The 72,089-nt window shown below is 36.4% G+C and overlaps 2 protein-coding genes and 1 long non-coding RNA gene across 5 annotated transcripts; 1 reads left to right on the top strand and 2 right to left on the bottom strand.

Moving 5' to 3' along the window:
• Positions 1–35,989: 35,989 nt before the first annotated feature.
• On the top strand, positions 35,990–42,787 carry LOC109155794 (cyclin-T1-3-like). Of its 3 annotated transcripts, XR_002049952.1 has the most exons (9): positions 35,990–36,163; positions 36,955–37,606; positions 37,799–37,880; positions 37,981–38,115; positions 38,216–38,391; positions 38,758–40,633; positions 40,799–40,838; positions 40,918–41,063; positions 42,525–42,787. XR_002049952.1 is itself a non-coding variant. In XM_019303483.1 (7 exons), exons 2-7 carry the CDS (start codon positions 36,960–36,962, stop codon positions 42,554–42,556), a joined length of 1,218 nt encoding a protein of 405 aa, XP_019159028.1. In that variant the 5' UTR covers positions 35,990–36,163; positions 36,955–36,959; the 3' UTR covers positions 42,557–42,787. The 3 variants fall into 3 exon arrangements, 2 of the variants coding, with proteins under 2 accessions (XP_019159028.1, XP_019159101.1); XM_019303483.1 differs by lacking the exons at positions 38,758–40,633; positions 40,799–40,838; XM_019303556.1 differs by lacking the exons at positions 38,758–40,633; positions 40,799–40,838; positions 42,525–42,787 and adding an exon at positions 42,163–42,518.
• A 3,689-nt stretch (positions 42,788–46,476) lies between these two features.
• On the bottom strand, positions 46,477–64,177 carry LOC109155734. Its single transcript, XR_002049925.1, has 3 exons — positions 63,950–64,177; positions 48,033–48,044; positions 46,477–46,487 (listed from the first exon to the last, which is right to left on the bottom strand). It is a non-coding gene; the product is annotated as an uncharacterized LOC109155734 (long non-coding RNA).
• A 133-nt stretch (positions 64,178–64,310) lies between these two features.
• On the bottom strand, positions 64,311–65,281 carry LOC109159952 (zinc finger BED domain-containing protein RICESLEEPER 2-like). The gene is made up of 3 exons (XM_019308097.1): positions 64,533–65,281; positions 64,384–64,442; positions 64,311–64,340 (listed from the first exon to the last, which is right to left on the bottom strand). Exons 1-3 carry the CDS (start codon positions 64,813–64,815, stop codon positions 64,311–64,313), a joined length of 372 nt encoding a protein of 123 aa, XP_019163642.1. The 5' UTR covers positions 64,816–65,281.
• Between the last annotated feature and the right edge of the window lie 6,808 nt (positions 65,282–72,089).

The following is a 72,089-nucleotide window of genomic DNA, read 5'->3' as shown; positions in this document are numbered from 1 at the left end:
GAACATCAACTATGACTGGAGATCTACAGGGCTACGCTTCCGCTATCATACGAGGTCAGGTTTCTCGTATACTATGGTTTATTATAGTTAGATTATTTAGATCTAACACATTATACAATGAAGCTTTAATTATATTCAAGTGATCTTGTAGTTGTGTTTTAATGAAATTATAGTGTATATAAAATAAAATTAAATAACATTTTCACATATTTGAGTGTATAAATATTGAATGAAACTGTAGTTATATCGAAATGAAACTATAGTCGTGTTGAACTGAAACTGCAGTGTATACAAAATGAAATTGAAGAACAGAGTTATTTTTTGCGAAGATTCTGTTTCTTTTCATTAAATAAAACGACGTCGTTTTGACAGAGTATTGGTTTAGACACACTGTAGTGTCTGACTCGCGGTGCATAATCGATTATGCACCGCGGTGCATGATATAATTTGCCGATGTTGAGTTGATATTTTAAATAATTTTTAATAATAAACTTTAAATATATATATATATATATATATATATATATATATATATATATATATATATATATATATATATATATATATATATATATTGGTTCCTAGGAGAATAGGTTTTCCCGTGCAGTCAGTGCGGCATACACCATTAGGTATGCGTAATGCACCATACAGTGTTCGATAATACATCAAAATGAAATGTCAAAAAATACACCACAAAAAAAAAAAAAAAAATACGTCACACATAATGGTGTATTTTCGAACACTGTGTGATGCATTTATGCATACTTAATGATGTATATCGCACTGACCGCATGGGAAGACCTGTTATCACAGGAATCTGACCATATATATATATATATATATATAACGTCGTGATGGCCGCCGGCCATCCCCTCCTCCTTCATCTCTGGCAATCTTCCAATCCACCCTTTGTGTCTCTAATTAAGAATAGCTTAAAACAAGTATACACAGTGGTGAAGTAGTTACATGGGTAAGTGAAAAAAACAGGGAATTTCCCTCGTTGACTACAGGATTACACAGCAAATCGCAACGTTAGTTCCATGAATAAATGTCAGTTTGCTACACTAGATTCATCTTATTGGAATCCTGACACCTTAGCCAGCTTTGGACAAGAGACGTAATTTTGGATAAGAGATCAAAATCAGAAAGGAAATTTGAAAAATATAACAAATGGATAAAAAGAATAACAATCCATTGTGTAAGAATTGTGTAGACACAGAAAATTCGCAAATTATGCTGTGCAACCGAATGCACCTTGCAAGGTGCATACGGTTGCAAAACGGCGCCGTTTTGGTTAAAAAAAAAAACGCGTGTCCCACTTAAAGAAGAAATCAGGTTCGATTCCCGGCAATAGCATTTTTATATATTCAGAAATTCATAACTATATATTCAGAAATTCATAATTATATATCCACAAATTCATAACTATATATCCACAGTAAATGAATGAAGTAAAAATCCACAATGAATGAATGAATGAAGTAAAAATCCACAATGAATAAATGAATGAAGAAAAAATCCACAATGAATGAACTAAATATCCACAATGAATGAACTAAATATCCACAATAATTGAACTAAATATCCACAATGAATGAACTAAATATCCATAAATTCATAACTATATATCCAGAAATTCATAAGTATATATCCATAAATTCATAACTATATATCCACAGTGAGGAAATTTCAATTTTGGTCCTATGACTATAGGGGTCTTGTTAATTTCAGTCCCTGACTTTTAAAAGTGTCAATTTAATACCTTAACTATGTAATTTTTGTCAATTTTGGTCACTCCGGCCAAATTATCAGCCAAATTTCGCCGGAAAATTTTAATTGTTAAAATAATGAGGATATTTTGATCATTTCACGTCTCTTTTCTTCTTCCTAGGCGAGTCCATTCCTTCCTCTCCCGTTTCCGACGAATGAAATGAACTAAGATGGTGGGGAAAGGAGGCTTGATGATATTAAATATAGGGTTTACAAGGAGAAAGAACGCCGGAAACGGGAGAGAAAGGGATGGACTCGCCGGAGAAGAAGAAAAGAGGTGTGAAACGACCAAAATACCTTTATTATTTTAATTATTAAAATTTTCCGGCGAAATTTGGCTGGCAATTTAACCGGAGTGACCAAAATTGACAAAAATTGCATAGTTAAGGTACTAAATTAACACTTTTGAAAGTCAGGGACTAAAATTAACAAGACCCCTATAGTCATATGACCAAAATTGAAATTTCCTCTATCCACAGTGAATGAATGAAGTAAATATCTACAATGAATGAACTAAATATCCACAATAAATGAACTAAATATCCATAAATTCATAACTATATATCTACAAATTTATAACTATATATCCAGAAATTCATAACTATATATCCACAATAATACTATTGCCGAGAATCGAACCTGAATTTTTTTTTTTTTAAGTGGGACGCGCGTTTTTAGTCAAAACGGCATCGTTTTGCGTCGTATGCACCATGCGCATGGTACATTCGGTTGCACGACATAACTATTGCAGAAAATTTGAACCCGACAAGTGGATTGATAAAATCGTTATTGGGCCAATGTTGATATTGATGATTGGGCAAATTTAATTAATTTAATTAATTGGATCATAGAAATTAAATTAATTTAATTAATCCGATTAAATTTGATTTGGACTATTGAATTAATTAATTGGTTCAAGCTCATTTAATATTTGAATTTGAATTTGAATTATAATTATAATTCAAATATAATATAATATAATTTTATTATATTTGAATTAGATAATTATAATTTAATTTGAATTTGAATTAGATGATATAATATTGAACCTGGTCTTGATTTTGGGCAAGATTCATTTTATTAGATAATTAGTTAGTTTAATTTAATAAATAAATAGAGGTTTTGTTGAGGGATTTTGGTTAGGCTTTTCACTATAAATAGAGCCTTCATTTTGATCTCAAAACACAATTTTGAAGACTTGAAGATCTGAGAGTTCTTTGAAGGCATTGAAGAGCACTTGAAGATTGAAGAACATTTTGAAGATTGAAGGCATTTGAAGATCTTGAAGAATTAAAGGCATTGGAGATACTTTGAAGCTCTGCAGAGTTGACTGTCTTGAAGCTTGACGTTGCTGTTAAAGATCACGCCACTTGAATCCCGGAAGCTACGCCGTTTGAATCCCGGAGGCACGCGCCACTTGAATCCCGGAGGCACTTCAATAGAAGTGTAAAACACGTCAGTGAAGAAACAAAGGACTATACAGAGATTTTGTACCTCCATCCTAAATTACACACACACTGTAAACGAATTTTATGAAATATATACAAAGTTTATTTTTTTGTGTTTACAATATGTATGGCAAAAGGGGGAGCTTGTTCACTTGTCCATTGATCACCCACATTGGGAACCCTTCGATCTTAACAAGCGTACAATCCAAAGACGATGACAGGCTCTTCGTCTCCAACCGGAGACGAAGGAGGGGGAAGCCTTTTTTTTTTAAATTTTAATTTTTAAAGTTTATTATTAAAAATTATTTAAAAATGTCAACACCATCCACATAAGCAGACAACCTGATGAAATTGATGGTAACCTGCTATCAGGTGAAATTGCATACATTTGGAGTGTTCAATGGCCTAATCACACTTTTTTTTTTCATTTAGTGCCGTAATTGCACTTTCAGGTTACGTTCAGTAGTCAATTTGGACTTTATTCCAATATAACTAAAAATTGTGGCTAATTGAAATGTGCTCCCAAGTGTTTTTCGACTACGTCAGGTGTTTAATCGGTCTTAACAACGTTGGTAGCGATGATTTTTCTGTCGACGACCTATTGGACTTTTCTAATAAAGATTTCAACGATAGTCAGTTGTCTTTAGACTATGAGGAAGTTGAGGGGTGGAAGAGCCGTTTCTCTTTGGTGTCTCCGCATAATCGAAATTACAACTCCCAAACTTTTTCCAGCACCGAGGATTTCAACTCTCTCCCTACAGGCCAATTCCCACTCTTGGTAACCGTTTTAGAAAATTTTTAACTGAAATTACATAACTTTATTTTCGTAAAAAGAAAAAGTAAATATATGGGGGGAAATTTCATTTTTACAGGGTGACAATATGGAGAACCTCGAGTGGTTATCCCGAATTGTGGACGATTCTTCATTGGAATTGTCGTTGTTTCAATATAATAATATATGTGAAATTTCAATATGTGATATTTGGATCAAATTTGTATTACGATATAACATAATTAAAAATATTCGAACCAATAATCAATTGAGTTTAATCAATATATAGAACTTGGTATAAAGTTCTTTTTTTTTTTTTTTTTTAGTTTTGATAATGTGAATAATGTCTAACTTTAAGAATAAGCAAATAAGTTATGTTTAAATAAGTAATGCAAGTAGAGAAGATAAAAGATGGTGATAAGTAAAAGAAGATGCTAATAAATGTAATCATATTAATGAGAATGTGAATATAGTGACATCTTATCTTATCCTACTCTATATAATAGCAAAATGTTTTTTGCCAATCAATTTCCCGCCTAAATGAAATTGCATCATTTTAAGGTATTAAAATACCAATTAAATGAAATTGCATCATTTTAAGGTATATAAAGAATCATACTTATCTATTTTCAATACATGTTAATCTACAATTATTGTTATTTAATGATGAAGCAGGTAATACATTCCAGTATTTTTAAGTTAACATTTTATTATATAAATTAGAGTATCCAATTTTAAAAAATAAGATTAACCTATTTTTTTATTCTTACAATTTTATTGATCGACAACAATTTAATTGTTCATTCTAATATAGTTTTGAGAGGGAAATTTTTTTTTTTTGAAAAAGTTACTAAATCAGTTACTAAATTGAAAAAAAAAAGTTCTTTAAAATTTAAATCAGTTGCATGAACAATAATATTGGAGAGACGAATAAGTTTAAACAAATAATTATTGAACTGATATTAAGTAATTAGAAAATATGATGTATTTCTTAATTTCGTTTTAAACAATAAGTTTTACCTAAGATGATACTGTATTTATTAGTTTGTTTTAGATTTGCTCCGGTCACCCGATTTTTCAGATCGGCATTTGGGGAAGAAAGCAATTCCACAACGGCCAAAAGCTACGATCAGATTATCTGAAAAGTTTTTTAGCAGTGGATTACTTGGACGTGCGACGGTTTAAAATTGAGTGTGTCAAGACGCCGGGAACAGAGAAGGTTCGCGTAAGTCAGTGAACATTTTAGAGAGAATGACGAACGCAACATTGTAGACGGAAGCGCAATCGTCAAAAAATATGGATTAGGATTTGGTAATGAGGTTTTATAATTGGGTTAATGGGCTTAGGTATTGGGCTGAAATGCAACGTAACTGAGTTATATGGATAGATACTTAAATGTTTATTGGGCTTAGCATTGCAGGTTTTATTTTTTCTTTCATGTCATGAAATATTTCATATTTAGTTTAGATTTATATATGTTGTACGTATATAATTATTATTATTAAGCAATGTTTAAGAAAAGATTTTCGTAGTTAGTTTCAATGTATGATGATGATACTGTATTTTTTTTATTTATATATTGTCAAGTATATGTACTATAGGCTTTAATTGCAAATCATATTAATAAATGTTTTTATATATAAGATATTTAATTTCATAATTTTTTTTATTGTATATTGTGTGATTTCCTAATTTTTAAAATTTTTTTTTATAAAAATGTGTGTGTGTGTGTGTGTGTGTGTGTGTGTGTGTGTGTGTGTGTGTGTGTGTGTGTGTGTGTGTATAATTATTTTAATGTACACTTTTTAAATTTCATGTGGTATGTTATAACACAATTCTTTATAATATATGCTAACAATATGTGATGTTCCATATAACAACCAATTTAGTATTGTTAAAGAAAAATACATTTCAGAATAAGTTTTAATTTCATGATTAATATTTTATTTTATTGTTTTTAAAATATTATCAATATTAAAGTTACTTAAATTTTATGCCGTGCATCGCACGGGGCAAAAACTAGTATAACCAAATAGAGGATAAATGATTTTTTTTCATTTAGAAAACAATTTTTAATAGTTTTCTGAAAAATTGTTTATTATTTTCAAAATGAAAAACAATATTAGTAAACATGTTTTTTTTTTGAAAATAAATAAGCTAATTTATTAATCATAGGCTGAAAATAAATAAATAAATAAATAAATAAATAAATAAATAAATAAATAAATAAATATATATATATATATATATATATATATATATATATATATATATATATATATATATATATATATATATATATATATATATATATATATATATATAATAAGAGTCTAAGAGAGTTAGACCTATAATGGGTAGAAAAAATGGCGGTAAAATTTTTTACTCAAATAAATGTCTCAGATTGATTAGATTTTAATTTTTTCTTAAAATTTCCTAATTTATCCTTAATGAATATGATTATCCGTTAACTTTTCTGTTAAATATTATTTTTTCCGTTAATTTCTGTTAACTCACCGTTAACTTACTCATTGATTTCAATAAGAAAGGTCTTAGGTTCGAACCCCATCCCAATCAAAGTTGGCATAATTAGTACTCTATTTTACTCTTATTAAATTAAATAATAATTTAGTAGCTAAAACAAAAAATAATACATATGCATTTCTTTAATTTAGAATTATGTGTCTACAGTGTCTTTATTCAAAAAAAAATTATTCATTATCAATAAATTAAAGGGATAAAGTACAAATAAGCCACTGAACTATTTGGGAAAAAGCAATTAAGCCATCGAACTCAAATAACCCCCAAATAAGCCATTGAACCCCGAAAAAAAAAAAAAAGAGCAATTAACATTTTTAACAGGTTAACTCCAGGTTTTTACTGACCGGATTGCCAAATGTTTATTTTATTTACGTTTTTTTATTATTATAATCCATCTACATAGTAATATATTTTAAAGTAATTATAATCAAAGTAGTTTTGTCTTGTCTAGATCTAATTTATTTATTTATTATTATTTTTTAAAACAAAAGATCTAGTGAAAAAATAATAATAAATAAACAAATCAAATCTCGACAAGATAAAACAACTTTGATTATAATTATTTTAAAATATAATATTATCCAAGTAGATAATATTAATAAAAAAATAATAAACGTAAATAAAATAAACAGTTGGCAATTCAATCAGCAAAAACTTGGAGTTAACCTATAAAAAATGTTAATTGCTCTTTTTTTCAGGGTTCAATGGCTTATTTGCTCTTTTTTTCTGGGTTCAATGGCTTATTTGATGGTTATTTGAGTTCAATGGCTTAATTGCTGTTTCCCAAATAGTTCAGTGGCTTATTTGTACTTTATCCCTAAATTAAATAAGAGAAATAATTTCATTAGTTATATTGTCTTTATTTTTCTTCAATATAAAAATTATTTACATTCAAATTCATCAATTGATTATATTCGCTACATTGTCCCTACAATGTCTTTATTAAAAAAATTATTCATTATCAATAAATTAATTAAGAGAAATAATTTTATTAGTTATATTGTCTTTATATTTCTCCAATGTAAAAATTCTTTACATTCAAATTCAGCAATTGATTATATTACTACATTGTCTATTATCTTTTTTGTGCACTATTTTTTAATTAAATATCAAAGTTATAATACAAAATAATGTTATATATTTATTTACCAAGTATTTTATTAATACCCTGAAAAAGTTTAAAAAAATATAATTAATAAAGCCAATCATATTAACTACTTGAGGGACTTGTTGACAAAGAGAGTAGTCAAATCACACAACAAATTGAGGTGAAAACTACCTCACAATGTCATTGTTTGACAATCAGCAGTTAGCGGTTAGCGTTAGTGGATTATATTAGCGAATTATGTCAACGATTAGTAAAAAGATATTTGAAAAAACTAGCTATTTAGGTTAACATGTAAAATGACATAATAATAATAATAATAATAATAATAATAATAATAATAATAATAATAATAATAATAATAATAATAATAATAATAACAATAATAACAATAATAATAATAATAATAATAATAATAATTGTTTAAAATATATATATATATATATATATATATATATATATATATATATATATATATATATATATATAATTAAGCCAATCATATTAACTACTTGGAGAATTTATTGACAAAAAGAGTATTCAAATCACACAACAAATTGAAATGGAAACTATATCGCAATGTCCTTGTTTGACAATCAACAATTAGCTCCTCAATATTAGTATATATTTAATATTTTATGTCTTAATTTTTATTTGCTCTCCCTTATTTCTCGTATTTGATTTCAACCATACCTATACAATTATTTTATTGACAATTTTAATCAATCTTGACTATATTATCTTGCATTTGTAAACTTAGAATTGCCTATTTAAATACACAAATTTAACATTCAATTATCTATGCATGAACGATTTCAATATACTCTTGCCTTGATATACTTTAAAGTACTTATTTAAAAAAAAATATTGGGCATTATCCCAATCGCGCAATGCGCGTAAAAAACTAGTATACTAATCAGATCCAAAGAGAGTTAGGCCTATAATGGATAAAAAAAATGACGGTCAAATTTTTTAATCAAATGAATGGCTCAGATTGATCAGATTGTAATTTTTTCTTGAGATTTCCTAATTTATCCTTAATTATATGATTATCCGTTAAGTTTCCGTTAAATATTATCTTTTATGTTAATTTCTGTTAGTTAACCATTAACTTACTCATTCATTTCATTAAGAAAGGTCTTAGGTTTGAATCTCATCCTAATCCAAGTTGGCATAATTAGTACTCTATTTTACTCTTATTAAACTAAACTAGTTATTACACGCGCTTTGCGCGATTAGATCAATGCCCAATATGTATTTATAAATTAGTGTTCTCTAATTGGTTAAAGTATTCATATAATAATGAGAGAAAAAATGTGAAATTAATAAAAGATAAATAATTCATATAATAATGAGAGAAGAATGTGAAATTAATAAAAGATAAAGAAATAGTCCTGATGCTTATATTTTAATATAAAAAAATAAAAAATTCAAAATAGCTAAATTATATAACTAAAGTAAGTGAAAACAAATAAATCACTAACGAACGCTGACTATCTATCATGAAAAGAGTAATTTGAGCATAGTAAATTAATTTTTCTTAGTGCGCGTTTATTGAGACTCGAAATTGTCTTCATCTTCTCCATCTTTAGTGGGTGTGTCTGTATTGCATCTTATTTGCTGGTGGTAGTGAATGGAGAATGATTCGTGCAATGATGTTATGGTATATGATATTATGTTTTTGCCTTGTTGTGTATAGGATTGAGACCTCAATTGTATTATATATTCTTGATCGTGTAAGTGGTTATTGATATGTTGAATTCGTAGTTATTGACCCTGCAAGATGTTTATGTAGTTAGTCATAGGTTAATTTAGTATAAAACATGAGTAGTTGTAGTTGGAAGAGGAGCAGTACCGGTTTTTCCAATTGCATAACTTGTTTGCTGGTTAAGAGTAATAGTTGTTCAGCACATTTCCAAAACACGGATGCAACAAGGCATCTACTTATATCGGTAATTTGTCCTGGTGCACCAAATGTGTTAAAAATTGCATAGTTATAGAACTAAATTGTTAATTTTTAAAGTCGAGTACTAAAATTAATAAGACTTCAATACTCATAGGACCAAAAGCATAATTTTCTCTAATAATAATAATAATTATAATAATAATAATAATAATAATAATAATAATAATAATAATAATAATAATAATAATAATAATAATAATGAAAGGGCGAAATTTTTTTATTATTTACTCACAGTTTCATCCTCGAGGACGATGAACATATACTTTTTCTCAGGCGATCTAATAGCATTCCTTGGTTCGTTTTTCTTAATGACACGAACTTTACAATTCCATCCCACAGTTTGTGTGTCAATATCAATTAAGTTTAGTGCATTTGTCATGACTAATATCCTTCTGTCATTGAAAATATGTCCATAAAGAATGTCATAAAATAATATAATGGGAACCACGACATAAATGGAAAAACCATAGATTAGGGAGTAAGGAGTAACTAAAATGCATGGAGGAATATAATTGAGAAGCACATAATAAATCATAATGCATATGAAGAAGTATTATATTATTTATATATTAATTATGCAAAAATGATAGGAGATTTACATTCATAGCTGTAGAATGTCCCTTCAATGGTGTGTGTTGCAAAAGAAGTTAGATTTTGTGTTTGTTGAATACCAGTGAACATGGGTTAATATAGTGTTGTTCTGGGTAGAATAAGGGTGTAGTTATGAATCTATAAAGATTTGTATTATAGAATCCTATTAATTAAGACATCAATATTTCTAATTATAAATTAGAATTCTATAAAGATTTGTATTCTATATTCTAATTATAAATTAGAGTTTGTTATAAATAAAAATTATTGTGGACATTATTATCAATATTGTAACAGTACGTTATAACTTATTACCATTTATATGTATTGATGATTACCTTGTATATATAGATACCTTTGTAGATGAATGATACGATGAATGAGAGGATCCTCATTTTTCCCCCTTATCTCTCTATTTGTGATTATTCTTACAACACGTTATCAGCACGAATTTAGACACATCTGATATGACCTGTTTACATATAACTCATTAATAATATTATCGCATGCAATACCAAATTATTTATTTTTGGGGATATTTGTATTAATTCAAATCTGACCCACTGCATATCGTAGTTATTCCCCCATACACATAGTACGTGGTAGAATTACACATTTCCTGATCTGCGTTACTAGTCTTAGTATGTAGTCCATTTTATTGTATCACCACCTCACGCGTATCTCTATGGGTTATAAACCTCCGTCGGTTGTTTAAATACCTAGAGCCCATTATAGGTGATCAATAGATACGCTGACTACATACATGCATGAAGTTAATTTCACGGTATTAGGGGGAGATGAGCCCAAATTTAATGGAATGCTGAGAAGTTCCATGCAATGGAAAAATCTTCATTAGTTAAGAAATCCACGTACTAGTTAGACTGAACTAGAAGTCCAAAAGATAATCTATATATTTGCGACTTTAGCAAATAATCTGCCAAACATATCTATTGATCATAGTGATCATAAAAGAGTGACTAGGTCCATATACCTTCCCCAACTTGGACCAAATATATCTACCGATACTCCTTGACACTAGAAGTGTAGGAGATCTATTGGTGAAAAGAGATAAGAATCATAATACTAGATCTAGCAAATAAACATTGTCACTCTTGGAAAAGCTTGAATAATTTTGTCCCGGAGACGTTCGTCTAGATGACAAGAAACCCTAGTCAATTCATAGGAACACCAAACAAATATAATACTAAGGGATGCGGGACAACCAGATGTGATATGAAAAGTTTTGGGAAATGTGTAGAATCTGGTTGACTTAAATATTGCCATAAATGATTATAAATATGGGAGAGATTTATAAAAGTATTATAGTTGTCGACAACACAATTGCCTTTACAAATTGCTCCGTTATATGATAATCTGGATCCAGAGTTAGGCACTGGAAGTGTCATGCCTATTTAACGTATAAAGGAGCAATTAAGGCATAGCTCGACTCGCTAAAATATATATTCTCTTTATAACAATACACCGTTGAATGTTAACCCCGAAGGTTACAAATAGGTGTGTGCATGGAAGAGAAATAAGAATAACGAGGTGATATGATATAAAGCGAGTTTGTGGCCTTATGGGTTCACGCAGATACCCTTGTTTGATTCTAATCAAATAAACTCTCCCACGGTAAATGGCGTTAAGTTCCGCTACATAATATTATTGGCAGAATAATAAACTTAGATATGCAACTAATATAATTTTCAAAAGTCCCCGAAGGAGTTTAAGTTCTCAAAATGAGAAAAAGTGGAAATCGCAACATTAGAATATTAAGGTCTTTATATGACTTGAAATAATTAAGAATTGATTGAGTATTTTCCTCTCGAAGAAGGAATATATATTTATTATGTGGCATTATGTACTCTTTAAAGAGTTACGAATGGAGTTATTATCCTCATGAAGAAGGAATAATATGTACCATTATGTGCTCGGTAATGGGTTTATAATGAACTTATTTATTTATAATCTTAGTCAATATTGATGTTGTAAGCATCAATGAAATATTTAAAGAGCTTGACAACGTCAATTCATGCCTAAAGACGGAGATTTTTTTGGGAAAGCTAAGTATTATCTCGACTTGAAGATTGAGTTTTTCCCTTGAATGAATTTTATACATCAGTTAGCCTACATCTAAAAACGTTTTTCACATGTCTATATGGATAAGTGTCATGTTTTTTATCAAACTAAAGGTTGCCTAATAATCTCTTGAAGTAGATAAGGAACCGTTTGGACTCGACGTCCCTTACTTCATTATCATTGGAGCACCATTTTAGAATCAGAAGTTCCATAATCGCAACAGACATGATATTTGTAATGAAATAACTAGCAAAATCTAGTGCTCCTCCTACAATGAAGTACTTGAATAATGATTAACATATCATCCGGTATATTCAAGGTACAAAGACATGACATTTATGTAAGAAACTATGATACAATTTTAATAAGCTACTTGGGTATTGGATATTTTGTTTGATCCCCGTAATGCCAAGTCCCAAACTGGTTATACAATGAATTTTTCTTAATATTCAAAATGAGGAGAATAATACTTGTGTTGCACAAATGTTATATGAGCTCTAGAAGAGCCATAAGATTATTCTACAAGATATTTACTCTAGTGACAATCTAGAAGATTTGTCCAATCTATTTCTACAATTTTTGAAATATATTTTATGCGTGATATTTGAAGATTGTTATATTGAGGGGGAGTATTATCTTACATAGATCAATCCTGAAGATTGGATCTTGACAACTAACGGATGTACTCTTTTCCTTAGTTAAGTTTTTTTCCTCACAGGGTTTTTCCTTAAATCTAAGGTTTTTAATGAGGCAGCTAATCTAAAACAAGAATACACATACATCATGCACTCTTTTCCTCAACTAGGTTTTTCCCAAGTGGTTTTCCTAGTGAGGTTTTTAACGAGACATGAGTATGATATAGTAATGACATTATGACAATGGGGAAATGTCGCAAAATAGTTGCTTATGTAGACAAATCCCAAAAATCCTGAAGATTATGCCAATTATGCCTTGAAGGCTTATGATTGTACTCTTTTTCCCTTAACTAAGTATTTTTCCCACAGGATTTTCTTAAGTTAATGTTTTAATGAGGCAATCAGTACAATATATGTTCTTACAAATATCATATACTCTTTTCTTCAACTAGGTTTTTCCCACGTGGTTTTCCTAGTGAAGTTTTTAACGAGGCATGAATGATAACGAGGATATATGTTCCTAGTGAAGTTTTTAACGAGGATATATGTTCTTACTTGTTTTGTCTAGGTTTTTCCCACTTGGTTTTCCAAGCAAGTTTTTATGAGGCAGGATCATGCATGTCAAATAATGTCCAAGGGGGAGTGTTATAAATAAAGATTATTGTGGACATTATTATCAATATTGTAACAATTATAACTTATTACCATTTATATGTATTGATGATTGCCTTGTATATATAGATACCTTTGTAGATGAATGATAAGATGAATGAGAGGATCTTCCTTTTTCCCCCTTTATCTCTCTATTTGTGAATATTCTTACAACAGAATTGTATAAAGATTTGTATTATAAATTCCTATTAAAATTTTGATATTCTAAATAAATTTTAGAATTGTATAAAGATGTGTATTCTAAAATCCTAGTAAGACTTGATATTCGAAAAATAATTTAGAATTGTATAAAGATGTGTATTCTAAATTCCTATTAAGACTTGTGTATTCCTATAAAGATGTGTATTCTAAATTCCTAATTTAGAATTGTATAAAGATGTGTATTCTAATTATAAATTAGAATTGTATGAAGATTTGTATTCTAAATGTCTATTAAGAGTTCAATATTGTAAACATAATTTAGAATTGTACAAAGACGTTATTCTAATTTGAAGTTAGACCAAGATTATGTGGTTTAATGGTACTCGGGTTGGACTTCCATTTGGAAGGTTGTGAGTTTGAGTCTTGTAATAGAGCCAGTAGCATTCAAAAAAAAAAATGAAGTTAGAATTTTATAAACATTTGTATTTTAAAAATATATTAAGATTTTAGAATGCTATTAAAATTTGCCACCCAGAGCAATTACGGTTCCTCACGTGGGGAGAATATTAAAGAAGTCAAACATACACAAATGTACATAACTTCAAATACATCTAGAGATGTGCTATGCTTCAAAATAGCATAGAAATCCAATTAGTGTATAACAAGAGATGCAATATTATCTAGCTAATGATCCATTAAAGTTTTCTATGCAGTAAATAAGAGAAGTACTCAGACGGGCATAATTAATCACTTGCCTAAATAAAAAAAAATTCATTCATAAAACCAAACAATGCTGTTGTAACAGAGAGGTAAACAATCCTAGAGGGTACAGCTTGCAAAGTAGTCAAATATTGACAGCTGCAAGAAACAGTGCAAGCAGTTGATTTTTAAAAATTTATTGAAATACCTTTGGAGCAGCCATTGGGTACTCTTCAGGTAAAAACAATTCCAGCTTGAAAACACGACCTACAGAGAAAATTAAGTGAAAGAAAAGAACAGTCAAGGAGAGTTCAGTAAAAAGAAATCATATTCAATATTTTTTGAACTGCTATCCTTTTAAAGATATAAAAGAACACAAATGGGTCAAAACCTAACAAGATCAAATCCATGGCCCCAGGAGTAAAAGAAAAAACCTAAAACTCAAACATATAAAAACACATCCAAGAATAACATGAAGTCAAGAGTAACCCGGTTTAACACTATCTAGCACTAAACTTCCATACAAAAGCTAATCATGTGAGGTCAAAATCTGTTAAACAATAATACTTACGAAGAGTTAAGCATCTTCCTAAAAACTCTCAACATAAAAGAAATCATCATCATTATCATCCTCCAGCAGCTCCTCTGTCCCATGGAAATCCAGAATACATTGATTATTGATATAAAAATTTATTGAAATACCTTTGGAGTAACCATTGTGTCAATGCTTTTCGTTAAGATCATCTAGCATTTTTCGTTTATTAGCAGGATCCATTGTTGCGTAAGCATTTCGGCGTCTCAAGTTTATCTCTACCCGTCGACTTTCATTACAAGCATACCGCTCCCTATATTTTCTATTCCTCTCCTCACGACTGGATTCAGGGATTTTAGAATGACAGGACTATAACAGAGCTATTTAAAAAAAATAAATTCAAACTCATGAATGAGAATACAATTGTGAATTCTGATCTTTCTACCATAACAAAAATAAATATTCTGATACGTTCGCCTGCGAATGTATCGAGAGTTCTTTTTCGAGCAAAAAACAAAGCTCCAGGAAGATTAAGAGGAAGGATGAGTACTGTGATTCTTGTCTGCCAATACTCAATATTACATAGCTTTAAATAAGAAAAAGGAAATAACAAACTAAGCTTATTTTTAGGATCACTAGTGGTGCTTAGTCCATCTTATAATCCGCATAGCGACTCGGTAACTTGCGCATTCTTCTTGGCCTGTCAATACCAATTCCTCTATGATCTGTTCTTGCCATCATGTCCTCTTTTCCCATGTGGTCTGGATGCATGGCTTCTTTTCCCATGTGGTCTGGATGGGGTAGTGTCGTATCAATACCCCCCGTTTCAGAAAACACCTTGTCCTCAAGGGGAAGACTTGGAAAAAATTCAGCAAGTGTATCCACAGGAACCCAAATAGCATCCTCTGGTGGTAAATCAACCCAATGAACAAGAGCCTGACGCTCTAACAACCCTTCATGCAAAATAGAACGAGTGGCCAGAACGGTCATTGGAGCCGACGACAAATCCCCCAGGAAATCCAGTGGAAGAGTAGGTTGTGGTTATTCACTCGCATCGCCCCAGTACTGTTTGAGCAGGGAAACATGAAAGACAGGGTGAATTTTGGACGTAGCCGGAAGTTGTAGACGATATGCCACAGGGCCAACACGTTCCACAATTTCAAAGGGCCCAAAGTATCGTGCGCTTAGTTTGCGGAATGGACGGCTCACCACCGAGACTTGACGAAAAGGTTGGAGTTTCACCCAAACCTTAGCTCCAACTTCGTATTCGACATCACGTCGTTTACGATTAGCCATTTTCACCATTCGATGTTGAGCGGCAGATAAATTTTCTTTGAGCTGTGATAGGAGCACATTACGATCCTTCAAAAGATCATCCAAAGCACATATATTAGTAGTATTTGGAACATAATGTGGAATAATTAGTGGCAGGCGACCATATAGGGCTTGAAATGGACACATTTTAATGCTTTGGTTGTAACTGGTGTTGTAACAGAATTCAGACCAACTCATCAACGAAACCCATGTTGTTGGCCTATCACTCACAAATGCACGTAGATACTGTTCGATGCCCCTATTCACTACCTCTGTTTGGCCATCTGTTTGAGGATGATATGCAGTACTATGCCGGAGACCCGTGCCACTCAATTCAAATAGAGACTTCCAAAATGCACTAGTGAAAATTGGATCATGATCTGAAATAATTGAGGTCGGAAAGCCATGGTGTTTGACAACGATATCAACAAACAATTGTGCAGCTTTCCTGGCTGTAAAATGGGAAGGTAAAACCCCAAAATGGGCATACTTCGTTAGCCGGTCAACCACCACCATAATAACAGTATAACCTTGCGAGGGTGGTAGTCCAACAATAAAGTCCATGGTGAGCTTATCCCAGACAGCATCAGGAATAGGAAGCGGTTGTAGTAACCCTGCGGGAGCGCTAGTCAAAAATTTGGTTTGTTGACACGTGGAACAAGAGGCAACAAAATTTTCAACGTCGCGTCGCATGTTTTGCCAAAAGAATAATGCGGACAACCGCACTAACGTCCGTTTCACACCAGAATGCCCCGCCATCTTAGTCTCATGGAACTCCCTAAGCAACATTGTTTTTAAAGAGGAGGATGTGCTGATATAATAGCGCTGCCGGTAGAGTAATATACCGTTCCGGCGCGAGAATTCCAATGGCAATTTACTGGCCTCCATGCGCTGGTGAAGGACCTGTAAATCTTGCAGCTCTAAGTTTTCACGACGTAGAATATTCAAGAACTCTGGCACAGGCCAACTCATCGCCAACATAGTACATGCGACCTCATGTCGTCGTGATAACGCATCCGCTGCAACATTCACCTTGCCTGGCTTATATTCAATACGGAAATCATAACCCATCAGCTTGTGAATAAATTTTTGCTGCTCTGGAGTGTGGATTGTCTGGGAAAGAAGCTCTTTGAGGCTGAAATGATCTGTTTTAATAGTAAAGGAACTCCCTAGCAAGTAATGATGCCATTTCTGGACGGCAGTCGTTAGCGCCTGTAATTCCTTCAAATATGCGGAAGTCGTTCTCCATTTGCCTTCCATTTTCTTGCTGAAATAAGAAATGGGGTGGCCCTGTTGCATGAGAACGGCTCCCACCCCAGTGCCTGATGCATCAACTTCTACCTCAAAGGGTTCTGAAAAATTCGGTAAGTGAAGAACAGGGGCTGAAGTCAATGCTTCCTTCAGCCTATGTAAATCACGATCAGTCTCGGGCTCCCATTTAGGAGCGTCGTTTTTTAAAAGATCAGTAAGAGGTGCTGCTATTTCTGCAAATCCTTTAATAAAGCGACGGTAGTATCCCGCCAATCCCAGGAAGCCTCGTAATTGCTTAGTGTTCATAGGTAGAGGCCAAGTGAGTACCGCATCAATTTTTTTGGGATCCATTTGAAGCTGCCCATTATGGACGATATGCCCGAGATACTCAATGGAGAGACGTCCAAAATCACATTTAGAGAATTTCAAATAGAAGTGATTAGTTTGTAGGATGAGCAATACCTCGCGCACATGTTTTAAATGCTCTTCCATAGAGGAGCTGTAGATCAATATGTCGTCAAAGAAAACGATCACATATCTTCGCAAAAATGGCCTCAAGATCGTATTCATGGCAGCTTGAAATGTGGAGGGCGCATTTGTTAGCCCGAATGGCATAACCAAGAATTCGTAATGCCCTTCATGAGTCCGGAAAGCAGTTTTAAAGATATCCTCATCTGCAACACGGATTTGATGGTATCCTGCTCGCAAATCCAACTTAGAAAAAATGGTTGCACCTCCCAATTCATCAAATAACTCATCAGCAGTCGGGATTGGAAATTTGTCCCGGACTGTAATGGCGTTCAGTGCTCGGTAATCCACGCAAAACCGGTAAGTGCCATCTTTTTTTTGGACTAACAAAATAGGTGAAGAAAAAGGACTTCGGCTTGGACGTACAATTCCCTGCTCCAACATTTCCCGAACTAACTTCTCAATTTCAGATTTTTGAAAATAAGGGTAACGGTATGGGCGCACATTTACGGGCTTAGAATTGGGTAATAAATGAATATTGTGATCAAAGACTCTATGAGGAGGTAAGGACTTAGGTGGCTCAAAAATTGGTGAAAATTCGAGTAGTAAGTCCCGAAAAGGTTCTGGTAAGGTTGGAGGAGTGGGTTGCATTTGAGTAGGCTCTGTAACGTTGGTAGTATTGATGTGATGTATCTCATAAAGTGTCTGTATGGCCCCATTGGTCACCATTGCCTGTAACTGGTTGAAGGAAATAGGTTGATTATTTAGGCCAGAGTCACCTTTAAGTGTGACATTTGTTGAGCCCATCTGGAATTCCATAGTCATTTTAGAATAATCATGTGTAACACTGCCCAAGATCTGGAGCCACTGGACGCCTAAGACTACGTCCGGGCCAACGATTCTTAACACATGTAAATCCATAGCGAAAGTAAATCCTTGCATGCAAACCTCCACAGCCGGACAAACATGTCGGCACCCCAATGTATCGCCGTTCCCAATATAGACCTGGAATGGCTTGATAGCTTTGGTGGGCAACTGTAATCTCTCTACGATAGCCGGAGTTATAAAATTGTGGGTGCTTCCGCTATCAATCAGCACCATGCATGAGGATCCTTTTATGTTGCCGATGAGTCGTAGGGACCGGGGACTGCCAGGTCCTGTCATTGTATTAAGCACAGAGACATCACCCGATATTACCTCATCGTCAGTATGATATTGATTGACTACCATAGGGTCATCTGCTATCGGCTCGTCATCCTCATCGCCAATAAGCACGAGGAACCGCCCCTTGCAACGGTGACCCGGGGTGTATTTTTCGTCACAACGAAAACACAGGCCCTTGTCACGCTTTTCACGTATTTCCGCGGAGGTGTATCTCCGTATGGGCCGTGCTTGGGTGGGCTGCGCCATTGGTGTCGGTAATAATCCTCTGGCATTAGCTGTCCCTGAAGGTAAGATATTGGGTTGTGAATTATGACTCGACCATATCGTAACCTGTGAAAAATTGGAACCTCTAGGCTGCCACCTATTGTCTTTATGTATCACCGGAGGACTTGGTTTTTCGTTGTATGCTGTACGACACTCTAGCATAAGCTCATTATAACGAGCTTCATGAGCTTTGGCCATCTCAAAGGCTGCCAAAATCGATCGGGGCCTGACCATAAGCAATTCACGGCGTATGTGGGATTTCAACCCACCTATGACATAGGAAACTAGCTGAGTCTCGTTTACTCCCGTCACTCGATTAAGCAATTTCTCAAATGCTGCTTGGAAGTCAGCTACGGTCCCGACTTGCGTAAGCTTAGCCAACTCCGCCAAGGGATCCTCAAAGTATGTAGTGCCAAACCGTTGTTCAACCTTTTCCAAGAAATCGTGCCACCCAAAAATCAGGCGATTCCGTTTCATCCAACGGAACCATTCAGACGCGTCTCCCTCCAAGCAAAAACCAGCAATTTGCATGCGTTGCAGTTCGGGGGACTGTTGAAAGTCAAAATATTCTTGGATGTTGAAAATCCATTGCTGCGGATCTGCTCCTCCAAATTTTGGAATGTCTAATCTCATACTACTGTGTTTCTGCACCATGGGTGCTCCTTCAGATGAACCTTCATCCGTACCTGTGTTGAGGCCAGGATTAGCCCGGAATAGAGCTTGCTGATTGGTGGGGGGTGTTGTGGTTGCCATCTCTGACTGTTGTACCGTCTTAGCCTTCTCATTGGTTTGCCATTTTGCTTCCATGCAGCCATGAAAGTTTGGAATTGATCTTTCCACTGACTTTGCAGCCGAGCCTCTTGGGTGGTCATTATTCCGTCTAGCAGTTGCTTAAGGTTCTGCATGGTTAATGGTGTATCGGAAGAATCGGCCATGGATGGTAGCTAGCTGCTGTGGTTTTTTTTTTTTTGTTTGGATTATCTCTCAACAAGAGCACCAAATTGATACATTCGCCTGTGAATGTATCGAGAGTTCTTTTTCGAGCAAAGAACAAGGCTTTAGGAAGATTAAGAAGAAGGATGAGTACTGTGATTCTTGTCTGCCAATACTCAATATTACATAGCTTTAAATAAGAAAAAGGAAATAACAAACGAAGCTTATTTTTAGGATCACTAGTGGTGCTTAGTCCATCTTATAATCCGCATAGCGACTCGGTAACTTGCGCATTCTTCTCGGCCTGTCAATACCAATTCCTCTATGATCTGTTCTTGCCAGCATGTCCTCTTTTCCCATGTGGTCTGGATGCATGGCCTCTTTTCCCATGTGGTCTGGATGTGGTAGTGTCGTATCATATTCTTTCGAACAAAAACGGAAAAACGATTTATTAAAGTTCATAATAGTCCTAGGGCCTGTTTGAAAGTACTTGTAAATAGCAAACCATTCTTTCGAGCACTACTAAATTTCTCACTCACCTCTCTTAACCATTCGCACTGCCTAGGTGGAGGTCTAGTCCTTTAGTTTCAGAGAAACACAAGTACTGCACAACTGATTCCACAAATGATCAATCTAAAGAACTTATTTCATTTAGTGAAATCCTAACTAAAACCCCAGGTTTATTCCTATCAAGAATACTTATTTCATTGCAAATTTGCTAATTGTGTGCAAATTATTAATAAAAAGTTTTTCAGATTTTTAGCAAACCATAAGACAACATTGTTGAACTCCTAAAAACAATTTAGCATTTTATTAGTTGGTAAATGCTTGTCAACTATTGATGTTGAGTGGCCTCTGATAGTTTTATTAATTTGAATAATTTACTACACTGTGAAGTGCCTCTTCATGTTCATTTATTTGGATCAGGCCACCTATTTCCTATTTGACTCTCTTGTTACTTTCATGTGCATATGTTGTGCATCTTATAATAATGATTGTGATTTCAAGAGTTTTATGAGCAGGTTTATTTCTCCTTTGTATAATTTGGGACTCATATTATGCATGATTACAGGAAAACACATGAAATGGGAGCTGCAATTAGCAAATTTTTGTACACAATTAGCAATTTTGCACACAACCCTAGGCTAAAAGGATCTCTACTCTATTAATGAGAGATTCAATACTAGGGATGGTAATGGGATGGGTGTGGGTCGGGAAGGGCTACATCCATCACCCGACCCACCTTATATTTTCTCCACTCACCCCCACTTCCAACCCGCATCGGGTGGACTTTTTCAGAACCCACCCCCACCCCCACCGGGTGCGGGTGCCCACTACGGGTACCCACCACTTATCATCTTATTATGTTTTTCAAAAAATAATATTTAAATTATTTACACATAATAAAAAAAATAAAATCCATTAGTGATACTAAAACATAAATAATGAAAATATTTAAATATAATAACTAAATTGTTAATTTTTAAAAATAAACATAGTAATTTTGATATAAAAAATAGTAAAAAGATACACGAAGTTATATAAACTTTTATAAATAACTACATTCTAGTACTTATTTTACTATCTTATATATATATATATATATATATATATATATATATATATATATATATATATATATATATATATATATATATATATATATATATATATATATATATATATATATATATATATATATATATATATATATATATATATATATATATATATATATATACACACACACACACACACAAACACACATGGTGGGTCGGGTGGGATTCTAGGCGGGTCTTGTACATAGAACCCGAACCCAACTCGACCCACCGCGAGTTTACTTTTTTAAGACCCACCCCCCGACCCACCACCCACCATCACCCAAAAATACCCGATCCATACGAAGTGGATTCGAGTGGATATCCACGAGTCGAATTGAAATTGTCATCCCTATTCAATACCATCACCAAATCTGTCAACCTGACAACCTGTCTAACCTGAACTTTAATAAATCGTTTAAAGTTCAGGTTATTGGCTGAAAAATGGACCATAAATTTCCTAATGGACCAAACTGAAACAATCCTTAAATCTAACAAATGGAGCTATATGGTTGGCATGAAAAGGAACCAAAATCCAGTTATATTTATTGCTCCAAATGCACTTCAAAGTTTGTTTGGCAAAAACTCTATCTCCAAATGTTAAATAATCCTTTATGCGCTATAACTTGAATGCGGAAGCACAATTAACAATGATCGCATGTAAATCAAATCAATCAACTAAACAATGTTCATGATCATGGATTTTTAATTAAATAGAAAAGATAGAACTTACTTGGTTCCATTGAAGATGTAATCTCTAAATTGAATGAATCAAGAATATAACGCTTCACCTCTCTGATCCGTATACCTTAATCACCTCCTGATGATACGGAGACTAGAAAACTTAGAGATTTGAAATTGTGTGGATCCCTAGAGTTTTTCTGGGTATTTATAGATGTGGTGAGAAACCCTCTTTCAAGAGGAATGGGGAACCTCCTTTAGGAATAGAAATCCCTTTAGGAATGTGACCTCCTTTAGGAATAGAAATCCCTTTAGGATTGTGAAACCCATAACCTTATCCATTATACATCTTTTAACCCTTATAAACTTAAATTTTTAACAGAATGAGAGGGAGGGAATTTCACCGAGTAATTCCGCCTTTACACATCAGTGATCATCAACGTGAGTACCTTATGGAATTACAACCTTTATTATATAAATCATTGTTAGGAAATATTTATTTCTAACAGTCTCCCACTGATTCATATGAGCATGACACCTTAATTATATGAATCAACGTTAGGAATAAATTATTTCTAACAATCTCCCACTTGATTCATATATGCGTGACTTTACAATTTTCAATCCTTAATTTGAGCTCACTTAATATGAAAATGTAGAAGTCACCACCTTATCGAACTTTATTAACCGAATCATGGCGGTTACAGGCATGACATAGCGTCCCGCTCCCTTCTATGTATCACAGTTAATAAGAATTCGAACCATAATAATAAGGTAAAATCTGAAAGTACCTTATTCCTTATGTCTTAAACAAGACCATTGTTATCACTTCTGAATTATGCATAAATAAGTGATCAACATCAACCATAACAAAATCAAAACCTGAATAGATATCTAAGAGTATCATCAACCTGATGTGCTGTCAAACATAAATCCATACATGTATGGCAGAGTTAACCGTTATACAAGGACTTTGCCATTATGCCCATCCTTCCAACATGGCCAATGAAGGTCTTGGGCGCCAATCCCTTAGTCAACGGATCCGCGATCATAAGATCGGTGCCAATATGCACTATTGATACTCTTTGATTTTGTACCTCCTCCTTAACAGACAGAAATTTCAAATCCATGTGTTTGGCACCTCTAGAATATCTGTCGTTCTTTGAGAAGAACACAGCTGCCATATTATCACAATGAATCCTCAATGGTTTGGCTATAGTGTCGACAATGCTCAAACCAGAAATGAAATTACGGAGCCATGATGATTGAATTGTAGCCTCAAAGCATGCTACAAATTCTGCCTCCATAGTGGAAGTAGCAATGACAGACTCCTTCGCACTTTTCCAAGATACTGCTCCATCAGCAAGTAGGAAAATATATCCGAATGTGGATTTTCGGGTATCCAAACATCCGGCATAGTCTGAGTCTGAATAACCTATAACCTCTAGGTTATTTGTTCTTCTATATGTGAGCATGTGGTCCTTAGTGCCTTGTAGGTATCGTAGGACCTTCTTTGCAGCTTTCCAGTGATGTAGTCCAGGATTTGTTTGATAGCGCCCTAACATACCGACAGCGAAACTAATATCTGGTCGAGTACAAGTCTGCGCATACATCAAACTCCCTACCACAGAAGCATAAGGAAATTTCTCCATTTCCTTACGTTCCAAATCATTTTTCGGACATTGAGACAAACTAAAATTGTCTCCTTTCTGAATTGGAACTGGAGAAGACGAACAACTTTCCATCTTGTACCTTTCTAAAACTTTGTTAATGTAAGCCTTCTGGGATAAACCTAAAATTCCCTGTGATCTATCACGAAATATTTCTATTCCAATCACATATGAAGCCTCACCTATGTCCTTCATTTCAAAGTTCTTAGAAAGGTATTCTTTAATATCACGCAACATCCCTTTGTCATTGGCAGCTAGAAGAATGTCGTCTACATATAATACCAGGATTACAAACTTGCTTCCATTAACCTTCATGTAGATACACCGATCAACAGTGATCTCTACAAAACCAAATGACAATACAGTATTGTTGAATTTCAAGTACCATTGTCTAGAAGCCTGTTTTAACCCATAGATCGACTTCTTCAATCTACATACCAGATGTTCCTTACCTGTGGCTATAAAACCTTGCGGCTGATCCATATACACTTCCTCTTCTAATTCACCATTTAGAAAGGCAGTCTTAACATCCATTTGGTGAAGCTCAAGGTCAAAATGAGCCACCAAAGCCAAAATAATTCTTAAAGAGTCTTTCTTAGAAACTGGAGAGAAAGTCTCTTTATAGTCAACGCCATTCTTTTGAGTATAACCTTTAGCAACAAGTCTGGCTTTGTACCTTTCGATATTGCCCTTGGAGTCTCGCTTGGTCTTAAAGACCCATTTACAGCCAACTCTCTTACAACCATTCGGCAATTCCGTCAGTTCCCAGACATTGTTGTCTACCATAGATTTCAACTCTTCCTTCATGGCATTTAACCAACTATCAGAATTATTACCCTGTATGGCTTGGTCAAATGAGACTGGATCATTATCAATGCTCAAGTCACTTTCATGCTCAAGTGCATAAACAATGTAGTCATCAAGAATGACTGATCTTTTCTGTCTAGTAGATCTCCTTAATGCCACTTCCTGCTGAGGTTGCACTTGATCAACTTGAACTTCAACCTCATCTTCATTTTCAACAGCTTCCTCATGTGGAGTTGGAACATCTAGTCGCTGTTGTTCAAAAATATTTCCATAAGAATGTATTTCAGCGATAGGAACCACAGCATGAAAAGGATCACTTGATGAGCCTGGATCCATCAATGACTCCTTAATCTCAACATTATGAGCTCCCACACTCCCACGGACTTCGCCATTTTCAATGAAGCGAGCATTACCAGACTCAACAATCCTCGTACTATGATTAGGATAATAAAACCTGTATCCCTTAAACCTTTCTGGATATCCAATGAAATAACCACTAATGGTTCTGGAATCCAATTTATTTTCATGTGGATTATATATCCTCACTTCAGCTTGACAGCCCCAAATGTGAAGATGCCTCAAACTAGGTTTCCTTCCTGTCCACAGTTCATAAGGTGTTTTGGAAACAGCCTTGCTAGGAACCCTATTGAGTAAATATGCTGATGTCATTAATGCATACATCCACAACGAAACAGGTAATGTACAGTTATTAACCATGCTCCTAACCATTTCCATTAGAGTACGATTTCGCCTTTCTGCCACACCATTTTGTTGTGGTGTGCCTGGCATTGTGTATTGTGCACAAATGCCTTTAGATTCGAGGAATTTCTTAAATGGGCCAGGAATTTGCCCAACTTCTGATGTTTTCCCATAATACTCACCACCTCTATCTGATCTAATTGTCTTTACCTTTCTATTTAACTGCCTCTCAACTTCCAATATGAATGTTTCTAGGACATCCACAGACTGAGATCTTTCATGCAGTAAATAGATGTAACAGTACCTAGAATGATCATCAATAAAGGTAATAAAGTACTTCTCACCGCCCCAAGACGGAACATCAAAAGGGCCACAGATATCTGTATGTATTAAATCAAGTAATCCTGAGCTTCTTGTGGCTGAGTGTTTTGATACATGTCTGACTTGCTTTCCCTTTATGCAATCGACACATGCATCATTCCAGTCAGTAAAATCCAATTGAGACAAAAGTCCAGCCTTAGTAAGTCTCAATATCCTTTCTTTGGATATATGACCAAGCCTTTTATGCCACAAGTCAGCTGAAGATTCTTTTGGCGCACTCCTTTTAACACAAACATCACATTAAACAAGGAATTAACAAAGTCATCATTAAGATTGAAACAGTATAGTGTATCCAACAAAACACCAGAACCATAAAGGTTTTTGTTGATACGAACATTTGTCTCCAATCTTAAAGTAAAAGCCCAATGTTTCCAACCTAGCTGTTGAAACAAGATTTCTAGAACAATTTGGGACATACAGACAATTCTCAAGATCAAGGCAAAAACCTGTATCCAGCTTAATTCTGTAAGTTCCAATACCTTCAATTCTAGCTTTCATCATGTTTCCCATGAAAAGACACTTTTCATTTTCCATGTGAGGTTAAAACATTAAAAATCTTGCTTAATGTTATAAACATGTGTTGTAGCACCAGTGCCTAACCACCAAGTATTAGAAGGATCCTTAATAAGACTGGATTCAAAGCATACTGAAACTGAATGTATACTTTTATTTCTATCCAAGCTTTCCTCTTCAGGCATTCAGCCTTCTTGTGCCCAGGTTTGTTACAGAATCACCTTGCACCTTCATAGGATGCTTGCCCTTCTTTACTACTTTTAGATTTGCTGCTATTATCACTGACATTAAAACGGTCACCTTATAGCGTGATACGATAGTGTTCACTGCAAACATTTATCTCACATTTATCAATTGCTTTGAGTAACAAACCTTTATTCAGACTATAATTTATAGACCTTAAGTTTATATTTAAATCCGCCTTTGGGTCAAATTTAAATAAAATGTCAATTTACCGACATGCATCATTCACACATGCTTGAATGAGACTATTCATCAAGTTTCAATTTAATATATAGGTCATCTTTGGACATGCACTACATATTAACAAAACAATAATCATAATCTCCTAAATTGTCATTAATCACATATCTGATCTACCTTTGGGCAACCGCTAGAACCATGTATTAATGATCACAAATGTTTATCAATCCTTTAGTGTCATTCAACGATGCAAAAAACTTGTGTACGATAGACATTTGTAAACATAAACAATTATTTAGCTATTTCCTTGAGTGGGCCACTTTGGTGACTAACGCACTCGCCTTATGATAATAATTTATTTATGTGAATAAACCTTAATTTATGTTGCAAACATAAACATAAATGATCATTTAGCTATTACCATGAGTGGGCCGCTTTGGCGACTAACACACTCGCCTTATGCTAATAAATCATTTATGTGAATAAACCTTAATTTATATATATGTTGTAAACATAAACATAAATGATTAATTAGCTATTACTATGAGTGGGCCGCTTTGGCGACTAACGCACTCGCTTTATGCTAATAATTCATTTATAAACATATATATAAATTAATGGTGAATATAACCTCCAACCATAATTGATCCCAAATGAGTCTATAATTTAAAGCAAGTCTTTAATGCCTTAAATAAACCAAACGGCTCAAATATAAACCCAAATTAAATGAGCCTAGAATTTAAAGCAAATCCATAATACTTTAAATAACCCAAATAGACTCAAATATAAACACAAATTAAATGAACCTAAAATTTAAAGTGAGTCCTTAATACTTTAAATAACCCAAATAGACTTAATTTAATTGGCCCAATAAAATAATCCATCAACAAGGTTACCTCAGCCGTGATGCACCCACTGTCCGCCGCCTCTTTGCCCGGTTGTCGGCATTGCTCCACCGAGAAGCCAACTTTACCGTTATTGCCGTATCTCTCCGTTGCCCACCGATTGATGGTGAATTGATTCCATTGATTACACATATATATATAAACAGTACATATATATTCCATATATAATATATATACTGTATCGTACATTCATTTATATATAAACATGCAAATCAATAGCTTATATATATAAACAGTATATATGCACTCAATGGTTTTAAACAATACGCACAGTACATATATTGCATATTCAAGGCAGAGAACAATTTGATTCCATCGTTCCAACGAATTGCAGTACACAAATCATATACAGTGTGCATATATTTTCCACTGATTACAAACTTTCATGTATTTGAACAGTACATGCACAAACATATATGATTGTTGAATGAAGACAAAACAAAATTTGTCTATACACAGTACGTATACAAAGCAGCACACATCCATATAATAAGTTCATCATCAACGAACACAAACCACACGACAGTGACAATACCTTATAATTAAAAATCTCCAAATATCATGAACCCTAATTTTAGTGATTAATCAATTTACAAGCAGGCTCTGATACCAAATGTTAAATAATCCTTTATGCGCTATAACTTGAATGCGGAAGCACAATTAACAATGATCGCATGTAAATCAAATCAATCAACTAAACAATGTTCATGATCATGGATTTTTAATTAAATAGAAAAGATAGAACTTACTTGGTTCCATTGAAGATGTAATCTCTAAATTGAATGAATCAAGAATGTAATGCTTCACCTCTCTGATCCGTATACCTTAATCACCTCCTGATGATACGGAGACTAGAAAACTTAGAGATTTGAAATTGTGTGGATCCCTAGAGTTTTCCTGGGTATTTATAGATGTGGTGAGAAACCCTCTTTCAAGAGGAATGGGGAACCTCCTTTAGGAATAGAAATCCCTTTAGGAATGTGACCTCCTTTAGGAATAGAAATCCCTTTAGGATTGTGAACCATAACCTTATCCATTATACATCTTTTAACCCTTATAAACTTAAATTTTTAACAGAATGAGAGGGAGGGAATTTCACCGAGTAATTCCGCCTTTACACATCAGTGATCATCAACGTGAGTACCTTATGGAATTACAACCTTTATTATATAAATCATTGTTAGGAAATAATTATTTCTAACAGTCTCCCACTGATTCATATGAGCATGACACCTTAATTATATGAATCAACGTTAGGAATAAATTATTTCTAACACCAAAATCCAGTTATTTTTATTGCTCCAAATTCACTTCAAAGTTTGTTTGGCAAAAACTCTATCTCCAATGGAGTTTTTAAAAAAAAGCCAACACTAAATTACTACTACTCCTACACGCTTTGCTTGAAAGGCCCTTCATATCCTCCATTAAACCAAACAATGACAAGACATAATAATATTTTTGGACTTCCCATTCTAGCCCAAACCCACCATTTCTGTAATCGCCAACATTCAAACTGATAATTGCATGACCAAGTAGAAAATCCAGTTCCACCAGTATGAAAAGTTTTTATAAAATAAAATGTAAAAAAAAATAACAAATCTTTTTTATGAAGCTAGGAGTAAATTTGAGCAACAATCATAATACAATAGTTAGTGATAGTTAGTTATACTGCACATACCTTTAACCAAGATGCAACCCAAGCCAAGTAATGTGTCAAAATCCCACATCCCCCGGGGGAATCAGACTGAAGTGTCGTAGAGATCCTTTCAAGGCATCAAACTGTAAATAGAGTGAGACATTAAAGTTTAGATACAATTGTAAATATAATAGAAAGAATATCCCAAATGCTAAAACATATCTTACTCAATAGCGACAGCTAATTGCTTTAGGACAACAGATGGAGGAATAACACCTGCATCCAAAAAGTTTGGATCTTCCAACAAGGAACCTGATTTGATGTCCTTCAGCTAAAAGAGATTCATCATATCATTCTATTAGTCCATCAACTTTTAATAATAAGACCTAGAATTGTACTGTTTAAGAATCAAGATTCCTTATACAAGAGAAATTTTTAAATGCATCTCAAGTGAATATTTTTAGCATGCTTGTTTGACAAAACTAATGGTTATTGATTACAATAACTCCATTCAAATGCTAAAATTTACAATAGACAGCATAATTGTACATAATTGCATACCAAACACTAGGAGTCCAAATCGGCTTTCCTTTCGGTAATCGGCAGAGACCAATTCCGCTTGTGCGTCTCCCCTTGTGCTTCTCCTTTCGAATTTTGCTTTGGCTGTGATGTTCCTTTCGACGCTTTTGCTGTGCTTCTCCGGCCCTAATTTGTTTGCTGTGATTACGGATGTGCTTCTCCAAACTGACATTCAATTTGCCTTAAACTACAAATTTGCCACCGTGACTTTAATTGATAGATTTTGTTAAGTTTAACATTGTAAGTTTGCTAAAACTAAGAAGAATGAGGTTATATTAGGTTTTTTATTTGGCATTGCACAATTATAAGAGGGCAAAGTACAATCTTTTAGAGCTATTGTTGTACTGACATTTTTTAAATTCCCGTTAAAGGGTCTAACAATATTGGCTCTTATTAAAGTTGTAGATGTAGATAATAATTTAGTAGCTACAATAAAAAAAAAATAATGCATATGCATTTCGTTAATTTAGAATTATATGTCTACAATGCCTTTATTAAAAAAAAAATTATTCATTATCAATAAATTAAATAAGAGAAATAATTTCATTAGTTATATTGTCTTTATTTTTCTCCAATATAAAAATTCTTTACATTCAAATTTATCAATTGATTATATTCGCTATGTTGTCTCTACAATGTCTTTATTCAAAAAAATAATCATTATCAATAAATTAATTAAGAGAAATAATTTCATTAATTATATTGTCTTTATTTTTCTCCAATGTAAAAATTCTTTACATTCAAATTCATCAATTGATTATAATCACTACATTGTCTATTATCTTTTTTTGTGCACTATTTTTTAATTAAATATCAAAGTTATAATACAAAATAATGCTATATATTTATTTACCAAGTATTTTTATTAATACCATGAAAAAAAATTAAAAATATATAATTAATAAAGCTAACATATTAACTACTTGATGGATTTGTTGACAAAGAGGGTATTCAAAACAAGCAACAAATTAAAGTGGGAAACTACCACGTAATGTCCTTGTTTGAAAATCAGCAGTTTGCGATTAGCGTTAGCGAATTTGACCAGCAAATATATCAACGGTTGGTAAAAAGATATTTGAAAAAATTAGTTGTTTAGATTAACATGTAAAATGACCTAAGGTATTGTTGGTCCCAAAAGAGGTAAGGTGAAAGTCTAGAGGGGGGGGGGGGGGGGGGGGTGAATAGACTTTCAAACTTTTTAGCACAATATAACAATTGGTAAGCCAGAGATAAACCAAAACTCTTAACTAAATTGTTAGAGTATGATGCACAGCGGAAATTAATAAATGATATGGTGTGTGTGTAGATCGTGTCAAGATTATTCTCGTGAGAAGCAAGCAAGAGCAGTAAGTAAAGAAAGCAGTAAAGAACACAAGGCAATTTATAGTGGTTCGCGAGGTGGTGTAATCCTCCTACTCCACTTGCTCTTTTCTCCAAGAGCCAATTCACTATATCCACTACTTCTTGGTTCCAAGATACAATGAATTCCGTGATCTAGTGCTTTGATCACCAAGCCCACACTAATCACGCCCAGTGACACCAACACTGCTGCTTCGGGTTTCACGTCGCTGCGTTACTTTCCCAGGATTTCACGACTCCGCGTTACTTTCCCCCCGTCTTCTACGATCCGGTAGAAACGTATCTTCCGTGATCTAGTGCTTTGATCACAAAGCCCGCACTAATCACGCCCAATGTCCTCCGACACTGCTGCTTCGAATCTCACAACTCTGTGTGACAATCCAGGATTTCACAACTCCGTGTTACTTTCCTCCTTTCCCTTGTTTTGCTCAAAAACAAGTTTTGCCTTGATTCCAACTTTGAGACTCTGTAGATGATCTTCAATGGTGCGCTGAGTCTCTTGAAGTTGATGAAGATTTTAACACTCTTGGATATTTCTTTTCTAAGCTCTGTATCACTCTGAGTGTTTATCTCACAAAGAATATATCAATTTAAGCTCTTGAGATGGAAAGCTTTCTTTGAATTTTGTATGCTCTGTTTAGCTCTGTTCTTTTCGCTTCTTGCTTATTTGCTTCTTTTACCCCTGCTTTCCAAAGCTTCAATCTTCATCTATTTATAGCTGGTAGTGAGAATATTTCCGTTGGAGAGAAACGTTCTCATTTTTGAATTTCATCCAGCTGTATAGCCTTTTGTCAGAAGATAAGATAACGTTGCAGATATGTCAGAGATTTCAAGTTGAGCTTGAGGTTTTAGCAAAAATGGCGTCCCATGAATCTCCATATGGTGTAGATCACGCCTCTTGGGATTTTTATCTTCAAAATATAATCTCCAATATAATCCCTTACTAGTTAGACTAGTATTTTTGCTTGCTTCTGCAACTTTTCCTCTGTACTTCGCGTGTCTGGGTCTGTAGACTGCTTCCAGACTTCATCTCTTCAATTGACTTGGGAAGAGGGGTCTGTAGACTGCTTCCAGACTTCATCTCTTCAATTGACTTGGGAAATCTCTTCCCTTGTGAAACTTCATCCCTTGCTATTTTGGGAAGACTTGGGAAATCTCTTCCCTTGTGAAACTTCATCCCTTGCTATTTTGGGAAGACTTGGGAAATCTCTTCCCTTGTGAAACTTCATCCCTTGCTATTTTGGGAAGACTTGGGAAATCTCTTCCCTATCCCTTGCTATTTTGGGAAGACTTGGGAAATCTCTTCCCTTGTGAAACTTCATCCCTTGCTATTTTGGGAAGACTTGGGAAATCTCTTCCCTTGTGAAACTTCATCCCTTGCTATTTTGGGAAATAAAATCTCTATCCCTTGCTAGATTTGTCAATTGAAATCTCATCCCTTGATATCAATTTGAACTTCGATTTCGAACTTCAACCCTTTAGATGAAATTGCATCCCTATGTCAATTTTCGGGATACCAATTTGAGAACTTGCATCCCTATGTCAATTTTCGGGATACCAATTTGAGGCCAAACCATCGCCTCTTACTTTAACTGATGGAATTAAACTTGGCTTCTTTAAAATATGTAGGATGTGAGATTCAAACCTGTGACCTTGCACATAATATTTCAAGCTTCTACCATCTCATCCGTACAACCTTTTAGTCATCTTCTTGTTTCACTTGGTGTACTCCTTTCTTTCCATAGATGCTTGATCTTCAAGATAGCTTCATGCAAACATCAAGTCACGTTCTTTCTTCTTCGGGATTTCTTGAGGGATTTTCGCATACATCTTCCTCTTTTGTTTGCCATTTTCTCTAGGCAAATTCTTGATTTTAGGCTTTATATCTTCTTCATCCATTTCCTCAACTAATGAATTTATTTTTCCCTTTCTTGGTCTATGACTCGACTAGTCTAATAAAAATAAAATTGGGGATCTACGAATTACAATATGGCTTATCAAAATCTATTACAATTTATTTCTAACAGGTATACATAATAATAATAATAATAATAATAATAATAATAATAATAATAATAATAATAATAATAATAATAATAATTGTTCTTAATATAATAATAATAAATTAATAAAAGAAATAAAATTTTTTAAAAAAATTAAAACATATGGTTGCCCTTAGTTTTGTAACTTTTTCCACATCGGTGGAAAAAGTGACATGGGAGCCCTGACGCTCCTATAAAAGGAGCGTTAAGGCTCTAATTTAAAAATTAAGCTTGTCCATCCGTTGATGGGCAAGCAGTGAGCCAACGAAATTGACTCTTGTTATTCAAGGAGTCGAAATGGCTCTACAGTAATTTTTTTTTATTTATATAAATATAGATATAGAGGTGTTTTGGAGAAATCATTCTCAAAAACGCTAAGTGAAAATATTGTGAATTGCAATGTTTGTATTTTTAGTGGTTTGGAACAATTTGTTGCTTCAAATTGGTGAATAACCAAACACTTTCTTTAACATTTTGATCTTTGGGTTACATCATATTACCAATCGTCCAATATCTTTGTGTTACATTATAATTAAAATTTTTAACTTTTTACTACATCTAAATTTCTTAAGTTGGAAATTTCTTTATCCATAATAATTTATTCAACAATAATGGTTGAACTAAATGAACACTGAGCACCAGGACTATGTGGTCCAATTGTACCCGGGTTGGATTTCCATTTAGAAGGTTGTGAGTTTGAGCCTCAGTGGAGGTGTTATTGGTTCTTTGTGTTCAGTAGCATTCATTGATCTTATATATATGTGCATTCATTAAATATATATTAAAACGCTTTGCAACAAAAATACTTGGTTACTATTTAAAAAAAGTTTAGTAACAATTATAATGAATCTCCTATATTGCATTGAGTTACATATTTAAATAAACAAATTTGACAATAAATTAGTTATGTATGAACTTCTTATATATAATCTTGCATTGATATACTTTCAAATATTTATTTAATTATAAACATTGGACATTAACTCATTCGCGCAATGGGCGTGTAAAACTAGTGTTTACAATAAAGATTGATGGCATGATTAAACCTTCCTTACAGTAAGACATAGAAACAACTTCCATAACAATGCTATAGAAAACTTAATTCGCAGACTGTTTCACAAAATTTGAAGCCGAATTCTTTGGAGGAACTTAAAGTTTCTTTAATTATTTGGTTAAACGTACCCAAGACTGACTCTAATTGAATAGTCTTGCAAACCACCTGAGTATCCACTTCCATTCTTCTATCCATTGACAATATCTTCATCGGGCTGAACTGCGTATCATAGTTTAGAGGAGTCTCTTTTTCATTGTCATGTTTGTCACCCAGGATGAGATTTACATACGCCATGACCATTTTTATCGTTTCATGCTTTATGAAAAAGAACTCGCCAAGTAAACAAGAGGAAGAAACTCGTCAAAATAACGAGAGGAAAAACAAAGAAACTGTAAACAAAATTAAACCAGTAAAACAAAGCAAAGGGAAATAACAATGCAAAAATAAGGGAGTAACGACCGGTAGCAGTGGAGATGGAGGTGTGGGGCCAGGCGTAACCAGTGGTGAAGGAAGAGAATGAAAGAGAAGACGGTGAAGGCAGAGAAGACAATGAAGGCGAATGCTGTCTACGGCGGAGATGACGACAGGGGAAGACGATTGGACGCCGCTTCCGCTTGCTCCACGGAGGCGGCGACCGTGTGAAAATTAGAGCGAAAGTCAGGTAATAGAAACGGTTACCAAACAAATAAATAGGCCCATTAATAGAAATGTTATGCCATTCCCGGCCTATTGCGTGAACCAAACGGGCCATAAAGCTTGATTTAATTTGTCGGGGGTTCAAACTTACTTATGACAAATTTTATACTAGTAAACATATTGGTTCTCTAATTTTCAAATTTTAAAGAAAATTGGAGAAATTTTCAAGTAAACGGGCCCAAATCTCCCAATTACATACTCACAACTACTTTATAAAGATGAGTTAATGAGTTAATTTCACTTTTGATCCTATAGTTATTGGAGTGTTGTCAATTTCAGTCCACAACTTTCAAAATTAATAATTAAATAACTTAACTATTCAATTTTTTTTTATCAATTTTAATCACGACCAAATTATCTGTCAATTTTGCCAATTTTTATCCACATCCCACCTGCCCTCTGTATTAATTCAAACAATGGTTCACAAATTAGCTAGCTTCCATTTTAACACTAAATTAAAAAATTTCGACGATAATTGACCGATAATTTGATTAAATTGACTAAAATTAATATGCTAAATTATTAATTTTAAAAATTGTGAACTCAAATTGAGGACATTCCAATAATTATAAAACTAAAAAGTGTAATTAACTCCTATAGAGATTTATTTTCCCTCTAAGATAAGAAATCGCCACTTCCCTAGAGCTTTTCTCTCTCGATCAAACTAAAAACCCTATCTAAATTCTAAAGATTTAATTCAAACCTCCTCTTTTCTGCCTCTGCAGGATTCGTTGATTGAGACAGCGTGTGTTGATCTATATCTTCTGCAAATCAAGTAATTTCATCCTTTGCCTCCGTCAATTTCATTTCCTGTTTATTTTACAAGTTTAATATCTTGCTTCAAAAAAGGTCATGTCAAGATGGAACTTTTGATCTCTCTTCTTCTGTTCGGAACATCGTAATTTCGTGTGGCTAATAGCGTAATACGTAGTTTATCTATAAATATTTTCCTGCTCACTGTCCCTGTTTGAGAAATTATCTATGATTAAATTTTTTTTCCTTGCATTTTATTGATGTAATTTAATTTTCCTTAATGGCAATTTGAGGTAAATTTGTATTGTCGTTGCTTTAAAATTGGATAGGATCAGAAGGGGCAATAAATTTTACTTGTAACATTTTATTGATGTGACTTAAAATTTCTTTATAGCAGTTTGAGGTAAATTTGTATTATAATTGCTTTCTAATTGGATAGGATTAGAAGTAATTAAACATATTTGGATGTTCATGGGCTGCCCGCATTAACTTATTTTATCTGTTTCATTAATATAATGGTTTAGTTATTTAATTCTATTGAAATTTGGATGATAATGTATTAATCAGTCCTAATATTATTATTATGTTTTTGTGTAAAGTTTTACTCTTTGATTTTATTTTTTAATTTTAATTTTAATTTAATTTATTTTGTGTGGATTTTGACTAACTGGGAAATTTAAAAGTTAATTTACATCCCAGAACTAATTCATAGAAGGAACATTTCAGTGTGTGGGAAGAAAATGTTGTTACAAGTTTCTTTACTTCATTTTCAAAGCAGTTGATAAATATGTGTATGTGTTTTAAATTGAACAGGTATCATGGCTCTTGCTCAGAATTACCAAACACAAACTGGCCCTTTTCGCAGTTATGGTAGAAACCATCTAACTAGCCACAGTTATACTCCTGCTGCAACCAATTCCTCCAACTACAGTCAGTACCTCGATAGCAGTTTTAGGCATCTAGGAAACCAAGATATCTCAAATGACTTACTTAAAGATTTTAGGGAGTATAACTACAATTATGATAGCTATGTGAAGCCTGAGGTTGAACCTTCTTCAAAGCGAAGAAAGTTTTCATCTTCTTCATGGGGAAATAATGGGTGGTACAGTCAGCAAACGAATGCTTGTACTATGCTTCCACCAGGACAACAAAGTACACATAATAATGCGCTCCCCAGGAATCAGAGTGTGTTTGATAACATCAGCTCAGGCCAGAATAATAATTCAGCCATTACTACAACTGTTAATACTAGTAATGTGCCTTATTCCAATGGGTATACTTCTGCTTCCTTCAAGTGTAATCAGTCAGAGTTTGAAGGTGACAACAATGATGTGGCCTTTATGTCTAGAGAGGAAATTGAGAGATGCTCACCATCTAGGAAAGATGGTATTGATGTGGTGCTTGAAATGCATTTGCGATATTCATATTGCGCTTTTCTTCAGAGCCTTGGAATTCGGTTGGAGCTGTAAGCCTCTAATTCATATTTGAGCTGTTGTTTGCATGTGTGCTGCATAATGTGTAGTTGGGATGTGCTTACCTATTACCTCTGGTGTTCATCTAGTCACCACTGTGTCTAGTACATTTTTTGTCATAAGTTTTATGATATTGAAACAATTGTTATCATGCAAAAACTAATGATGGTTTTCCTTGCTTTCAGGCCACAAACAACCATTGGGACTGCCATGGTTTTGTGCCACCGTTTCTTTGTTCGTAGGTCTCATGCTTGTCATGATAGATTTGTAAGTTTCCTTGACACTAAAATTTTATCTTTTGGAATGTCTGTTCTATCTATACATTGCCATACAGAAGCTCATTATTGTTTATCTGATTTGATTGCAGTTGATTGCTACTGCTGCTCTCTTCCTAGCTGCAAAGTCAGAAGAGACACCATGCCTTCTCAACAATATTCTAAGAGCATCATGTGAAATTTTCCACAAGCAGGACTTTTCTTATTTGTCATATCTGCTTCCTGCTGTTAGTATCCATGCTATCTCTGTGTCTCAACATATGTCACGTTATTATTTGTACTCTTAACATGTGCTTACATTTTAATTGCCATTATACATTTATACAGGAGTGGTTTGAGCAATACCGAGAACGGATTATTGAGGCTGAGCAAATGATATTGACAACTTTAAATTTTGAACTCAATGTGCTGCATCCATATGCTCCTCTTACATCTACTCTTGAGAAATTAGGCTTTTCTCAATCGGTTTTGGTGAATATGGCATTAAACTTGATCAGTGAAGGGTAAGATGTATTCATCATATCTGCATTTTAATTGCTGTGAATTTAATCTTTGTTTTCAGATGTCTTGCATAATTATGGGATGAATAGATTGGAATATTGGTGAAATACTTATCTCACTTTTTCCTATCGCTATCAGTCTGTCAGTATGTGATGTCTATGATCTGAATAATATGCTGATTGGTTGGGCTTGCAAGTAATGGTTTGAGGAGGATGCATTTTATTTTTGCTTATGCTTTTCCTTCCTGGATCTATAATTGATGTGGTTTTTTTGCTAATTCTTTCTTTCTCATCTCTTTAGTTGGTAATTATTCTATGCAGTCATTCTGTAATGTGATATTGACATATTTGGATTGGCATAAATTGCAGGATTTATAGAAGGATTATCATGCTCTCACACTGTATGCTATTGTTAGCCGGAGGTTGATTCACCAAATGTTTTGTTTTTCGTCTGAAGTTAACTAGCCTTTTCCTGTGGATGATTTTTCAGTGATGACAACTTAGTATCATGTCATTGGCCCAATAGAAGATAGTCAGATGCTCCCGAAGCAATTTTTGCTATGGCACTTTCTGTTTTTTCACTTTAGATGGATGAATCCATGCTGAAACTATATACCTATTTGTTTGGTGTCCATATAGGCCATTAAACCTGAAAAAAGGTGTTTGGTGAGTATTTTGCTTGAAAATTTTGGGGCACCTTTAGTGGGCAGCCTTGTCCTGGACTCCAGGGTATGGTTAGATGGGATTATATTCTTAATATATCTTCTGGGCCATATCTTTTCTCTCAAGTCTCAACTTTACATGTTGCCCACTTGTCCATAAGCGGCATGAAACAACTTTACATCCTGTGTTTTTTAAATTTATTTTTATTTTATTTTACATTTTTTGAGGTGGGGGTGTACCAAAACGCACAATTTTATACCCAGTTTTCTGTCAACAATCAGCTCCCATCCTTTTGTTTTTATTTTATATTTGGAGAGATGTTGGGAGGATATGGCAGAAGGTTGGAAGTGAAAATGTTAATTTAGTTTGTTTTTGAGATTTGAGGTGATCTTTGGAACGATAGTGATTCTTCAAGATGTAATTCATTGATGCTGCATTTTATTTTTGAAGATCATGATTTGTTTACTTGATGTCTGGTTCTTCTAACAAGTGTGAATACAACAAGGCTAAGGAATTCATTAAAAATTTATTGGTGATGAATGATGAGTTGATGCTTTCCTTTTCCTGAAATGCTATCAGATCATAAATTGGGCCTTCTCTCCTGTCCTACTCTAACATTCTTAGTCCACAATCAGTTGCCATTGTTTCTTGTTGGGCAGTTCTCCAATTCCTTGGTTATTTCAAATTCTTAGTCTTCTGTCTCACCAAAAACAATGCAAGGCTTCCCTTGTTCTTCTTACCCTCTTTACTTCTGGAATGTATAAATCCTCCACCACCTGCTCAATGGATTTAAAGAAACAGAAAACACAGAGTCCTCTTTATATGATTGTTAAGATTGTCTACTGTCTACGTCCTAGCAAATTTGGGAGACAATACATCTTGCAATGTATCTGTTTTGATGTCAAAAAGCAGATTTGCAATATGGTTTAAACTCATAACTCACAATCCATTGAGGATTCATATTCTGGCTCAGCCGCTCAGGTGTAGGTGTACTGGCTGTCTGGCAGGCTTTTGATACTCTGGATGCTTGAGAATGCTCGACTGTAAATAGTCATCTTTTTTCTGGGTCATGATAAGTTATGTGATTGCCAAATTTTGATCAACTATTACAGTGTGGCTTTGGCCTTTGGCCTTTGGGTGGGAATATGCTCCTAGTTCAATAGGCTTGTGACTGGCCTCCTGTGTCTTAGATGAATTAGGATTCGTCAAGCAAGTATTTTTCAGAGGTGTAGAGTATATTGTAATTGGCAGGTTTTTTTTTACTTTGCACTGTAGTCTGCATTGTAAACTTTGGTTATATGAGCAGTACTCCAAATATTCGTGTACATTTGAATGAAGGTATTGCAAGTTGGGATGTTCTCGGGCTGGTCAATGTACCCTCTTTGCTTCTATTCTTGAAATGTGTATATCTGTGGTTGATATACTGCTGCAATGGAGTGGAAACTCAAGAGTTGATGCTCTCTCTCTCTCTCTCTCTCTCTCTCTTCATGTTTATAACATGTTTGCTAGATTTTTGGTACTATACCTACATTCTACAGAAGATTCTTGGGTTTATCCAACTCGGTTGCCTCATTTTTAGTTGGTAAGGGAAATTGTTTTGGTTTGATTGTTAGTTTTCTTACTTGACACTAATGTTGTTTATTGATTTGATCATTCACATTTTTGTATTTTTCTTATGTGAACAAATATTTATTTACCAAATAATGCTCTGAACATTATGGTTCTTTATTGTTATTGAATGTGGCAGACATGAACTCAAATGCAAGTGCCCTACTGTTTCTCCAAATGTTAGGCTTTACATCTTATATCTTGGTAACAATATTATGGTTATGTTGCTCTCTGTGCCTAAAACATTCCTTTTTGCAGGCTCCGAAGCTCATTGTGGCTTCAATTCAAGCCTAATCAGATTGCAGCTGGTGCAGCATACCTTGCTGCAAAACTTTTAAACATGAATTTGGCTTCAAATAATATCATTTGGCAGGAGTTCCAAACACCACCAAATGTGCTTAGAGGTATGCATCTGCCTCTGCATGGTAGTTGATAATCTGTTAGTTTATTAAAAGCTATTTTCATTAGATAATTGAGATTATGAATTAAGCAATCCACATTTTTCATGTTTGATAAGGAATATGGATTGTTCAAATCATTTTTTAAATTATGGGAGTATATTATTACGGATTATTTACAATGATTATAATTAGAACTGTCATATACCATGGTTTTTAAGCAGAAAATCAGAAATGAACTTTACATTTATATGTCCTTTAGATGGCACCTGTGGTGATAATTAGGATTAACCTTCTAATTACATCGTTCTTTGATACTCTGAAAGATGCTACAACATTCATCATTATAATTTTTGAGAGCATCTCCAAAGAGGGGTGGGGGGGATTAGGAGGAGAAAGAAAGGAGATAAAGAAGATTAAGGGATGGAGGGGAGAGAGCTTCTTTCTCCGTTCTCCGGAGAGAACTCTCTCCAGAGAAAGAAGTGGAGAGTGTGAATGAGCGTGCAGGCACGCATGAATAGCATGCATGTGTGCCTGCACGTTTGTATTTATTTATTTTTAAACTTTTTTTTAAATTCATTTTTTTTTTTTTTGGTTTAATACAAACATGTTTTTGTTTTTATTTTATTTTTATTTTTATTTTTATTTTTATTTATTTATTTATTTTTTGAATTATCCATGTATCCACATTAGTCCCTCAATTATTTCAAAAGTGGCGATTTTCCCCCTTTTCTGTTAAATGGACATTTTTACCTTTAAAAATAAATATTTCATTTATTTTTCTTTTCCAACAAATTATTGCTTATATTGAAAATCAAAATATATGCGAAAAAGAACAAACACCATTTACAAATATTATGATTATAATTTTAAGCTAATGCTAGTAACAAAGTTAAAGACTTAAACACAAATAATTCATTAATGCTAATTAATTATAATTATAATATAGTTCATAGGGAAAAAAAGTGTCATTTCCCCTTATTTTATTTATTATGTATTTGAAACTTAATATTTTAAATTCAATATTTGATTTTTTTTTTTTTAATTCAAAATGTAATTTACTTATTTCAATTTATAATTATAAAGTTGAAATTATTAATTATAGGAAAGTGAATCAAATAATAGATGATATGTAAGAGTGTAGCCTGTAGGATCCACAAAAAGATGAGAAAAAGGAAGAAGGATTGGAGAGAAAAATAAAGGAGGAGATTATATATATGGTAATATGAAGGAATTGAGCCCACAAAATAGGGAGATAAGGGGAGAAGGGATGGAGATACCTTAAGCGAAACATGAGGTTTATCATTGATGTTAGTAGCCTTTGGGTGAGGCCTGGTGTACATAGGATCTCAAACCATTTTGTTTGGCTATATATATAATGTAAATCATTCTTCACTTTGAACATCGTAATTATGCTGGCTTCTAAATAGTGTGTTTATACTTATTATCATGTTTTTGGGCGTTTAGATGTTGCTCGACAATTGATGGAGCTCTTGTAGAAGAAAGAAGACAGTGAAATCCAGATAGCAAGAAACGAGGGCCTGGTTTCTGTTACACCCAATACTGGTTTTTATTTGTTCCAACAAGTAGATTAGTAGTAGCCTTGTTCGGGTATGATTTGGTATAAATCATCCCGTACTTAAGGTTTTAGCTGTACATAGTTTTGCCTAATTTTGAGGTTGTTAGAAAGAATGGAGATAAATGAAATTTCTTTAATTCTTGTGTTTGTAGCATGTAAGATGCATATCAATGCTTGTGCTGACGCAGGTACTAACCACATGCCATAGCATTTAATGTTTTGAAAATTATATATTCTTTATTTTTTAAAAAATAAATATCGTTTTCTCAAAAAAAAAATGTTAAAAATATTTCGAAATCTTTCAAATGGCAATTATATTGATATATTTTTTTAGTATTTTATTTTAACTTTTAGTGAATTAAAGTATATTTATGCTAAATTTAATAAGTGGCTTTTGATTTCTTTATTTTATGTTACAAGTTTAGAGGAGATGAATCTCCTTCATTGCCTTCCTTGTAAATAGCCATCTTAAAAGAGGGTAGATATTTGAGATTAGACTTAATGGAAAAATGTTAAAAGACATGACATGGATATTTGGAATTTGATATGGGGCAAAACATATATATAACTAAGGGTGTGTTTGGTTCGCACATAGGAATTGAAATCGGAATGAGTATCAAATACTTGGTAATGGTAATGAGTTTTGGTGAAAGTATTTAACATGTTTGGTAGTAGGGTGGAATGAGAATGTTTACTAATAGTAGTGCTTGAGAGTGAATAAGGGAATGAAATCCTTATTTTATTTGGATATGGGTTTTTCAATTGATGAGAAATCCATAGTAGTGTTTTAAAAATTTATCAACCAAACAACAACAATCACTTTCATACCCATTCCTATGGGCAAAACGGTAAAACCCACCAACCAAACACACCCTAAATGGAGATATTAGAGGCTTACACATGCCTATCAAAAAAGTAGAATTTAAGGTGGGAAAAGGAGTTTTTAAAGTAGAATTTAAGGTGGGAAAAGGAGTTTTGATTACAATTCACTGTATGGATGTTTTTAGCATTAAATGAAGATATAAAAATTGGGACATACTTGAGTATAGAGCATCCATAATAGTCAAAATTGTTTATGGTTTTTCAAGTGCCACATAAGAGTGAGAAGAGGGAGGAAAAAAAGGAAAAAAAATGGAATCTGACGCGCGTGTGGGGTGCGAAGTGCGCTCCACTCGCGCACTTCTGACTTTTTTTTTTTTTTTTTTCTTTTAAATTTTTATTTTAAATCTCATGTAAACACTTTGTGAAGGTGGAAATTTTTTTAAAAAACTAACATTCACATCAACCAAAAATCAAATGCTAGTTTTTTACTTCAGCAATCTGAGAAAAAACTACAAGTGTGATTGCTCTAACTGTTAGACTCTCTTACATCTTCTCATGTCTTGGAAAAAGTGCTACTTTAACTTTCTTTTCAAATTCTTTTCTACTCAACCATCATATATATTCAAAACCCTAACCCTACTTCTTAATAAGTAGAAAATAGGGGAGACGCTCGAGAGATTATTGAATGTTAGGAGGCAAGCCACTTCTAGAATTCAAGGAGGAAAAATAAGAGCAATTGTGAATGGGGCTGAGGTGGTTGTTATGGAGGTAGACATGGAAAGCGTTGGTCTAGACATGGAAAGAGATGTCAACGCAAACATCACTTTAATTAGTAGACAACATAACATTATGGAAGAAACATATGCTAAAGATGGACTATCAGAAGTTTATGGACATCATCTCAAAAGTGATTAGAGGGGGAGGGGTGTAACACCCCCCCTCCCCAAACAAGACCTATATAAAAGCCTTAACACATGCAGATTAAACAACAAAACTAGCACAGCGGAAGATAAAAACGAAAACTGGATAAAAGAAATCTGAACGGGGTGTTACGCCACGTCTACCAAACACGGTAAACGCTACGGCAAACAATCTGCAAGTGTATACATCTATCCTAAAAACATCAGTCTAAAACTACATGGGCACACAGGCCACAAAACAAGGATGAGGGTACTAAGCTACCAGGCACTAGACATCGCGCTCGTCTAAACATCACCTGAAAGATACAAAGATAAACATTGGGACGACGCCTGGTCAGCGATAAATGCTGGTAATTCACCAATACATGTGAAATATCATACATAGATAGATATAAGATGTAAAACCATTTTCGAAACGGAATATATATATATATATATATATATATATATATATATATATATATATATATATATATATATATATATATATATTTATATAAGTCAAAACCAAGATCAACAGTCAACACAAGACTTATCACTCTCAAAGATAACACGGGAACACATCCCAAACCACAAAGGCTAACCATAACGCGAAGGATAAAGACTCATCCAACGGCAACACATGCCAAAGCAACACATGCCTCCGTGACTACACACGTCACGAGAGAAGAACACACAACGCCGGCTTTACAAGCCCTCGCAACATCACCCATCACGAGTTGGTATGCCTTCCATATGCCCTGTTCCAAATTTATGGCTACCCCCAACCTTATATCTTCTTCCAACCATTACCTCCAGGACCCCTGTACTTCTTAGTCCAACCTTATTCCCCCGGGACCGTCGTCCCCCACCAACGACCACCAACGAGATCACTAATTCATAGTACACAAGGTACCGTACACGGTAACACATGCCCGAATAACACATGTTATCCCCCAATCACGTGAACCTTACACAAAGGCCACAACTCCATAATCACGTCACGGCCACCACGAGGACCGCTGCAATACCTTGGTGACTAGCGTCCCATACCACTAATCGTGCAATCCAGGTAAAGCCACACACGCACCACAACTCAACAAGAGTCAAACAACGGATCACAACGAAGGTATGAAACATACTCAATCAAGGAACGGGTCACAACCCAATAACACCAACGATGAATAACACAAGTTATCATCAACCAAACGGAAGGTACAAACCACACACACGCTAGCATTAAGACAATAAACTAGCATGCTTAACAACGGAGAAACTCAAGATAGTTCCGAGGAACACACAAGACACCTCTTGGTCCAACGAAACACAATGTTGAACACTTAGCACGATTCAAGACACCAAAGTCCTACATGGATACCTACCATATAGTTCTAGACATACGAAACATCAAGAAGACACTCAAATAGTTCCGCAAAAGAACAACGGGAAGCCAAAAGACTAAATACCGAGTCAAACGGATCACGGGGAACAAATCCCGGACAACTCCACTCGTGTACCCGCGGGTGGACCCACGGGTAGTGCCCCACCCGTGGTTCCGCCCGCGGGAACACATTCCCACAGGGCATTGTACCCGCGGGTAGGCCGGCGGGTGGTGCCCCGCCCGCCGTTCCGCCCGCGGGAACATTCCTGTTCCACAACAAATCCCTTCGGGGATTTTCTTCTCCAAACACAAATTCAAGTCCAAAACATGCCAAATCTCACCCAACACAACAAAATGACTTGAATCATGGAAAATGCCAAGCAATGGCACAAAGGAACCCTAAACACAAGCTCTAGATATGCAATATCAATAGACAAATGCATAAACCCTCACATTTCATAGCAAAACACATGTAGAATCCAAGAAATCACATATAGGTAAGCAAAATAGGTTTTGTAGAGCATGGGTTACCTCTTGAAGACCAAAAGACTTCACTTTACACCACAACAAGCTCTCCACAAGGCTTACTTTCCAAACCCACTTCAAGATCAAACCAAAAGATCATAAAGATCCTACCTTTAAGAAAAAGACAACTAAGATGGAACCAAAAACACAAGATGAACTTAGATCTTACCCTCCTAGATGCCCAAATAGGTGAAAGGTTGAATCTTGGAAGCAAATCTTGGAATCTTGACAAGGGTCTCAACTTGGCTTCGAGAATAAGTTACACCTCTTTTCTAGAGAGAAGGTAGAGCTAATTTCTAGGAAATGTATGGAATGAAATGAAGAAGTCTTCTAGGTTAGGTTACAATACTAACTCTTGGTGAAAAGTCAAGAATACCCTTACTAACCCTTAGGAAGTGTAAGGAACAAGGGAACTCCCTTCAAAGCTCAAGGTACAACACAACTTTAAGGTTGACTAGTCAAATACTAGTCCTTGAGTATTAAAAATCAGGATTTTAGGAATTAATTCCTCAAATAAAATAGGATTAATTACTCAATTAATCCATGGATTGAATGTGGATTTTTGGGGTGTCACATCCTCTCCCCCTTCAAAGAAGCTTCGTCCCCGAAGCTTGGGTACGACGAATTAAAAGCAAACGGTGAAAGGAAACGACATTGTGACAAGAAGTTCAAGAATAACTCTTTTGTTCAAAAACTCCAAAAGAACTCACAAGGATTCCAAAGCAAAGAAGTATTCCAAAGCAAGAAAGAAGGCATTTCAAATTCAAAGATTGGCAAGAGGTTAACAAACAGATAGATTGAGCATCAAGAACTCTAGCCTCATCAAAACCACCAACTTCTAGACAACAACCAAGAACTAAACTTCTAACTCCAAACACCAACTATCAAGCTAGCTAAACAACAAGGCACAAACAAAAGCAAGCAAGCACACAAAGCAAACAACAACCTATCACCAAGCTAACAACGGCTAAGAGGGAAACAACAAGGAAAAAGGCAAACGGGATTACCGCAACACAAGCTAAAACTCCTCACTCTCCGACTCCTTGGCCTCTTCAGACTCCTCTTCGTCTTCGTCTCTGCGGCTAGAACTGGCTTCAATCTGGTCCAGCCTCTGATGCACTGCGACGAACTGCGCCTTCATAAACGCAAAGTCTTCGGCGATCATGCTGTTCTGCTGACGAAGCAAGGTGGCAACGCGCTCCTCATGCGCCAAGACGTCATGCTCCCTCTTCGTGCGAGCTTCCTTCCTTCTCTGGCTGTCCTCATTGTCCGAATCACTTTCTTCAGCTTCGGCGGCCTCCGGTGCTCCTACTTCCTCCTCTTGGTCTGCTTCCTCCTCAGCTTCTTCGTCACCGCCCAAACTCTGGACTGCGAGGCTCAACTTCCCGGCATGGATTCCAAGCTCAGCAGCTAGCTCCGCCCGCTCATCAGGTGCTTTCCTTGCAACCTCTTCAAGCGTGATGTACTCACCATCATCCAACCGAAACAGCTTATAACTCCGGAGATTGGTGGTATCCAACACCATCTTTCCCACGGCCTTCGGGAGGCAACCGTCCACACTAACACCTTTCTTAACCAAGATCTAACTCAGCACCATCCCATATGGCAAGCTCTTCCGATTGTGATCCCGGCAAAACACCATGTGTTGCATCATCAAAGCAGGCAGGTTGAACTTAACCATGTTCTTGAGGCAAAAGGCAAAGGTGCACTCCAACTTACCCAACAAACTGCTCTTGTTGTTATTAGGCAACAAACAATCCGACACCAACATAACCAAAATCCTTTGCTCCGCAGACAACCACTTCTTCTCTGGCCTAGAGGCTTGAGTGAAACCACTCGTACGGCCCAACAGATAGCTCAAATAGTCACGGTACCCCATGGTATCGGTACTAATCCAAGAATGACCACTGTACTGAGCCACTCCGGTAGCAGACAAACTCAACAACTGAGCCAACCTCTTTTCAGATAACACAACCTTCACACCTCTCACCTTAGAGGTGATCTCCAACTTATCACCCTCCTTTGTCACAACCATGTGACGATAAAACTCTTTCACCAAACTCGGGTAAGTCTCGGCCCTTATGGCGAGAAATCCATCCAAAAAACCTTGATACCTAAGCATATCCAACAAAGAGCTAGGAAAAGATTCCGAATCAAAAGCTTTACCTTCAAGGACGAGGTAATGGGTATCCACCCATTCCGCTTTTCTTGCCAAACTTGACCTTCTAGGCATGATTGAAGATGATCCAGAGCTCAACAAAAAGGACCCAAGGCTTCTCCTCTTTCTCTTCTCTCTCTCTCTCTCTCGCTCGGCTTCTCACTCTCGGCGGCACAGCTCCGGCGGCGGCGACACGACGGCTTCCGGCGAACAGCGACGGCGAACGGCGGCGAAGGGCGGTGGCTCGACGACGGGTAGGTGGGGGTGGTGGGTTGCAGGTGAAGCTACGGGGGGTGGCGTGCTCGGCTACACACGGGTGGGAAAGAAGAAGAGGGAAGAAGGTTTGAGAAATTTAGGGATTTGGGAGAAATTGGGGAAAAGATGATTTAATTTGGGGATTTTGGGTAAGGTGGGAATTTGTGGTTTAAATGGAATTAAAATTGGTTAAGTTTCAAAAAAGACAATTGGCTTAAGTGGTTTAGAGGTTAGGTTGACAAAGATTAGGCTCGGGTTTAAAACTCAAAGGTTACGATTAAGTATTAGGCTTGGCTTTTAAGCTACACAAGGGAAGATTTTTGGTATGAATTTTGCTATTTCCCAATTCAAAGAATACTTGAAAAATTTAGGAAGCTCATAAGGAATTGTTGTAAGAACAACCAAGCATAAAGATTGTAGAATTGACCCAAAATCACAAAACAGGACAAGAATGGATTGCTAATTTCTCAACGAAGCTTATATACCAACTAAAGGAATCACTTAGCAAGAAGAGTCTACACTAAGCCTCAAAAGAATTGCTATCAAAGAAAGGCATACCAAAGATTGCCAAGCAAAAGACAACTACGAAACACAAGGTAACACTCATGACACAACGAACAAGATGATTTTGGAAAAGAAACAAGGATAGGCTAGAAGAAGGGGTTACCTGCCACTTCATCCTCCATCAAGCCCTCCGACTCAGCCTGAGAACGCGCCATCACAAAAACTCTTCCAGGTGGCCTAGCTCCAATAGCTCCGTGATCTGAACCCCCTCCCGGTGCTCCTCCGGCTCTCGGGGGTGGCGGCAACGCTCTCTGACCGGCAAGCTGGGGACACTCCGCGACTTTGTGACCACGATCCCCGCATCGGAAACATCTAAACGCCTGGCCAAAACAATCTTGGCCTGCGTGCACCTTCCCACATCTTCGACAAACAACCGACTTAGCTTGATCCCTATGCTCCACTCTGATAGGTCCTTGAGAAGAAGACGACACGGCCTTGACTTGAAAACTTGATCGGGGCTTCTTGAAGGTGGAAGAACCTCCGCTCTCAACCCTCTTCCTAGCTAGCTCAAACGATCCTTTCTGAAGCTGCTGAACACGATACAGATCCGCGGCACTCAGGTACGCATCCTTAAGGGAGCTGGGCCTACTCACCGTCAACGCTTTTCGTGCCTCATAATTCAGACCGGCAATGAAACGCTCAACCTTAGCAAGCTCCGTAGGCACAAGCATCCTCGCGAAGCGCGCCAACTCTAAGAACTTCTTGTGGTATTCGACCACAGATAAGGATCCTTGCTGCAGATGGAGGAACTCATCAAACATGGCGGCTCGCACATGCGCTGGGTAGAACCTCTCGCGCATTCTGTCCTTGAGTGCGGTCCAATCAAACCCAGGCTCTTCATGAAAGGTCGGACCTTCGTGGACCCACCACAGATCAGCTTCTTGGCAGAAGTAGAACGTTGCCAGTTCTACTCTTCTCTCTTCAGGGAAACCCACAACGATGAAGATCTTATCAAACACCCGTAGCCACTCTTCCAAGACTACCGGATCTTCTTCTCCGGCGAAGGTTTGCGGCCGATGCCCTGACACCAAACGACCTACATCGCGATGCCCAGCAGGGGGAGGAGGCGGCACAGCTTGATTGTTGTTCAGCAAGGCTTCACTGAGCGTCTGCATCGTCTGCGTCAGCTGATGGAGATTCTGAGCGAGCTGCTCGTTGGTCGGGGTCTCCGGGGTGCGAGCGCGGGGACGAGGAGGCATCGCAAACTTCTACCACAATAACTAGGTTACAAAAAGAGAGCAAACAAGCAAGATAGAAAGCAACACACAGCTCACCGCGCAACCTAGAGTCCTAAGCCTAATCACTTAGCTTCTTAAGGTCGCATAGAGGTCTCATAACACACTTAACCACTTAGAAAGTCTAGACTGAACTCTTCCTAGGCTCTAAACCATGGCTCTGATACCAACTGTAACACCCCCCCCAAACAAGACCAATATAAAAGCCTTAACACATGCAGATTAAACAACAAAACTAGCACAACGGAAGATAAAAATGAAAACTGGATAAAAGAAATCCGAACGGGGTGTTACGCCACGTCTACCAAATACGGTAAACGCTACGGCAAACAATATGCAAGTGTATACATCTATCCCAAAAGCATCAGTCTAAAGCTACATGGGCACACATGCGACAAAACAAGGATGAGGGTACTAAGCTACCAGGCACTAGACATCGCGCTCGTCTAAACATCACCTGAAAGATACAAAGATAAACATTGGGACGACGCCCGGTCAGCGATAAATGCTGGTAACCCACCAATACATGTGAAATATCATACATAGATAGATATAAGGTGTAAAACCATTTTTGAAACGGATTATATATATATATATATATATATATATATATATATATATATATATATATATATATATATATATATATATAAGTCAAAACCAAGATCAACAGTCAACACAAGACTCATCACTCTGAAAGATAACACGGGAACACATTCCAAACCACAAAGGCTAACTATAACGCGAAGGATAAAGACTCACCCAATGGAAACACATGCCTCCGTGACTACACACGTCACAAGAGAAGAACACACAACGCCGGCTTTACAAGCCCTCGCAACATCACCCATCACGAGTTGGTATGCCTTCCTTATCGCCATGTTCCAACCTTATGGCTACCCCCAACCTTATATCTTCTTCCAACCATTACCTCCAGGACCCCTGTACTTCTTAGTCCAACCTTATTCCCCCGGGACCGTCGTCCCCCACCAACGACCACCAACGAGACCACCAATTCATAGTACACAAGGTACCGTACACGGCAACACATGCCCGGATAACACATGTTATCCCCCAATCACGTGAACCTTACACAAAGGCCACAACTCCATAATCACGTCACGGCCACCACGGGGACCGCTGCAATACCTTGGTGACTAGCGTCCCATACCACTAATCGTGCAATCCAGGTAAAGCCACACACGCACCACAACTCAACAAGAGTCAAAATACGGATCACAACAAAGGTATGAAACATACTCAATCAAGGAACGGGTCACAACCCAACAACAACAACGATGAATAACACAAGTTATCATCAACCAAACGGAAGGTACAAACGACACACGCTAGCATTAAGACAATAAACTAGCATGCTTAACAACGGAGAAACTCAAGATAGTTCCGAGGAACACACAAGACACCTCTTGGTCCAACGAAACACAATGTTGAACACTTAGCACGATTCAAGACACCAAAGTCCTACATGGATACCTACCATATAGTTCTAGACATACGAAAAATCAAGAAGGCACTCAAATAGTTCCGCAAAAGAACAACGGGAAGCCAAAAGACCAAATACCGAGTCAAACAGATCACGGGGAACAAATCCTAGACAACTCCACTCGTGTACCCGCGGGTGGACCCACGGGTAGTGCCCCACCCGTGGTTCCGCCCGCGGGAACACATTCCCACAGGGCATTGTACCCGCGGGTAGGCCGGCGGGTGGTGCCCCGCCCGCCGTTCCGCCCGCGGGAACATTCCTGTTCCACAACAAATCCCTTCGGGGATTTTCTTCTCCAAACACAAATTCAAGTCCAAAACATGCCAAATCTCACCCAACACAACAAAATGACTTGAATCATGGAAAATGCCAAGCAATGGCACAAAGGAACCCTAAACACAAGCTCTAGATATGCAATATCACAAGACAAATGCATAAACCCTCACATTTCATAGCAAAACACATGTAGAATCCAAGAAGTCACATATAGGTAAGCAAAATAGGTTTTGTAGAGCATGGGTTACCTCTTGAAGACCAAAAGACTTCACTTTACACCACAACAAGCTCTCCACAAGGCTTACTTTCCAAACCCACTTCAAGATCAAACCAAAAGATCATAAAGATCCTACATTTAAGAAAAAGACTACTAAGATGGAACCAAAAACACAAGATGAACTTAGATCTTACCCTCCTAGATGCCCAAATAGGTGAAAGGTTGAATCTTGGAATCTTGACAACGGTATCAACTTGGCTTGGAGAATAAGCTACACCTCTTTTCTAGAGAGAAGGTAGAGCTAATTTCTAGGAAATGTATGGAATGAAATGAAGAAGTCTTCTAGGTTAGGTTACAATACTAACTCTTGGTGAAAAGTCAAGAATACCCTTACTAACCCTTAGGAAGTGTAAGGAACAAGGGAACTCCCCTCAAAGCTCAAGGTACAACACATCTTTAAGGTTGACTAGTCAAATATTAGTCCTTGAGTATTAAAAATCAGGATTTTAGGAATTAATTCCTCATATAAAATAGGTTACTCAATTAATCCATGGATTGAATGCGGATTTTTGGGGTGTCACAGGGGTGGGGGTGGGACTAGAGCTCTTGAAACCCTCACCATCACAAAGGCTAGGATCACGGAAATCATCACCAAAAAGGTGAAGGCCAACTGGGATTTGGTTCTTTTCAAGCATTTGAAAGAGGTGATAGGGAAGTTCAACACTCAGTCTAGCGAATTCCAAATGAAGCCTACCTTTGGAATTCTGTTAAGTCATATCTTAGCTTTGAAAGGCCTTCAATTAAAAGCACAAGAAGATCCTTTAATAATCCCAATACATGCTCACGGCTAATACTTAACTCATAGCAACCTTAGAAAAAGAAGAATAACAAAGAAGTTGAGGTTGTTGTGGCTTCTAAACATCTAAACAAACAAATGACAATGGCACACCAAATACTCCTTTTTATGTAATTACATCTACTACTAAAGGAGGAGAAAACGACTTAGAACCAAATTTGAAGAAGTTTCTAAAGAAGTCCAACAAATATAAGGGTGGTGAGCAAAAGAAAGAATATGATGGAGATAAGCTTGTATCCACTAACAAGGAAGGATTGAAACGTGGCCAAGGCCAGAGGAAGTAGAAAAATAAGGTTAGCAAACAACTAGCAAGAGAGACCTATACCAAATTACCAACTAGACTAAGTGGAGGAAGAAAACTCACCCTAAATTTGACAAAGAGGAGGAAGACTTGTGAGGAGAAGGATGTTGATATAGTAGATTCTCTCCTACAGCCAATCCTTCCATCTACCATTGCAATGCTTATTGTAGTAGGTCCAATTCAAAGTGTTGCACCAGTGGATCTACAAGTTGTGCCAACAGTAGAAGAAATATCACTAGCAGTATTGATGTGAGCCTAATTGTACATGTTTCTAGTATTGGTTTGAATCTATTTGTGGGGTTTAAGTTCATGAAAATGTTACTTTAAATGAACATTCCCTTGTTTTCTCATTAAGACATGATTTTACACTTGATTTGAATGTTTTACGGTGTTTGTTAGTATTTTAGAACCATTGTAAATCAATTGCAAAAGCAAGGGAAGTTTTAGGACGAGTTTGGAGCCAAAACAAAGTCAAGGTGAAGCTAAGGAGGTGGCTAAAATACTTCAAAGAGAGTCAAAGAGTGGTACTTTCAATGAATTTGATCGCAAGAACAAAACAAGGGAAAAGTGGAGCAAAAGACCAAAGAGTTGTAATTCCCGCTGAATTTGGCGACACCTTAGTATTTTGATCATATCTCACTCTAGGAATGTCTGATTCAGGTGATTATTGCGCCATTGGAAAGAAGACTCAAAGGTCTAAAACCTACGACTTAGAAAAAAACTCGACGCGTCGAAAATTTCCAGTGAAGTTTCATCACTTTCTGAAAGAGTAAGAAGTAAAAATTCTCACACAGATTGGCGACAGTTTGGTTTTAGACCTTATCTCAGCCTAGGAATATCCAAATGAAGTGATTCTTGTGCCATTGGAAAGAATACTCAAAGGGATACAACTTTTATGAAGACATCAAAGCCTATATCAGAAGGGAAAAGGGTTAAAATAAGCCTGAAAACCGGACCTACGTCACTGGGCGAGATTTTGGAAAGTTGTGTGAAAATTTCCTAATCTATTCCTATTGAGCTTCAACTATAAAAGCCCACTTTCCCTCAACCCTAGAGCATTCATGCTGAGTTTTGGAGATAAGAAAAAAGAGAATTAAGAGCTGCAAGTTGTCTTGGGAAGCAAGAAGAAAGCTAGGGAGATTTGGGAAAATCACTTGGTTCATTCTTGTACTCTTTTTGATTACTTGCAAATTCTTTATTATTTCCATGTATTGCATATTAGCCATGTGTGGCTAAATTTTCTTAGAGACTCTTGGGTAAAAAGTGTTTATGAACCTATGTGCCTATGCTCTCAGATTCTTTAATATATTAATATTTGAGTTTTATACTTGTGTTGCAATTGTGATTTATGTATGCTTGTAATTAGTGGCCATAGTTACTTGTTTCATATCTTTTATTATTATTATTATTATTATTATTATTATTATTATTATTATTATTATTATTATTATTATTATTATTATTATTATTATTATTATTATTATTATTATTTTTCTTTTTTTTTTTATTTTGTGTCATAACGGGAGTTAGGCATAATTTAGGGCACACACAATTGCACTTAACTGTTGCACTTAACTGTTGCACATTGGGGGATGGCATATTGGTTAAGGAATTAATTCTTGATTATTGCACATCGGGAGATGGTAATAGTTAGGAGTTTACTTTGAATGCTTGTTCTTACATTGTCGAGCGGGGGTGAATAGTCACTTGATTTAAGTTAGAGATTACATGAGTAACTCTTTCCCTTGTTGCATTCTCACACTTGTTTAAACCCAGATTTAATATTGCACATCAGATTGGCACTAGGTGATTAAATACTTGAATCCTAGGAATCTCATCATCTTCTTATTGTTTTCACAAACTTGCAAACTTTGTTTTCCTTTAATTATTTTAATCAACCATCCATGTCTTTCGTTAGGATTAGTTTCATAAGAATAAATTAATAGCTAGTGCTTAATACGCCTACTTCCCTGTGGATCTATAACCCGATACTCCGAATAATTATTTGTTTGCCAAATATACTGCATTCAAGTACCAACATCAAATGTTGCCCTACCAAATCTATCACTACTAGGGGATACATCATATGTGGTTGGTAAGATCACAATTATAGCTATATTGGCTAATGAATGACAATCAACAGATCCTTCATTTGTCCTTGAGGCCATAATCGCATCAATTATTGAGAAAGCCATAAAAGGTGTGAGTGCAATAGACACTACACTAGAGGCACTTGCAAATCGAACTAGGTTTGATTTGGACGCAGAGTATGTTCCTGGCCTAGCTCTTGCTACCCTCGCAAGTGAGGGAGAAACTCGTGGAGATTGAGAAGAGTTCATTGAAGAAGAATTCATACCTATAACCTTCGAGCGAAGATCTTGAGCTATTAGATGTAGTAAAATATCTAATAAAAGTCTCCTACAGTGGGTTAAGTGATTAGGAGTCGGCAAAATAGGCCATTGAGCCTAGAAAAGGATATAGTGTGTGGACTCCCATAAACAACACTATTGCCTTGCCAACTTCTATTAACTAAGGAAGGTTTAATAGATCCTCTATCAGTAGAAGTTGTGGAGGAAACAACAGTGTTTTCATCATCATCAATAAAACCTAAGGAGGTGGTTGCGTTATCAGAAAAATATTTAGCTTCAAACACTTTCATAGATCAAGTTTTCTCAGTCTCTTTTGACAACTGATGTTCTTGCTTCAAAGGATCAAGATGCACCTTTCCGGGAGATTGAAGAAGAATATGCAGAAGATCTTACCTATGAATTTAAGGTAAAATCTAAGGAAACTATCAAGGAAATACTTTAGCATACCATTGTAAAAGGCTTCATAGAAGAGCTTGATAATGAGGCAATGAGCTATCAACAAGTCTATTGGTAGACCATCATATGCCAAATAAGGGAGATGTAGTAGACCCTTGATTAGCAAATGCTATGGAGGAAGTAATTGATCTTGCACCGGTCATAAATCTTGTGGAGGTGACATCAACTCCAACTGATCCATTAGTAAACTTCTCCACAGAGGATCAATTGTCAACTCTTGAGACTCCAACTATGACACCCCGAAATCCAAATTCAATTAATGGATTAATTAAGTAATTAATCCTATTTCAATTTGTAATTTAATTCCTTAAATTCCTGAAATTTATTAGTTGGGGACTAGTAATTGACTAGTCAACCCAAAAGTCAAAGTTGTACCTTGAGCTTTGTAAGGAGTTCCCTTGTTCCTTACACTTCCTTATGTTAGTAAGGATATTCTTGACCTTTCACTTGGTGTTAGTATTGTAACCTAACCTAGTAGACCACCTTCATTCTTTCCTTACACTTTCTAAAAATCTAGCTCCACCTTCTCTCTAAAAAGGTGAGTAGCTTTTCTTCCAAGCCAAGTTGGAGCCTTGCCAAAACTTCAAGAGTTGCTTCCAAGATTCAACCTTTCATATATTTGGGCATCTAGGGTGGTAATATCTGAGTTCATCTTGTGTTTTTAGGTTTATCTAAGGTGCCTTTTCTTAAAGATAGGATCTTTATGATCTTTTGGTATGTTCTTGAAGTGGGTTTGGAAGGTGAGCCTAGTGAGGAGCTTGTTGAGGTGTAAAGTGAAGTCTTTAGTCTACAAGAGGTAACCCATGCTCTACAAAATCTATTTTGCTTGCCTATATGAATATTTCTTGGATTCTACATGTGTTTTGCTATGAAATGTGAGTGTAGATGCATGATCTTGTGAAAATGCATATCTAGAGCTTGTGTTTAGGGTTCTTGTATGCCATTGCTTGGCTATTCCTTTGATTCAAGTCACTTTGTTGTATTTGGTGAGATTTGGCATGTTTTGGACTTGAATTTGAGTTTGGAGATGAAAATCCTCGAAGGGATTGTTTTGGTACAGGTGTGTACCCGCGGGCGGAACGGCGGGTAAGGGTCCAACCCGCTGCCCACCCGCGAGGTACAAAGGAAATGGAGGCCTGTACCCGCGGGCGGAACCGCGGGTACATGTTTTGATGATGGCGGGGATTTGTTCCTCGTGATTCTTTTGACTCGGTATTTGATCTTTTGACTTCCCGTTGTTCTTTTGTGGAACTATTTGAGTGTCTTCTTGATGTTTCGTATGTCTAGAACTATATGGTAGGAATTCATGTAGGTTTTGGTGTCTTAAATCGTGCTAAGTGTTCAACTTTGTATTTCGTTGAACCGTGATGAGTCTTGTGTGTTCTTCGGAACTACATTTGGTTTACCCGTTTGATGAGCATGCTAGTTCGGTGTTTAAATGCTAGCGTGTGTGTTGTTTGTACCTTCTTATTGGTTGATGATAACTTGTGTTATTCATCATTGTTGTTGTTGGGCTGTGACCCATCGCTTGATTGAGTATGGTTTCATATCTTCGTTGTGATCCGTTGATTGATTCCCGTTCAGGTGTGATGTCTGTGTGTGGCTTTACCTGGATTGCACGATTAGTGGTATGGGACACTAGTCACCAAGGTATTGCAGTGGTCCTCGTGGTGGCCATGACGTGATTATGGAGTTGTGACCTTTGTGTAAGGTTCACGTATTTCTTGGGAGGCATGTGTTGCCATGTGTGATCGGTACCCTCGTGTACTATGAAATTGGTGGTTTTGTTGGAGGGACTGTTGGAGGGGGAACGACGGTTCCCGGAGGAATAAGGTTGGACTTGGTGTACAGGGGTCCTGGAGGTAAAGGTTGGAACTAGATATAAGGTTCGGGGTAGCCATAAGGTTGGAACAGGGCATAAGGAAGGCATATCAACTCGTGATGAGTGATGTCACGAGGGCTTGTGTAGCCGTGGTTGTGTGTTCTCTTCTTGTGACGTGTGTAGTCACATAGGCATGTGTTTCCGTGTGTCGTGTCCTTACTTCCTTTGCGTTGTGCATGTCGGGTTTTGATCTATTGTGTGATGATAGATTATGCCTTGAGCTGTTCTTGTGGGTCGTGTTGTTCTTTGTAGTATTGGGATGTGTTCCCGTGTTCTTGTTGAGAGTGTTTGAGTCTTGTGTTGACTATTACTCTTGGTTTTTGACTTATATACTTATGTATTTCGTTCCGAAAATGGCTTTACAACTTATATCTTATCTATGTATGATATTTCACATGTATTTGTGGGTTACCAGCATTATTCGCTGACCGGGCGTCGTCCCATGTTTTATTGTGTTCTTTCAGGTGATGTCTAGACGAGTGCGCGGTCTAGTGCTTGCTAGTATAGCTTCTCCCTTTCATTTTGTGGCCTGTGTGCCAGCTTAGATATAGAACTTTGAGATAATGGGTTTAGATGTAAACATTGCAGATGTTGCCTGTGCGTTTATCCTTTTGGTAAACGTGGCGTAGCACCCCGTATTCCAGATTATATCTATCTATCTATCTTTCAGTCTTCCGCTGTGATTGTTGTTTGGTTTAGTTATCTGCATGTTTAAGGATTTTAAATAGCATATTTTTAGGGGGTGTTACACCAAGGATAGATGAACTGTAGTCGATAGGAATGCGTGTCTAATAGAAAATCCACAAACCACTTCTATTGAACTTACTTGCTTACCAGGAGCTTAAGTGCACATAGTCCACTTGGATCATCTTCCAATACCTTCGATAGATGTGCCTTCAAGCTCACATTCTCTATCAGCAGACGAATTACACTTTCACATTAATGATATTATGTGTGCCATTAACTTCAGCCACTCTACTCTTCTAGATTAAGGACAATAAGTAATGGAGACACTCTTGAAAGACATCGCACATAGGGAGAATTCATCAATAAAATGTATGACACACTAAAGAAGTTTCATGATGTGGTCATACCTTCTATCTTCACTTACACATCAACTTCTTTAGCAGATGTCAAGGTTGAACTGTCCATACTAATGGGAGACATAAGGAAGCACCTTCATAAGTCATCAACTCTAAGGAAATCTATGCCCAGTTTGGGAAATAAGAGGTTTGAAGCCTTAGAAGTTGATATGTGTGGTTTATTAAGAGGGATATTGAAGCAGCTTGAGGCTTAGAAGACTAAGTATACTAGTAATCATGAAATAACCAAGTTGCTTGCAAGGCAAGACACAATGGAAAAGGAAATTCCCAACTTCAAGCAAGCTAAACTCTCTTTGATAGCGAAAAATGACTAAGTTTCACAATTGACAATCGGCTCAATCGCTATGAAAAAACAAAGGAAAATTTTGTTAGCATGAACATGAAACTCAACGTTCTTGTCAGTGATAACAATAAATGATAATGCCAAAAAGGGGGAAAGTGGGATGCAGGTAAAGAAAAAACTTGATGAGAGTAGTAATAAACACATATGATACTCGATTTGCAACTATACAAATTCGATTAGGCAATTGCACCTATTATTTTGAGTATGGAGGTTTGAATAACGAGTGTTGTATCCCACAGGGACTATAAGTATTAATACTATTTGTTGTTCTATTATGTAGCCCAAAGAAATTGTGGAAAAGAGTTAAGAGAAAGTGAAAGTAAATGAATAAAGCAATAAATAAAAACAGGCAAATATGAGTGAATCAACTAATGAGAAAATGGGTATTGAATCTATGGATCCTGTTGAATTTGGAAGATGGAATGGCCTGGCGGGTGGAGAATAATACCACCCGCCAGTTAGGCGGAAGCAATATGAAGAATCAAGACTAGGAAATGAATATAAGACTGAAATTATATTAGTCTTCCTTGTTTCTAATACAGAAACACAGTACATATATATACATAAAGACATAACCGTAAATAACTACCCATAACTTACACCTATTCATAAACAGACACAACCCTATAGATAAAACTAACTCTTTATTTTCAACACTCCCCCTCAAGCTTGAACATCTGGAAGTTTCAAGCTTGGATTAAAACATACACTCTACCTTACTTTAAATTACAAATGAAGATTAAAAGCAGCTAGAGAATAACAGTGCTGGATGGCTTCGGAGGAACAATGCTATAAACAACCCTTGGGAATGAAGGCACCAGGGACGAAGCTTGTCACAAACTGACACGAACACCCTCACAGCAACATAAGCACTCTAGGATTTGCCAACAACAATCTTCATCACGAACGACAGAGCAAACCAATCTGAGCAGCAAATGGGAGGTAGTAGAGCCCACATGATTGTTGTATGAATACCGAGAAAACCTCATGATTGTTGTTTATATCTCTTATAGGATAAGTGAATAACAAAAGAAGCTTTCGGAAATAAACAAGGTACCAAACATGAAAACCCTAGGGACTAAGTATGGCATACCGAATATAAAGAAACAAATACGGTTATACCAAAAACACCCCGGAAAGAGGTTTGACAACAAACCCAAAAAGCCTTCAAACTTTCACCAAAAGGTCCAAGGGCAAACAACAATCTGGAATTTTCACCGGAGAATACATCACAAGGAAAAATACACCACAGCAAAATCCACGCAGATGGGGTTGCGGGGTACGGGCAGAGGTTTCTGGAGAATTTCGCCGAAAAATCACGTCGGAGGTGGGCTCCCGCGTCGGCGCGATTCCGAGAGTGACTGTGGTTGTAGATTTTGAAGCAAACCACCATAGATACGTCGGAATTCAAGAGGCAGTCTCAGGGCTACTATTTATGCCAGAAAATGTAAGGAAAATGCCCTAGGAAAGTGGCTCTGATACCATGTTGAATTTGGAAGATGGAATGCTCTGGCGGGTGGAGAATAATACCACCCGCCAGTTAGGCGGAAGCAATATGAAGAATCAAGACTAGGAAATGAATATAAGACTGAAATTATATTAGTCTTCCTTGTTTCTAATACAGAAACACAATACATATATATACACAAAGACATAACCGTAAATAACTACCCATAACTTACACCTATTCATAAACAGACACAACCCTATAGATAACCATAAATAACTACCCATAACTTACACCTATTCATAAACAGACACAACCCTATAGATAAAACTAACTCTTTATTTTCAACAGATCCCTTAGGATATCATTGACCATAAAAGATACATGCTAATAACAATTGATTATGCTTAAGACCACGAGACATCCTCTTACTTGCTAATATCTTTCTTAAGAGCGTTAACAACTAATCTTGAGTTGATTAATTAGAATCTCTTCTAAATCAAAATATCTCCTAAGGATTGCAAACACAGAGGATTGATGTCATCCTACCTCTAGGGTTGCATTCCACTCCTTCCAATTGTGTTAGATCTACATTAACTAAGAATATTTCTATTGTAAAGTTCATGCCCCAATCAAGTATCCAATAAGCTAAGCCGACACTTATTGATTCAAGAACAATAAAGAAACACAATTGAACCAAAGGACAAACATATATAAATTAGCAAGAAACAATAAAGAGCATGGTCTCAATCTAGGGTTCACCATAAATCCAAGTATTACAACGTTTAGCCTATAAACATGGAGGCAAACATGAACAGAAATAAAAAACATAGGAAAACACCTTTAATCGGTGAAGAAATATTGATTACAAGCTTCCCCAAGATAAAAAGATATCTTCCCAAGAGTGGTTGAAGCCCCTAAGAGTGTCTTCGAACGGTTCTTGAAGCCTCGGGTCAAAAAGTTCCTCAAAATATCTCAAATTGGCGATAAATACATCTTTCCAGTTGGGACACAACCATGTCCTCGGGCGTGTTCCTTTTTTCCTAAAAGTGTCGCCCAGGTGACACGTCCGTGTCATATGGAAAGTCGAACTTCACCCTAAATTTTGGCCTTGTTCCACTCTGATTCTTGGAAAACTCAAAACATGAAAGTTGTAGTTCATTATCTTATCTTTTCATAGACACCTAGATAACCTTGATTGAACTTCATATGAGTGAGATATGACTAAAACATTTTTGAGGTGTCACATGACAGTGTCCTTGGGGCACATCAAGTTCTTTTGATTTTCTGGCGTTAGGTGTCTCGAATCTCTGAAAATGCTCAACATGAAAGTCGTAGATGACTTCTTTAGCTTTCCATTGGCACCTCTATCACCTCCATTGGACTTTTATGATAGAGTCATGGCCAAATTACTCTAGCATGTCATGAATTGTCATGTTTACCATTCTTGCTTAACAATACTTGAAAACCAAATGATAAAGAACTAAGTACCAAATTCACTCAATCTAAACAAGAAATAGATCAAATTGATATGAATTAACTAATGGAAATAAGTTCATTTGAACACTTATCAAATACCCCACACTTAAATCTTTGCTTGTACTCAAGCAAAACCCAAAATGAGTAATAACTTCAACCACAATACTAAAATAGATAAAGAAAGAAAAAAAAAAAAAAGACAAACCAGTTTGGTAAGATGAACGATTGCACTTAGCACGTGCAACAAGCCCTTTAAACTCCTAGATTGCCCTAGTTGACGAGTATGGTCTAGTAAGGGTTTGTAGAGGATATACCCACAAAATGAAAAGTTCAAGTAAAGACAGCAATTCCATAATGAATGCAACAAGCAATCCCCAAATTGTCATGGGTTGAAATTATCTTCAAAACTAGCATTGTGCATCGTACGGGTTCGGGTTTTAGAACCGCCCACCTGTTCAATTTTTGGATTGTAATTTTTAAATTCTATCTGATTATTTTTAGAAGGTAATCCATTTAGATTTTGATATGTCGAGTTCAGTCATTTTAATATCGGATTTAAATTTAAAGAAAAAAACTAAAACTATAAACTTAATTTAAAATTTACATATTTAGTAATCTAAATGTTACAACTTACAAGTTACAACTTACAATTTACAAATTTTCATGATTAAAATACCAAATGTGTCTAAATTACAACTTAAAAGTTACACGTTACAAGTCAAGATTAGCATTCAAATTTAAAGTTACAAGTTTCAAGTCAGTCCAACTGTCAAAGTTACAACTTAAACGTTAAAAGTTACTAGTTATTATTATTATTATTATTATTATTATTAGCCGGGGATTCGGGGACGGGGTCGGGGCAGGGAATGCTTTCCCCGTCCCCGGTTCCCAGAAATAAATCTTCGAACTTGTCCCCGTCGAGGCGGGGGTTCGTTTTCCCCGTCGGCGGCGCGTTATATATATATATATATATATATATATATATATATATATATATATATATATATATATATATATATATATATATAATAATAATAATAATAATAATAATAATAATATTATTATTATTATTATTATTATTATTATTATTATTATTATTATTAGCCGGGGGTTCGGGGACGGGGTCGGGGCAGGGAATGCTTTCCCCGTCCCCGGTTCCCTGAAATAAATCCTCGAACCTGTCCCCGTCGAGGCGGGGGTTCGTTTTCCCCGTCGGCGACGCGTTCAATTGCCATTCCTACTAATGAGCAATATACCAACTCAAAGCCATTTCAGACAAATGGTGGAAGTATCATCATAGCCATTGACAACAACTGGAATTAGTATTTATTGCACTATTAATGAGTAAAAACAAAATGCGAATAAGGGAGAGTGATATGCCAGATGTCTAGATTAGATTACTATAAGACCCATGGATTATTAATTCAATTAATCAAGGCAAAAGGCTTAAAGCTTAATGATCTGATACACTTATACCTGATGTCCGATAGGCTGATAGAAAAGAATCAATGGTAGTAACAATTTAATTGTTGCCAAGCCATTGTCCTACAATGTCCCAGTTTTCCTCAGTGAATCAGAAATGAAAATTCAGTCATTCACATATCACATTTCACAGAAAACTGGAATGAAAGACTGAAAGTTGAAATGATAAAAAAATTAAATATAACAGCCTTACAGGAATGGTAGGAAGGAAAAAAACAGCAGTCCCAGGTCCTGTGCTTCCAGTGTCCAACTCTGCAAATAAAAGGAAATTAATTAAAAAGGAATCTAAGTTAAAACTAATAAAGTAAAAATAGAATGTTTTAATCTAACACTCTAAGTTACCTTGTTCAAGCCTTTCAACATCATCAATATTTTCATCGATATGTACTGGTTGATTTGGTAACCTCAACCAGTCTTGTTCACATACTAGAGCTTCCACAATTTTAGGAGTTAAGAAACTCCTAAATGCATCTAATACCCTTCCACTAGTACTAAATGCACTTTCTGAGACAACAGTGGATATTGGAACTGCTAGCACATCCCTTGCCATTTTAGAGAGAGTAGGAAATCTCTCACTATTTAGCTTCCACCACCTAAGAATATCAAAGTCAGGACTTTCCTCCATAATTTTTCACTTAAATACACTTGAAGCTCTATTTCTCTAGTGCTTCCACCAGCCTCCATTCTTTGTCTTTTGAGTTGGCTTTTTAACGTAGACTAAGGTCTACCAATTGTGGTATGAGACTAGACAAGTTGCACATCTCATTGGTTACCAGAAGATGATTCAGATTGTTGCACATTGACGGAGTAGGTGGCTGCATAGTCACCATACAATTCTACCATGGCAGCTTGGACCTTTCCTAAACACTGCTCCCCCTTCAGTTCTCCATATAGTTGGACAAACTAGTATGACATATATTCGAATTTATCTCTTGGGTCCAAGATATTTGAAAAGAATATCAAGAAATTCATTTTTTCAGGATCTCCAATATTTTTCAAGTTTAGTTTTCATTTGGGATGCCATTGCCTAAGAAAACAATGAAATACCAAACAGGAAAACATAATCAGAAATCAGATTAATCACATAATCAGATTATTTTTAAAAAAGAGTAAATACCAGCCAAGGTCCCTCGAGTTTGGTGGTTTCACCACCTATAGTCCTTAACTTCCATAATTACCATACGTGGTCCTCCGAGTTGCGAGATCTGACCTGCTATCATCCCGCCGTTAGTTTTTCCCGTCTAAGTCGTCAAAAGCAAGGGTAGAAATGTAATTTGGCATATATAAATGTTTTTTACTCTTTGTGAATCATAGTTGAAAAGTTATCTCAGAGTGCAACGGTGGTGTACTGTTCGTCCGTTGGTGTCGCCGCCGGAATCTGCTGCAATTCAATGGACCGGTGCTATTCCGCTGGCGACGACCTTCCTTCCCGGCGAGCCATCAGAATGGCGGCAACAGTAGAAGACCAACAACACCACCATCCCTGTCTCATCTTCTCTTCTCACCCACCGTTCGTCCTTCTCCTTTCCTCTCTTAGCCGACGAGAAGAAGACGGGAAGTAGCGGATCCTTCGAGAATCGAAGCTACGGCGTCGGGTTGAGCTGAGAGTATTAGAACTGGTTTCGAATTTTACGGTGCGGGGTGGTAGTCAATGAGGAGGCGGCGCTGCGGATTTTACGGTGCGGAATGACACCGGTCCATGAAATTGCAGCGGATTCCAGCGGCGGCACCAACGGAGGAACGGTATTGCGGTACACCATCGCTGCAATAATGCCTCATCTTCCTCGTCTCTGTTTCCTGTTCTTTCTCCACCCCTTTTTAATTCCCCATAAATTTTCTTCAAATCCTCCTTTCTTGTTCAACCAATGAGAATCAAATTGGGATCGGAACAAATTAATACAAGATTACAAACAGTCTTCTACCTTCTTTCTTGAATTGATTGTGCGTATGGTGGAAATTGAGTGGAGCTTAGCTTCCAGCACAGCGTGGAGGATCTCTCCATCTTTTGCTCTGCGTAATTATTGTTTTGATTATGCAATTCTGATTTTTATATTTGGATTTGAGTTTGATTTCAACTCTCTTACTTCGCCCCTGCAGCCAATTGTTGCAAAACTGGACAATGTGGTGGTAAAGAATAAAGTAGAAGAGGGAAAAGGAGATGAGATTGTTGCAAAGGATGAGAATTATGATTCAAAGAAAAGGAGAAAAGTGGGGAGTAGTTTGGAGCTTCTCAAAAGGAGGACGGTGCTTTGGAGATCAATTTTCAATCTGGGCAAATTTGTTGCAAAAAATGGGTTTGGTATGAGCACCCCTTCCTTGTATGTATCATTTTATTATTTTGTGGGTGGACAATTTTTGAACTTTTAATGGATTTCAGGCTAAGATTCGAAGGAGATGATCCAACCATATGTTTGTTTAAATGTTTAATCAAGAACATGCGCTGCTCTTCTTTGGTTAATTCCAGATCAATTCTCACTATCCCACCGCCGCCATTATATGCCTGAACAGATGGTCAAGAGCATGACAAAAATATGGAAAATATGGAAGATGCAGCCAATCTGTCAATGCTACAAAAGAGCTAACTAAGGGCCGGAGAAGGGAGTGCAGACTACTGAGATCGTCTTTGGTGATTGAATTATCAAAACAACACAGACTAAATAAACTTTTCAAAAGAAGGATGGAGATGCTCCCGCTGACTAGTCTGACTCCCATATACTCAGCAGTTTCATCTTGGCAAAAGATACCCGATACAGCCTCTCGCCGACTCCTCCTTCTCCGTACAGATAAGGATTGCAGATGATATTGCACCTGCTGGCTTTCTGTTGTTGAAACATTCTAGACAACACTAATGGAACGAAGTGTTCATTATTATTCCCCTGAGTCTGCCGAGTCCATGTGAGTATTTGCTACATACATATAAGCGTCCATTGTTATTCTGTCGAGTCCGCAGTTGTCCGCGACCGAGGGCCCCAATCCCAGCAGCTACCGCCGACAAAACCGCGAGCTATTGCCACTGCTGAGAGACCGTCGACCACGGACAGCCCTGTCACAACAGACTCCTTCTTCTCCAATACAGGGGTGGTCCGGCGTCGCCTTCCACGACCACTTCTCACCCGTCGCAACCTCGACGGACAAAACCGATGGAGGAGTCCAAGATAATGATCCGGGAAGAACGGAGGTCGCCGGAGGAGATGAGAGCGTCGTTATATCCGCTGCTTCCCATCTTCTGCTTGCCGGCCGAGAGAGAAATGGAGAAGGACGAACGTGGATGAGAAGAGAAGAAGAGACATGGATGGTGGTGTTGTTGGTCTTCTATTGTTGCCGTCAATACCTTAGATGTCAAATTACATTTCTACCCCTACTTTTGACTGCTTTGACGGAAGAAACTAACAGGAGGATGATAGCAGGTCAGATCTCGCAACTCGGAGGACCACGTATGGTAATTAAGGAAGTTAGGGACTATAGGTGGTGAAACCACCAAATTCGAGGGACCTTAGCTGGTATTTACTCTTTTAAAAAAATACAAAAAATGTAAATTTATTAATTACCATTTTAGAACCATTAGCTCCAACCATGTCATCCAACATGCAACTGAAATTTGAAATCTCACTAAAGAAAGTGTTAGAGGTGACATATAGAGAGCAAGATATTCTCACTGTCATCTCATAAAAGCTTTTGAGCAAAATTACAAAGCTTTCAACAGAACACCAATAAAGAAAAGAAGGAACATAATCATCTAGATCAGCTGAAAATGAGGCATCATTTTCTTCATATGCCTCAAACACCTTCTTGTATTATATGACAGAGTTATGCATTATGTAGGTGTTGTTCCATCTTGTTGGGACATCTAGTTGTAAAGCACATTTTGCTTCCACCCCAATCAGATCAGCAAGATCTCTGAAATTTTTGAGCCTTGCAAGTGAGTTCCTGACCGATCTAACAGTATCCCTAACCCTCTTAATAGCACTATCAGCAAATTTTAACCCATCATGGACCACCAATTTCGAAATATGGGCTATGAACCTCATGTGCATGTACTGACTCCTAATAGAGGTTGTACCCCAAGACAACGATTTGTTTCTATAAAAACCCATAGCAGTATCATTGGAAGATGCATTATCTGTAGGGACAGTAAAGACATTTCTAATTCCCCACTCAATCAAACAGCTCTCTAATGCCTTAATTAGCTACATGCTCCCCTTTGTGAGAAGAAATAGGGACAAAAGATATGAAATGTTCAATAATATATGCACATATAATTAATCATCTGCACAGAAGTCTAGGTATTAGTAGTCAAGCTAACCCTTTGAGTGTTATGCCTAAAAAGCTTCTTAAGGTTTAATCTTTCATCTTGGTAAATCTGGTATATATCTCTTGAAATTGTTCCCCTAGAAGGTATACCGAATTTAGGGCAAGCAACCAAAATAAACCTTTTAAACCCTTGCCCCTCAACAAACCTAAATGGAAGCTCATCAATTATTATCACCTCACATAAAGCCCTCCTAATGACTTCCTGATTAAAAACCCAAGACCCTAATTCCCCCAATACCGCCTCAGAACCCTTAGTTGTAGAGGTTGATATAGTAGTGAAAGTGAGCAGTGACTGCCTTGTATCCTTAGAATGAGGATTTTTTTAGACAACCAAACATATGATTTCTTAAAGAGGAAATGCAATGTTTTTTTTTTACTCACTTGCAAAGAGTCTTGCATGACAGTTCAAAATCAGCAGCTTCAACATTCTGCCCAACACCAAGGCTTATATAAGAGATGTGGGAATTAATAGGGCTAACACTTAGCATTAACAACTGATATAATTTCAGCTTTGTAACCTTCGTAACCGACAACTTAATCTAGAGTTAAACACAACTGTTACGACCATTAATTCTTAGAAAATAAATTAGAATTAATTCGAAATTAATTCCTATGAATCAGAATTAACACTTCCATAATGGTACTCCGAAGAGTAGTTTGAGCAGTACCCACGAATGGTGGTTCGAGCAGTACCCACGAATAGTTGTGTGAAGGTTATGATTGGTCAACCATTCAGTCAAATCGATTGGTCAACTCAACTGAGTGGTTAATCTTAGTACCATTCGGATTCACTACTCGGACAGTGGCTCTACGAAAGTTTGGCATAACTTTGTGAAGGTTATGAGTGGTCAACCATTCAGTCAAACCGATTGGTCAACTCAACCGAGTGGTTAATCTTAGTACCATTCGGATTCACTACTCGGACAGTGTCTCTACGAAAGTTTGGCATAACTTTCGGACGACATTTGTAGCAAGGCCAGCCAATTTTTCGGGCGACATTTGTGCTCGCAGGTGCTGACGTACACGAGTCAAGCCTTTTCGGGCTCATTTTGGAATTTGATTTGCACACCCCCTGTGCGTGAGAGAGAGCCTCTATGCTATAAAATTCAACATGCCTTTAAAAAACTCTTGTATATATAGTGGTGCAAACCCACATCCCAAACTAATGTGGGACAAGTGCTTTTACAAAGCCTTTCCACCTTCATTTTCCAACTCAAATGAGTCTACTTTGAGAATCAATTTCTCATTCACCGATTGTCCATTTTGAGCGTAAAATATATCAATCTCTCCGTATCATTGCGAAAAACCTGAATCCACTTTAACCCGATCCAAATCGAAAGTGGAACCCACATATATTTGTACCACAAAATAACCACTTAAATGCCATTTTATGCTAAAAATTCCAACTAGTGTGATGGTGTAGTGTGACATGAGCCACTCCATGCGCATTTTTTGGTCAATTCTCTACTAGTGTGCGTTTTGGCTTAGCGTAAATTTCCCTCTTTCTTCTTATCACTTCTAGAATAACGTCATCGAGCTAACCAGTGTCATGTAGAGCTCTGCACTTTTTTGAAGGATGCAATGGTGACCTGAATTCTAGAAGTTGGCTCACCTCATGTTTTCCCACTCTTATATATGCAAGGATAACTTAAAGTCTATTTTAGCTTTTTTGATGGACTCTTTTGCTTCCCCTCATGCCTTTTTCTTTGAGAAGAGGGATTCACACAAGCTCACCATAAAAAGATATCACCTTTTGTCTCATGTCACATCGAGAAAGTATCTTCGTTGTCTTACCACCTTATCTTTTCACAAGCCCTTTCTCATGTACACTCACTTTTTGAAGGATCCAAGACCAATGTCCAAGAGAACAATGCATTGAATCTCAAGCAAGCATGCAAGAAATATATATATAAACCTAATATGACCCTATACAATCCTCACAATGGTGTAAGAGGTAATTTCTAAACAAATTTCAAAGAATTGAGCTTGTCAAACAATCACTTCACAACAATTGCAAGATAAAATAACAACAAAACAAAATTGAATCCCAATACCAATTGAATAGAGTCTTTGGGATTAGTTAGATTATTTCTGCATTAGTTTCCTTCCTTTTGGGTATATCTCAGTATATATAAGGTGGTGTAATCTTCATTGTATACTGAATATCAAAAGCTTATTCACTCAACATATGATCCTATGGCCAACCAACATGACCAACCTCTTCCCCCTGCTAATCACAATGCGCCGATAGATTCCTCCGGATAGCCGGTGCGGTGCCTGAACACTGTAACCCGAACATGCTCCATCAAGCACACCGCTATGTCTCTATCAAGCTGACTGCCACAAATTATCACTTTTGGAGAGAGCAACTTGTGCTCTTTTTATGTGGACAGAACCTGTATGGCACCAATTCGTGCACGCCGGAATTCATCGTCGCCTCTACCTCGATGCGGCTCCGGTTGTTAACCCTCTCCACGCTCTATGGATTCAACAAGATAAGTCCATCCTTAGCATGCTTATTTCGTCGTTAACAGAAGAGGTGATATATATCGCCATCGGCCATTCCACATCTAGGTCGGTTTGGGTGGCGGTGTTGACGACTCTCAACTCTACCTCGCAGGCGCGATCGCTCAGTCTTCTCACACAGCTCCAAAGTTTTCGTCAAGGTGACTCCATGCCGGCGGAGTATCTCGACAAATCCCAGGTTCTGGTTGAACAGCTTGCCCAATCTAGCTGTAACACCCCTAATTTTTAAAACTTTTAAAGCTTATGGAATAAAGGCAAATCTATTATTAATTCCCAAACAGAGCATAAACTAAACATAGTAGTCGGGGTGCTATGCCACGTCTGAGCTGGAGAACTCAGATGCACAGGCTAAACTAACTACAAGGCATAAACCATAATTAATACCCAAATATAAATCAAGGCACGCAGGCCATCTTATCAAGGCTAGAACTATCTAAACTAAGTCCACGAATCCAACTAGCGCGCTCCGAAGCTACTCAACTGTCCCTGAAAAACATTCGGTGTAACAACCGTCAGCGAATAATGCTGGTAACCCACTCCAACGCGTTAAGTACAATATAAGTAGATATAAGAAACTCATTTTGAAACTGGAATACATATATACTTACGAGACTCTAGTTTAAATCCAAGATTAAGACTCAAGGCATATTAACAGACTCAATATCATAGAATAATCATAAGAACTAATAGGCACCCTAAACATGCAATGCAAGACATAACAGGCAGATAAGCATGCAAATAACAAGTAGAGGCAACTGAGGCATTCAATACAATCAATTAGCAAGTAGTCATCAAAGCACACAATTCATCTTCCAACCTTACACCAAGTTCCAACCTTGTAACTCCCTTCCGTCCTTATATCAGTTCCAACCTATACCTCCAGGCCACCCTTATATCCCCACCCCTTATGCCTCCGGGCAACTACATGCCCCCACCGACAAACTACCTTTCAACCACCAACATATCAAGATGATGCCGCAGTGCCATTCAATGATTCGCACCTCTAGTGCCAATATCAAGGGGTTAGCCCATATAGCTCTAACATGACACCGCAACACTTAT

Source organism: Ipomoea nil, unplaced genomic scaffold (genome assembly GCF_001879475.1).
Source record: "Ipomoea nil cultivar Tokyo-kokei standard unplaced genomic scaffold, Asagao_1.1 scaffold0117, whole genome shotgun sequence".
Lineage (NCBI taxonomy): Eukaryota > Viridiplantae > Streptophyta > Magnoliopsida > Solanales > Convolvulaceae > Ipomoea > Ipomoea nil.
Note: the sequence above shows the minus strand (reverse complement) of the source record. Positions and strands in the feature narration are given on the sequence as shown.

Excerpts from the sequence above, each read along its gene's own strand:
- LOC109155794 (XM_019303483.1), top strand. The coding sequence starts at position 36,960 with ATGGCTCTTGCTCAGAATTACCAAACACAAACTGGCCCTTTTCGCAGT. Across the intron at positions 37,881-37,980 it reads ATGCTTGTCATGATAGATTT|TTGATTGCTACTGCTGCTCT; the intron begins GTAAGTTTCCTT and ends ATTTGATTGCAG. Across the intron at positions 41,064-42,524 it reads ACCACCAAATGTGCTTAGAG|ATGTTGCTCGACAATTGATG; the intron begins GTATGCATCTGC and ends TTGGGCGTTTAG.
- LOC109159952 (XM_019308097.1), bottom strand. The coding sequence starts at position 64,815 with ATGGAGGAAAGTCCTGACTTTGATATTCTTAGGTGGTGGAAGCTAAAT. Across the intron at positions 64,443-64,532 it reads TGTTGAAAGGCTTGAACAAG|AGTTGGACACTGGAAGCACA; the intron begins GTAACTTAGAGT and ends TTTTATTTGCAG. Across the intron at positions 64,341-64,383 it reads TTTTCCTTCCTACCATTCCT|TCTTTCATTCCAGTTTTCTG; the intron begins GTAAGGCTGTTA and ends TTCAACTTTCAG.